Raw genomic sequence first — 72,089 nt, 5'->3', positions numbered from 1 at the left:
GGCCTCAGGTGAGTTCTCTGATGCCTACCCAGGTCACCCTCAAACCAATTTATTGTGGAGTGTGCTGGTAGATCATGGTGCATCTGGAGCCACTTTTACTCTAGCCTGAAGAAAACAGCTGTTTTTTGCTTGCTTCTCCGGGCGGAATGAATTTGAGTTTCCCTGCCCACAAGAGAGCACGCCCCTCCACTTTCTCGGCCCAAGGGGATTGTTTCCCAGGGTATCCGAGAAGCTCAGGAAAAGGGTCCATGTATCCCACTCAAAATATGCTTTGGCAGCTCCCCGCCCCTGACCCACCTGGTACATATTTTTTTCAGCTGTATGGAAACCCTGTCTTTTAAAAAATAATTCCTGCGGATTTCCAATCCTCCGCAAATTCATAGCATAATTAAAAATAAAAAACATTTGGGCATCAGGTCTAGGTGGCCAGGGTATCCTTATCCTGCCCCCCTATGTCTTATTCTTTACCTTTTTTATAGGACTCAGGACAGATTCCCGAGTCTGGAGAGGGCCACATCCACTTGAGATCTGTTGTCCCAGGGATCTTCCACGACATGAAATATACACAATGTTTGAGCCTTAATTGCTCAAAAACTACTAAACAGATGTTATTCAGAATTACAAAAAGCACACCTTCTGGACCAACATCTAGCTTTCTGCCAAATTTGATGTAAGCAAGTTTGTTTCAGCAGTTTTTGTAGTATTGCTGTTAAATTTTCCCATGGAAAAATGAATGGGGAAAATGCGTTTTGGGAACCCCCCTTTTTCTTGGACTATGTTTGACGGATCGCCTGGAAGCTTTCCAGGAAGGAGCTGAGGTGGAGGAGATTTTTTTTTGTCGAATGCTTCGTGAAGATTCGTCACATGGTGCCAAAGTTAATAGGAAAACCAAAATTGCTTTTCCTTAGCAACACAGACCTAACTATAAGTACCCAGTGGCGACTGCCCCAGGATAACATATCTATCTATCTATCTATCTATCTATCTATAGAGAGAGAGATAGATAGATAAATATAATATATATAAATATATATAAATATATATTGAGAGAGAGAGAGCGAGATAGAGATAGAAAGATAGATAGATGGAGAAATAGATTTATGTACACACATATATCTATACAAATATGCCTTCTGTGCAGGAATAACTTTCTACAAAGCAGACCGCTTTAGTGCATATGTATGTAAATATATGTAAATATGTGTGTGTATCCCTAAATAAACATATGTATATTCACTGAAAAAAACAAAGGTTAAAGTAACATTATAGTTATATGAATATGCCAGTGACAATATTTATGTTGTCATGCTCTGCTTATAACTTCACATGTTTAATTACTCATGACATGTTCTATGACATAATTTATGACATCACTGATGGCATCTCAAATGACATCTTAAATAACATCCCTGATGACATCATCCAGTGAGTGTGCTAGTTTATTTTATAGTTTAGCTAGTGGCGTGTAGCTACCATATTAATTTTCTACCTAAATTTGCACAGCCTGTATCCAGATAGTGGGTGTAAGTGTTTAGAAAGAAAATGTCCTCTTAATGCACTATAGGTGTGTAGAGATATTGAACACATTATAAAATCTTTGTATTGAAGAGTAAATGTTTGTGCAGGTGACAGTTGACGTGTTCTGTCCAGTAAGTTCAACATAAGGTATTTGGTACTGTAGAAATCGTTTCCACCAGGGCAAAGATTCTACGTACGACTTACTTGAGTATTGTAAGTAGCTTTGAGTTATTAGACAGAATTGACAATGTCTACTTAATACAGAAGACTGTGTGCACCAAGTACTAACCTATGTACATGTACTTGTTTTGCTTCAGAAGGCGAGTCATCTGCCATGTTTTCACGACAGTATGAAGGCTGTAGGTACTACAATCTTTAGCACTTTCAGACCCTAGTTAACTTTATGTAAATGGCTGCTCTTTGGACAAGATTTGCATAGAGCGTACACTGTTCTTAGTAAATACTTTTAAATACTGTTTGGTGTATTACTCATTAGAGTTCCACTGTCTGCAAACAGTGTTTTACAGAGTAAACTCTCGCCATAGAGTAAACAGTGTTTATTGTTCCCACATTTTGGCAAGCCCCCTCCCCGAACCTCTTTAGGCACTGAGGTGCTTCCTCCCCGAGGGCTTATGATAAAGGGGAGGGGGCAGCACGCACCCCCTCCGCGAACTGTTATCGGCCCCAGTGACCCCAATCCCATAGTCCCTACTATTAAAGATGGGTGCCCTGTTGCCCACCCAGGGCACCAACTATACATTTGTTATGGGTTGGGGGAAGACCCATGGCCCCAGCTTGCTCCCCATATGTAGGGGAGCTGGCATTTCTCCCGCCTTCAAAGAGCATATACCAATGCTGCGCCCTGTAGGCGGGCGCATATTTTGACCTGTTACCCTGTCCGCGGGCGGGGAAGCAGATCAAAAGGCTGAACCCAGCTGGAGGGAGCATTTTCAAAGCTGGCCCCCATCCCTTTTCAACTGATTTCGGAGGTTAGGGGAGGGGGGCCACTCCCCTTATTAATTGATTTCAGGCCCAGGAGTGGACTCACTAGGGCCTCTGATGGCTACAGGAGGGGCTGTGCATCCCCCTCCCCATACACCATGTTTTTGGCCCTGGGGTGGGTCCCCAGGAGCCTCTAATGGCTTGTCCCATAAATATTAATTTTGAACCCAGGTGTCGGCTTACGGTGGCCTGTAAAGTCTAGGGGTGAGGGCCACATGCCGATCTCCCATTACTAAAATCATGCGAACCATGCTGTCAATTTTTCTTTTTGATCCTGCAGGAGTCCTGTTGTTTTTGCAACCAGCTGGGGTCCCTCTGGGTCCCCCCATTGGGGCTTAGGGGGCCACAGTATCCCTACCCTACGCCCTTAGATTTCTTTTATTAAACATGTTCAGGAGAGGGGACTAAGGGGCTTAGTGAAAGTTTGGCAGTCTTCCTGTAGGACTGCCACCACAGTGGTCCCAGGAAGAACGCTAAGCCCATGGTGAACCCGCCTGCCACATTCCGAGTTTAATCCAGGGCAGGCAGGCAGTGCGGCTGCTGTGTCATGGCAGCAAGCATGTTAGGGTCATAGGAGAGCCTAAACAGCACACCGCTACTGTGACAGAGCCTACAGCGCATTAGTTCACAGTGTAGCATGCAACATGTTGTGCATGCCACACAGTGCACTTACGATTGTGCACTTTTGAAGGGGCACAGACTGTGCCCCCCGCACACACCCCCATATGCAGATTTGCCCGGTGGTCCTGTTGGGGGTCCCTTTCCATGCCATTCTGCAAAGCATTTCATGGTGGGGTCACCCCCATGAAATGCTTGGTGGAAAGGCAGGTCGGAATCTGCTCGGTGGTGCCGGCATAGGCAATGCTAGGATTCCCGCCTGCTCTCCACACTGCCACAGGATCCTGGATCCTGGCAGTGGTCTTGTGGTGGTCCCACCGCCACCATCGTAATACGGCGATTGAACCACTGGGGTGGTGGTGGTCAGGTCGCCACAGTGAGTAATCAGGCCTTTAGTCCCCAAATCCGGTAATGGCTGCCAGCAACATTTTTCCCTTGTTGCTGGCAGCCAATCAGAGCGCTTGCTCCCACAGGAGTCTGACCTGGGAGCAAAATGGTCCAATCGAAATAAAGCTCCCTCGGCCAATTAGAATGTTCTCATTTTTAAATTGGCGTTCCCATTAAAGTCTCTTGATACTTTTGCAGACCCAATAAATCAGATATACATTTAAAATTCAACCATAGTTTCTCAAAACCTACTGCATGGATTTACACCAAATCACAAAATGTACAATCTGTGGACCAATATTTAGCTGCCTGCCAAATTTGGTGTCATTCCTTTTTGCTGTTTTTTCTGTAGCCTTGTCTAAAGAAGTCTATGAATATGCATGTGGATCTTGCTCTTTGGGACTACCCTTTTTTCTCAGCCCCTGCTGGAAAGTTTTGTGGAGATTCGTGAAAAGGTGCCAAAATTATCAGTAACTCAAAAAACACTTTCCCTTGGAACAGCTGACCTAACTGTAACTACCTAGTGGCGATTGCCACTAGGTGATATATATATGGATAGTTAGATAGATAGATAGATAGATAGATAGATAGATAGATAGATAGATAGATAGATAGATAGACAGATAGATATAGATATAGCTATATAGGTCTGTCTATATAACATATGTTAAAAATGGGGGTCTCTAGTTGGCAGTGGCACACACCCTGTTCAAGTAGGGACCCTTGTTTCTAATCAGGACAAGGGAATAACACACCTATGATAACCCTACTCACCCTCTTGGTAGCTTGACACGAGCAGTCAGGACTATCTCAGAGACAATGTGTATAGTATTTGTACATAATGCATACAGTAACAGTGAAAACACTACAAATGGACACCACACCAGTTTAGAAAAATAAACAATCGTTATCTAAACCAAACAAGACCAAAACAACAAAAATCCAACATACATAAGTCAAAGTATCACTTTTAAAAGTGTTGAAACAGTTCAGTCCATATAAAACTATTGATGTTTCACTTTTTGTGTAAAGTACCTGGGATGCATCAAAATCACCATTAAAAACACACGTGGGGGTTGAGGCACAGCAAAGCGCAATGATGCATTGGCTCCTTAAATGCAGTGAATGTGATTCGTCGGTTCCTTACTAGCAGGGAAGGTGATACGTCGGTTCCTTGCTCCAGGGGAGATGATGAATTGGTTCCTTACTGCTAAGCAGGGGAACTGATGCGTCGGTACCTTACTGGAGGGGAGGTGATGTGTTGGTTTCTTACTGAAAGGGCCCGCTGTAGACTTGGTGCACAGGTGCGATGCGTGGAAAATCCGGACATGCTGAAGTTGATGCAGTGGCGGCGAACCAGGAGCTGCATCAATTTCTTCAGCACCGGTCCAACGATGCATCAATCTTCTCAGCTGAACAGCAGGGCCTGTGTCAGAGTCAGTGTGGTGGTCTCGGACTTCGGAGACCGGTGTGCTGAACTCGGGCTGCGTTGGTTCTTTGGGCCATGGGCAGGTGCTACGTCAATTTCTTTGGCCCCCATGGCGGCGGTGTGTGGAAATATCTCTTGTGCTGCGTCAAAAAAAATATGCGCTGGAAGGGCGAAGGGTTGATTTTGCAGGGTTTTGCAGTTTTTGAAGGTGGAAAAACCTCTAAGAGCTCAGACCTGGAATTGTTACCACTTGGCGGGTCAGAACCAGCAGTGGAGTACAGAGAAGCTGCAAATGAAGTATTTGATGGCCCTGAGACTTCTTAACAGGAGGCAAGCACACACAAGCCCTTGGAGAAACTTCACAAGCAGGATACAAAGAAAAGTTCAGTCATTTTTCTGTCCAAAGCAGCTACTGCAGGCCAACCCAACAAAGCAACACTCAGCAAAGGGGCAATACTCCTCCTCACAACTCTTCAGCTTTCCTCCTTGGCAGAGGTTCCTCTTGATCTAGAAGTGTTCTAGCAGTTTGGGGTTTTAGGTTCAATACTTATACCCCTTTTGGCCTTTGGAGTAGGCAATCTTCAAAGGATTGTATTTGTAGTGAGCAAGTTCTTATCCTGCCTGGTCTTGGCTCCAGAAACACACTAAGGGGGTGTAGAAGGCATTGTGAGAGGCCTGACACAGCCCTATTCAGGTGTATATGACTGGTCCTCCCACCACTCTAGTACAGGAAGGCCCATCGTACTGGTGATGGGAAATCAGGATATGCAGGACACACCTCAGCTCCCTTAGTGTGACTGTCTAGAGTGAATGCCCAAACAGCCTCTGTCAGTCTAAACCAGATGTTGATTCCACAGGCAGGGAGAAGCACATGATGGTTAAGCAAGAAAATGCCCCCTTCCTAAAAGTGGCATTTTCAAACACACAATTTAAATACCATCTTTGCTAAAAGATGTTTTTAAATTCTGAGCTCCGAGAACCCAACCCCCAAATCTCTAGCTGCTTCTAATTGAAAATTACACTTGTAAAATGTTACAAGGCAGCCCCAATGATTGCCTACGGGAGAGCTAGTCCTTGGCTAGAATTTGGCGGTATTTCACTATCAGGACTTGTAGAGCACACCGGTACATGTCCTACCTTTCACATATACTACACCCTGCCTATGGGGCTACCTAGGGCCAACCTTAGGGGTGTCTCAAATGCAATAAAAGAGAAGGTTTGGGCCTGGCAAGTGGTTGCACTTGCCAGGTAGACATGGCAGTTTAAAACTGTACTCACAGACACTGCAGTGACAGGCCTTAGAAATGTGTGCAGGGCTACTCATGTGGGTGGCACAAACAGTGCACCCCCTTTTGTACCGCAGGCCCATTAGTAGCATTTGATTTATAGACCCTGGGCACACCAAGTGCACTTTACTAGGGACCTACCAGTAAATCTAATAGGCCAATCTTGGATTAACAATCAGAATCACAATTTATATAGGGAGCACTTGCACTTTAGCACTGATCAGCAGTGGTAAAGTGCCCAGAGTACCCAAGCCAGAAAAACGTAGTCCAGCTCACAGTCAGAAATACAGGGGGTAGAGGCAAAAAACAAGGGACCAATCCAAGGATGCCAGGCCTAACAACATATACCTCTGCTTAAAAACGCAAAATAACTTTATACAGCGAGGAAATCGCGCTGAATGTTTTAGTGAAGAACACACAAAAGAAGCAATTTTGTGCATTCGGACAGGTAGGAGTAAATTGTCGCCTGGACAAAATGATTCGCTTTGTTGTGTAACGTCTGCTAAACACAGCTCAGACTGCAGCACATCTCATTACCGCGCACGTCAAAGAGCTTTAGAAGAAGGGTTATCTGTTCTTGTACTTTACGGCTCCTGGAGCCTGCCGTGAGTGTTTCCCTCCAGGGGCAATCATTGATTGACATTAAAGATTGTGATGAATCATTCCTTAAAGTCTTACAGCTCTGGTTGCGAGCGCACCTCCCAGCAAGCCTGCGAAGGCATAAAATAAGGGAAATAGAATGTCACTTCAAATTATGATTAATGATTTTCTGACCTAATGGGTTTAAATGATATCTAAACCCGAGACAGCTCTCAGAATAAATTGCACATTGTAAAATAATACCGTGGCAGCCAAGTAGCAGAATTTATTGGAAAGAATAAGCTGCTTTTCCACAGTTGAATGGCCACGAAAACATGTTTTATTAGAGTCCTCGTCATTTATTTTTACGATGTGCAAGGTTTCGTGATTAAAATTTGGGTGCCTTTATTAAGTCTCAGTTTTTCGCACTGCTAAACTGTGCCATTACTTTGAGTCACTAGAGCAATAAACTTTAATATTAATTAATCAGTGAGCAAATAAGTAAAACAAATTTAAGAGCTACAGGTTTTTATCACAGTTCCAGAAACTACCACATACGAATGGAGATTTAAGGCCTCGTTGGAGCAGCCATCTTTGCACATTGATGTATAAACGAAGGAACAAGGAGACGACCCTAAAGGTCAGACGGGACCAATGGTAAACGTCTATTGGGAAAAACAAGGGTCCCATACACTAGGATAAGTACAAAAACGCAATTTGCACAATCGAAAATTTGGGTGTAAGCGTGCATTCACAGAATAGAAAAAAAAATGTAAACAATAATTTACGGCACAATTCCGGCACTGTAGTCCTACACTTGGACCCCGGCGTGGGTGAAGGCTCTGCCGGAGCAAACGAGACGCGCTCACACAACGCAACCAGACAAATATGGCTCCCGCCGTACCAGAGCGGAGGCCGTTGTTGCCCACTTTGCGCCTCCCTGCCCCCCCTCATGTGCCTGCCTCGCCCCCCCTCCTCCCCTTTGAACTGCGTCACCTGCGTGTCCGCCCCCCCCCCCCCTGCTTCCTGGGACAGCCGCACTAGGCATTGGATATCCCACATTAGCGATAGCACAGCACAAACTACCAGACACTCTTTTGTTTGTTTGCTTTTGATTTTTCACGCTTCATGATGTCTTTGTTTATCATGTTATGGTTATATGTTCTGAAAAACAAGTATATTGTTCTGAATATCGAATGCCACGTACACTACGTTGGGCCTGCCCTAATGACTGTCCGAGTGGGATCACTATGGTCTGGTGGACAGGCACGATTTCCCGAGGAACATGACAGTGAGCGTGCCATTGCAGCGGAACCACTGGGCATTGATGCACATGATTAGGTACATTGCGATGCTATCTATGCCTTCCATTTTTTCCTTTTCTTGTTTCATATGCTCTCAAAGCCTACCGGCACCTTTGAAGAAGTGGCATCGATTCCCTGTGTATGATGTTCTCCTTATTACCTTTATGTGACCACACCATTTCTTGGTTAATTGTCTTCTTAGGTATCTGTGCCTTAGGCCACACACCTGATCCGCAAATGATGTTTAGCAAGTAATGACATTACAGCAAACTGTTGTTGCCAACATATACTTTTGTATGACCGCGATTTACGGCACAATTTATACAAAAGGTGAGTGAGCAAACCGTGACGAGGTACAAGGAAATCAGCCGATTTCCTTACCACAGGCAAGTGACTTAAAAGGGTGACTTTTATGTTTGTGGAAATATAAATGAAAAAAGTCACAATCAGTTAGCATCTCATACACAATAGTGTAATACAAATTGAAGTATAGAGTTAGAGATGTGTGTCGACGACGTTTCGATCCCTGAGAGATAGTGGGATCTCATCAGGACAAGGCGATGGAACGAGTGCCTGGGAAGTTTGCAAGGAACAAGTGGAGGACGAGGGTGAGGTTGACCGTGAGCTGGCAGCCAGCTAATCCAAGAAGTTTGCTGAATGCTGCGGTAGACCCACGTCCGTAATGAGACAACAGCTGGTATCCCGTATGGGATTACCAGCCCGATACCGCACTCAGGCAGGGGAAGAACTGCTTGGAGGTCACCAATGCGTCTCCGCTAATGGGGAGGCGGTTGATATCGTCCAGAATAGACAGGTGCAGGTTATCACGTCTGTGATAAGGAACAATTTAAACACACGCAGCAGGATATCTGCATTGGAAGCTCTCAGTAGCAGAAAGGGCTGGTCAGTGCCGAACCCGACTAAGGCGAAACAATCTCTACGTCGAGAAACCAACCGACGCCTGAATCGGTGCTGAAGTGGGACCGGAAAACCAGGCGCCGTAATTAGGGCGGACGAGCCGGGCAATGCGGGAGGCAGAGTCGTGATGCTTTGTTTGCAAGCTGCCATTTTTTAAGAGAATCTGTGGCAAGATTTCCTTCCCTTTCCTTCCACCCATGATTGCTCTTCAGTACCTAAAAGTAACCCCTTGTGGTGTCAGCCAAGAAAGAATTCTTGCATCTTTCTCATCAGCTTAAGGATTAGACATAGAAAGGAGAAGACATTTGACTACATAGGCAGGGGACACCAAAATGAAGAAACAATTGCTTTTGGTGCACACATGCCTTTACTTGACCAGGTCCCATGTAGAGCAATACATCAATACTCAACCACCCCAGCTTTAATGGAGACACTGTACTGTTCTTAAGATCACTGAGAGTCAGTTGACATTGTTTTTTTTATAACACAACATTTTGACACACAATGGGTATTAGTTCTTGATGAATTTACATTACGTAGCTGTTGAGTAGATGCTTGGAGGAGTCTCTCTCATTCAGCTCTTCTTTGGGCTGTTCTAATCTACTTGTGTTCTTTCACTTCTTCCCTGGCATAGTTAGGTGTGTCATTTTAATTCTCTACCAAAGGGTGACGCTGAACCTCACCGCTCGCCAAAGACCAGTTGGTGCATACAGGTGACAAGTTGTTACCACAATTACTAAGGGTCTGATTTAGAGTTTGGTGGGGATGGTACTCCCTTGTTGGTGTAACAGAGTATCATCCCTGCCAAACTTAAGGTCCGCCTACCTTTAGAGTCGAGTGGACCTGAAGTATGTTAGTGACAGTGACTACCCCATCTCTGTCGCTGACATACTCCTCTGACGGCCCAATAGACTAGGTGCTGTCAGAGGTATGGCCATGAGACAGCCCATGTGATTTAGAATAAACAGTCAAATGGGCAGTTTTTACTCTCCTTATCGCAATGAAAAACATGGCGGTAAAGGACAGTAAAAATGTTTGGATTGTCCCTATACGATGAGAGAATACTCCCATGGTGTCGGGCTCATTACTTTTTGTTATATTTAAAAAATAAAATCTGCCTTTGGATTTTGTTCATAAAGAAACAAAAACTTGTTAAAAGCCATCCATCGGGGGCGTGGCTTCGCGGGCGAAGATGGTGGACGCAGCCTGCTAGAGCTCCCACCAGCCCGATACTAATCCGATAAATTATCCTGGCTCCCGGACCTGCTCCTCAGCCCACAAGTGTTGCCATAGTGGCGATCGGCGGGGGGTGCCTTCCGGTGCGGAGTGTTGAGCTCCCGGACTCCCTGAGGTGGCGATAGCGACGGCGGCGGCCTGAGGCCTAGTCCCGGCGTGTGTAGCCGGGGCCTCGATTTTGACGACTCCCGGTCGGGAGCTCCCGGCGCTGGCCTGCCGCCACGACTGTTGGGCCCGTGCACTGGGCTTCTGATCGGCGGCGGAGTGTTGAGTGGGAGCACGGCGGTGCCCTCAATTGCTGGTGTGGCTGCCCGTACTGCGGAGGCGTTGGTGGAGGACTGCAGCCTGCGCTGAGGTCCGGAGACCGGGGCCTCGAGTTTGGAGGTCCCCGGCTGCTTGTGGTGGTGCTCGGAGGCGGCCTGGGCAGTGAAGCAGAGGGACCGGCGGCGCTGTGGCCCCCGGGGCGAGGTCCTGCCCGGTGTGCCTGGCTTAGCGCTGTCGCGCTCGCTTGGTCCCCTGACCAGTGGACTCCTTGAGGCTCACACGGGTGTGGTGCCCGGGACCCCAGGGCAGCCGTAAGCAGTGGTGGCCGAGGCGAGGCGTGAAAAGTGAGTGTCCCCGGGGCCCCCGTGTGGGTGGGTGAGTGGCTGAGGAGCCGCGGCCCGCTGCTGGAGTGCCAGTGAACTACCCCGAAAATTTGGGCAGTGGAGTGGGGGGGGGGCCCCTACAGTCCGAAGCTTGCAGCCGACCGCTGAGGGGTCTGGAGTAGAACCACGAGAGCGGGGAGGCATAGCCCGGCCGGAGCCATGCTATATTCTTTGACAAGAGGTCGGAGCTGCATGGAGGCCTGAGGTGTCCCTGGACATCGGAGGAAGACTGCGTGGAGGAACCGTGCACCTTGGGGCAGTGGAGACCATAGGGTGGAGTGGCCCTTGTGGATATCGGTGGCACGGTGAATCCAAACTGAGGCGTCTTGCAAGCGGACTGCAGAGGGCTGCCTACCTGTACATCCCCGACATGACCAGAGGCGGAGGGGGCAGTGGGTCCGCCAAGCAGGGGCCCATTGACAAATTCACCGGGCCGAGTGGGGGTCCCGGGGCATCTGGAGGTGGCCAGGGCGCGGGGCCGGACAACGCAGCGCTTATGGCGGCGATCACTCAATCCAGAGACATGCTGGACGCCAAAATAGGAGCGGTTGGGGCTGATGTGACTCTGCTGCGTCAGGACCTTCGCAATGCAGTGACTCGCATCACGGAGGCGGAATCCAGAATCTCGAGTGTGGAAGACGATGTGGGGACCTTAAAGCAGAAGGTAGCTGCGATGGAGAAAATTCAAAAAGGTCTTGCGCTCCGGGTGGAGGACGCTGAAGGGCGCGCGCGCAGGAATAACCTTCACTTTGTGGGTTTTCCCGAAGGCTGCGAGAAAGGGAACATGGAACACTTCTTATCCCAGTGGCTGGAGAGCTGGCTCCCTCCGGATGTCCTGTCACGTTGTTTTGTAATAGAGCGTGCACACAGAGCCCTGACGCAGAAGCCGCCGTCCGGGGAGCGGCCCCGGCCAGTGATTGCTAAGATTCTGAACTTCCATGACAGAGACACAATCTACGAGAGGCGAGGGCAAAGGATTTTCGCTTACATTCGAGAACCAGAAGATCATGATCTTTCTGGACTATACTAAGATGGTACAACAACAACGACACTCCTTCATAGCTGCCAAGGCGAAACTGCGAGGCCTGAAGCTCCAGTATTCCTTACTTTATCCGGCCCGCCTTCGGGTGGTATTCCAGTCACGGACCCATTTCTTTGATACCCCAGAGGAGGTCTTCAGGTGGACAGATGAGACGGTAAGGGTCCGACCACATGCCCAACCAGGCTTGAATTCGGGTCTGTCACGGGGCTCGTCACAGGAGCGAGGCGACCAAAGTGTCCGGAGCAAGCGGCACAGGAGATCTAGGTCGCGGAAGCGCTCCTCCTCTCGCAGTGGAGCACGGGATGGGACACCTGCTGACTCTGACCACTCCGGAAAGGAACATTGAAGGACATCGAGGTGCGAGATTATCTGCTGGTTTCGTGGGCCCCTGCCGGGGGTAGTCGGAGGGCTATGCTCTGCTGATCGGACAGCTGAGGACTGAGTATATAGTGACTGTTCGCTTTGCATATTTGTGATTGTGTGGGACTGCGGGTTGGAGTACGGGGAGCTTGTATGCAGGGGATTCTTGTCTCCTACGTGGGTGGGAGTTGGCGGGGTGGTTCTTCTTGGTTGAGAAGGTAGTTGGGATCCATTGGTATGGTTGGCCTTGGGCGCTCTGTTTTGGGCCCGAAGTTACCCATGCCGCGACAGATACTTCAGTGTTCTATGAGGTATAGGGGTGGGTGGCGGGGGAAGGGGGACTGGGTGTTGAGGGGTCGTTCTGGGGGGGTGGGTGGTACGGGCGGGAGGGGTTGGTGGGGGGTGCACGTCATTTCTACTGCTTTACTTCTGATTGTGCTGTCTACTCGGGCCTGCTGCTGGGTGCTCTGGTTTTGTGTCCCCTGGGATCATGGCTGATGCATCAACTCTGGGACTCCCTAGGGCGTCCATGCGCATACTGAGTTGGAATGTTAGGGGGATGCTAGAAAAAATTAAGAGGGGAGCAATTCTGCGATGGGGGAAGAGGGAAGCAGCGGATGTCCTACTGCTACAAGAAACGCATATGATGGGGACGAAAGTGCTTAGTCTGCAACGCTTTGGCTACCAACAAGTCTTTCATGCTGGGTTTACCAGGGGCTCCAGGGGGGTCACCATATTTGTCCATCGCAGGCTGGCTTATGTGCATGAGAAACAGTGGCTTGACCCGCAGGGTCGGTATGTCTTTGTGAAGGGAATGGTGGGTTCAGAATCTGTTGTGTTTGGGAGTATATATGCACCTCCCCCGTTGCAGTGCTCCCTGGCTGAGAGGTTGTTTGCGGTGTGGGCCGAAATCCCAGAGTCCCTGGCAGTACTGGGAGGGGATTGGAATGATGTGATGGATGCGAGTATAGACCGTCGGAGACCGCAGGAGACACCGACTGCTGCTACCCCCACCCGGTTGAGTGCGATGGTGGAAGGGTTGGGCTGGGTTGATGTTTGGCGACACTTGCATGCTAAGGTCCGTGAGTATACCTATGTTTCAGCTGTGCATGGCTCCTTCTCGCGACTGGACTGTGTCTTTGTGCCCGGTGCGTTTCTGAGTAGAGTGCGAGGGACAGATATTTTGCCTCGGGGGCTGTCTGACCACTCCCCAGTAGCTGTGGATATTGAGTTGCACAGGAGGAGACAACCGTTTAGGTGGAGGATGTCTTCATGGCATCTCCAGTAGGCTGATTATGTACACCATATGCGGGGGGCGATTGCCCATTATTGGCAGGAGAACCTGGGGGCAGACGTGGATGTGACGGTGGTCTGGGAGGCCATGAAGCCCACATTGAGGGGAGTCGACATCGCGTGGTGTGCGGCGGCCCGTGGCCGACGTAAGGAGGCCATAGTTGCTGCCGCGGCGCGCGTGGATGTTCTTGAGCGGCGGTGTCAGGGAGGGGGAGACGATGTGGCGGTGCGGCTACTCCTGCAGGCGCAGCAGTCCTATGCATCCGTGTTGTTGGACGAGGCCCGACAGGCGTGGCTGGCCACGCGAAGTAGGGTTTACCAGTGGGGGGACAAGTCCTGTACTATGCTCCATAGGCTGTGTCAGCGTACCCTGCAGCCACTCACGCTGCCGGGACTCACAAATGACGACGGAGTAACGTTGACGGATCCGGTGGAGTTGGCGACTAGTTTTGCCCGATATTACGCAGGGCAATATGCGCCACAGGACTGCCTTCCAGCTGATGCGGTCGATAAATTTATTGCTGATTTGCCCCCGAAGACCGTCTCTGACGAAACGCGAGCGGCATTGGACCACCCTCTTACAGCGGAGGAACTGGGTGATGCGCTAGGCCAGCTCAACCCCGGGAAGGCACCTGGGCCGAGTGGCTTCCCGTGCGAATTCTATAAGAAATTCCAACTCCAATTAGGGTCCCACTACAGGGCCGTGTTGGAAGCGGCGCGGGAGCTGGGTAGGCTGCCAGCTGACTGGCACCACGCTGAAGTGGTGGTGTTCCAGAAACCGGGTAGGCCGCCTGATCGACATGACTCCTACCGCCCTATATCTTTGCTTAACGTCGAAGCTAAGCTGCTGGCAAAGGCGTTAGCGAATCGTCTTCTCCCTTACGTGGCTGATCTGGTCCACCCGGACCAGGCTGGCTTTATGCCGCACAGGGCAACGCGGCACGATATTCGACGGGCACAGATGGCAGTGGACGCGATGGGGGCCACGGGGGAGCGGGCAGCCCTACTGTTGGCAGACATTGATAGGGCATTTGACTCCGTGAGCTGGACCTACCTGTTTGCACTCCTGCCCCATCTTAACCTAGGCCCTGTTTTTATTTTGTATCTCAAGCTGCTATACATTGACATCACGGCATCCGTGCGAGTCTCTGGGGCGGTTTCCGAGAGGTTTCCAATTATTCGGGGGACCCGCCAGGGTTGCCCGCTATCTCCGTACCTATTTGCGCTGGCCAAGGAGCCCCTGGCCTCTTGGGTGCGGATCGATGCGCAGCTACGGGGCTTCGGATCGATGCGCAGCTACGGGGCTTCCGGTGGGACGGGGGACTCACGGACAGGATCGCACTTTATGCGGATGACGTCTTCTTCTTCCTTACAGACTTGGATAGATCGGGCCCTCGGGTATTGGAAATTATGCGCATATTTGGCGAGGTATCGGGTCTTTATCTTAACCCTCGTAAATCCACCCTGTGGGTGCTGGGTGACGGGGCGTATGCGGGCTCCTGGGCGTCAGCCTTACAGGTGGCGGTTGGAGGCCTGCTGTATCTTGGCGTGTTCCTGTCCGAGTCCGTGGCGATCTCTTGGGAGCGCAACGTGATACCGGTTGTGGAAAAGGTCCAGTCGGACATTAGAACGTGGTCCCGGATGCCCCTTACTATCTATGGTAGGTCTGCGATCTTCAAAATGTTTGCACTCCCGCGCCTTTTGTATCAGCTGCAGAACCATCCGCACTTGATCGCACCTCAGTGGTTCCGGCAAGTTAATTCCATACTGGGACGCTTCTTGTGGGCGGGAGGTGCCGCCAGAGTGGCGCTGCGTACCTGCTTCCTGTCCACCTATTGTGGTGGCCTTGCAATGTCTGACGTGCTGTCGTATTACCAGGCCTCCCACTTGTTAGTGTTGAATGAATGGTGGTACGGAGATAGAGGAGACCCGGCATATGCTTTAGAGCGCTCGTTGATGGGTGTCAACACGCTGCACACGCTCTTGTACTCAGCCAGACTGCGGAGGCAGTTGCCTCGTGCCACGCAAGTGGTTTTTGTGATATGGCGACAGGCGCTGCGCCGCATGGGCTGGTGGGGCAGATTGACAGCGGAGACTCCTCTGTGGAGAAATGGGCGACTCCCCGCGTTGGCCTCGCTGGCAGGGTTTGGCGGATGGGATTCTATAGGGATCTCTTCGCTGGGAGATTTTGTATCCGGAGTAGCCCTCAAATCGTTCCAGGAGCTTAGAGACGAGTTCCATATGCCTAATACCCAATTTTTCAAATACCTGCAGTTCCGCCACGTGCTTGAGCCCAGTTTGGTGGGTCTGGAGTCGCTACCAGAGTTCAGCCCCCTGGAAGCGAAAGTTTTCATGGGAGACCTTGGAGACAAGAAGTTATCACGTATTTATCAAACCCTTGTCATTCATTGTTCCTCAACCCTTAGCGCATTAAAGGAAGCCTGGGAAGGAGACGTTGGACCCCTAGATGAGGACGATTGGAGGGAGGCCTTGGAGTCCCCGCGAGGGACTGCTATCGCGGTGCGTCTCCGGCTAGTCCAATTTAAATATCTGCATAGGGCTTATTACACGAGGGAGCGACTGTGGAAAGCAGGCTTGATTGGATCCCCGGAGTGTTTGCGATGCGGAGCTGAGATGGGTACCCTGCTGCATACTGTATGGTCGTGTGCTGGCCTGACCAGGTTCTGGAGGGGTGTATGGGGCTGTCTGTCGGAGGTGCTGGTGTGGGATCTTCCCCGGACTCCTTGACTGGGCCTTCTACATGTACTGGAGGGCGTGGGGGGGAATAACTATAAGCGCCACCTCTTATTGCTGGGTCTTGTCGTGGCCAAACGGGATTTGGCACGAGCATGGAAGAGTGATCGTGCCCCCTTGTTGAACGCATGGAAAGCAGGGATGGATTATTTTATGGGGCTAGAGCGCCCTGTGTTTGAGGCCAGAGGGTGCCCCCGGAAACATTACAAAATTTGGAAGCGGTGGGCGGAATATAGGGGTTTAGCTCTGGTACCTCCAGTTGAACCTGACGATGGTCTAGATTTGGAAGGTGGAGTTTAGGCCTGAGGAGGCGCAAGTTTCCTGGCTCGACACAAACAATTATTAGAGGCTTACTGGGATCACGTGCACAGGGTTAGGGAGGGATAAGGGGTGGGTAGGTGGGTCACTGGGTGGATGTGGGAGGTGGGGGGTCAAGTGGGGTTGTTTTTTTGATTGAGTTTGTGAGATGCTCATACCAAATTTGACGTTTGTCAGGATTCTCCTGACTGTGGAGAACTGCATATATGCTTTACCTGATCAATAAAATAAAAATTTTGTTGTGAAAAAAAAAAGCCATCCATCAAACTTTTAAGCTATTGACAGGAACCCCCATGACAGCTGTTCCTGTCAATGACTGGAGTTGTCTTCTAGGCCAGCGGACAACAATTTAGAGGAAAAGTACTTTGTCAAGGCAATAGAGTATTTTACTCCATCACCCCAACAGAGTAAATACTGTCCCCTGAAATCTAAATCAGGCCGAAATTGGTCGTTTTTCAAATGATAAGTTATCACTTGGAAAAGGTAGGCCATCCCAACCAAACCAGCAACTTTCTGCTCTATGTGTGGTCTGTGAGTCCTCCGCTGGTATTCAGTTTGAAATGCCAACTGCTTAGTTCCATATTCACTGTCGCCACCACTGACCCTACTATGCCTCCTTATCCAACTATCTTAGTCATTAGAGCATTGCATCACACCCCACATCCATTTTGTTACTATTGTGATGTCCCATCGCAACCTCGTTAGCTGTAATAGAAAAACAGCCCCTATAAGGGTGAACGACAACAGTCCCTCTAATGTTGGGGGCTGCAACAGTTGCTATTGCACTCACACCTAGACCACCCGCCAACTCTGTTATCATCCTAGGCAATTCCTCATGGATAACAAAAATTCGATGGCCTAAAACCCAACACAAACAAATGAATAGAAAATTTAGATTGGGCCTTACAATGGCATCATATACCCCGAGTTGACAGACTTGTGTGATAATACCAGCTGAGTTCTGTGCAGTAGAACTTTTAGGGGTAGATTTATTAAGATTTTGCACTATGTTTCCATCTCAAAAGTGATGTAAATTGGCACAAAATATTTTTTTCCCCAATTTACTTTCCAGCGCTAAACTTGTTTAGCGATGAAAATTACGGAAAATTAATTGCTTTGCATAACTTTGTGCCATGGGGCGTACCAAGCGCGGTGCATTTGCGTTCCCATGCAACCACCCACTGTTTCTCATGCTAAACCCAATTTACTAAATAAAGTAGATTGGGTTTAGAATGAGAAAATTGCGTCCTTTTCAAGTAGATGCAAGGAAGGAGAAATTACTTAATATCTCCTTCCTTTTCCGACTTTGCCTATGTGCTGCACTTTACAGCAAACGTACAAAGTGGCAAAATGTTAAAGTGAGTCTGTGCATAGTATTTTGTAATGGACGGGTTACTTCCTGTACAAAATCTATACTAGACTCACGAAGAACCCTTGCACCATGGCGCACAGGTGTCTCTGTGGAGCATGGCAGCTGATTTCTGCGCCAGGGCTAGTGAGAGGAGAGGAGAGTTCCTTATTTTAGCAAATAGGGCAGTCTCTGGCCCTCTCTTTTTCACATAGCGCAGTGCAGCATTTGAGGTTGCTGCAGTGTACTACTTGGAAAAAATTGTAAATCTGTCCCTCAGTTACCTACAAGTAAATTCCAAGTCCTAGTCAGGGAAGGGGATTTACTTGTCGTTCCTATTTATTCATGGAAATGATCGAACCTAGACCCACTGATCAGTGGAATCTATAGAACTGAGCCTCGTTGCTCAGCTGTAGCAAGAACCTGCACCTATTACAAAGCCGAATCAGTGACATAAGCCTCACTGCTTTGCACAAATTAGGGTTTCAAGTTTAAAAGCACAACAGGAATGAAATTCCTGATCGTCCTTTATCAGCAGAAGCAGCAACCTGAGTTGCTGTTCAGGTGAAATCAAAATTATCAGCATCATTCTTTTGGAGAAATGGAATTTCTGGGCCTCATTCTTGAAAGTCAGAGATTAGGGCCACATTTTCAGTGGCAATCATGTTCCGAAGCTTAAGTCTCAATGTTGCAAGGTATCGCATTAGATCTTTCTACAGACACCATTAGCTGTTTGCCAGAGCTCATGAGTTTTGAGTCAATCCCTTCAGCCATTGCTTGCAGAAAATGACCAGAGAGCTGTCGAATGAAGGTGATAAAGCTTTAAGTGGGAGAAATTTTAAATTTGTGCCCAAGGAAGGTGTCACAAAGTCCGGATGATTTTGGTGCCTTCTCCTGGTGAAGATTTCTACCTTTGGACTTAGTAATTTTTTCAGCTCAGATTCCTCCAGTGGGCAAGGCTGAAAGCTATAGCTGAACAGGGCTCCATGAAGACTGAATCCCTTCATTCTGAGGTCCAGCTGAAAAGAATTTTTTTCTAGGGAAAATCTCCAAGTGGGTGCAAGCTGAATCTTAGGCCCAGCAGCAGCGCACATTTGTATGAGTGGCTTGGCAGGTTTGCCCTTGTCCTCTGGAGGTCTTTGGACCCAAAATATTTGTAACTGGCAGGTTTTTCAGGATGTTAGGAGACTACACTTTGCCACAGCCAGGAGTCCAGGACCTCTGGAACAGCACTTGCGGGTCAAGTCTCACTACAGCAGAAGTCATCAGTAGGGTCCACGGAAACTACAGTTGGAGCAGGTATGGGATCTTCAGGAAAAGGGCTTCTAGCAGCATGTTGTTGTGTCCCTGTAGCTTAACAGTAGGTTAGCCGACTGACCTTTGGAGAGACCTTTGGGGGACAGAGGGTACCTTTAAAGTCAGTATCCAACAGCCGATGTGTGCAGTAAAGACTTGATATAGATGACGCCAGGAGGTGTGACTTTGCTAATCACATTGCGCCGCCAGATGAATATGGAGAACAGCACCGTATTAACGTCTATATAGTAAATGCTTCTTCCTCTATTGGTGTCCATCAGTCTACGTCAGCGCCACTTACAGTATGTGTTTTCTCTCTCTCAGAGTCTGCACTCTGCGCTTCTTGGACCAATTCCCTGTCAAATGCTTCATTCACCTTGATTCACACCCCTTTGCTCACATGCCCTACTTTCATTGTACTCGCCTGGGTCATCAACACACACTCTCTTTCTCCTGTTCTCTATCCTATGAGCCTCTCCACTCTTTACTCAGACTCTGCACTTTCTAATGCACATTCTCCTTTCTATCTCTTACCCTCGGACACCTGCCCACACTTCTGCTTTTTTCACGTGGCCAAATGTCTCAGTCATACTATGCACGCTTACACTCACCTCCTCTTGTGCTGCCCTACTCTGTCTTCTAAATCCTCTTACTAGTAGGTCTTCTTAGTCGTGCACTATTATTCTCACTCCTCACTGACACTGCTCAGTCAACAGAACCCATGCACTCTTCTGTATCTCATTCTCCAGTACCACCTCCTCACTCATACTCTTTATGCATATTTGTGACTCACACTTCACATTCTCATTACAACTCCAAAGTACAAGTCGTACTACATCTTCCTGCCGCTTCCAGCTTCCCACTCTCTTCCTTCCCTCTCTTTTCTTTGGCTCATGGAACACATGTGAATTTTACTCTCATCCTTGGCAGGAACAGATAATGAATTAGCAAAAGATGAAATAAATAACAACAAAGACTTTAAAAAAAAAATATATATAGTCTACTTTGCTCTAGTATTTTTGTTGCTACGTTTCATGCTCTTGAGTGGCTGTAGAACTCTTGATGTCCTTATAGTTTACTTTTTCAATCTGTCTTGGAAATATTGATTCCTACCTTTTCTCCAGTTTCATAGAAAACTCGTACAAAAAGGCAGAAAAGAGAGTGTCCTTTTAAATGTATCACTAAAGCATACTGGTTTTAGCCCCCAGTTCACCTTGTTAGTCTCTCATCAACTGAAGGTGAAAAAATGCATTGAGGGCATGCAATTCATTTTGCACGCCTTAAGCAGCCTGGCTAATCGCTGGTAGCAACTTTCAGTACTTTTCTTGAGTTCAAAATAGTTTATTGAATTTTAAATAGAAGAAAGACAATGCAAAAAAGAGTCCTGGAATGGTACATAGCATAGGAGGAAATGCAAATACACAAATACAATTAATATTGCACCATTAAAACGAGCAATTGAAGGGATTAAAATATAAAAATGAAAAATAAAACTTAAAATGAAGGAAACAAACAATATCTACTTGGTACAGAGTAGATACTTTGAATACAGGGAAGTAATCTATAGGGAAAAATTTTAAAACATCATATAAATAATGCAACATAATCATCAACTAGATGCAAAACACTTGGAAACAGGCAGAATTATTTGCAACACCTTTAAGCGATAAATGAGCTTCCCATCTGTTGAATGTAATCCTGGGCCACAAACTATGAACAGATAATAAAGAAAACATTTTTTCAATTGGTCATATTTGATTTGAGAGCAAAGGATATCAAACATTGAAAGAAAAGTAGGTTTACAGATAAGTATATCATAGGAAAGTTTACTGGTATTATGGAGTATCATCATAATAATATCCCATACTTCTTTCCTAAATTGGAAGATAAATATGCATTCAAACAATGCATGTCTTAATACACCATCAATCATTTTGCAATGTCAGCACAGTGGAGAGACTAAACATTTTTAGCTTTAAATAATTTGTGAAGGGTCCACAAACAGTTAAAAAAGGCAACAGCGAGCCAACCCGAAATGATTGCTACTCATATTTATCTCCAAGTGTCTAAAAAATAGGTTTTAGAGAGTTTGTTATTTCAAAAGTTGTAAAGGAAGAAGAAATTAGCATCAGTTGTATTATGTAACTTCTAATAAAAGTTTGAAACAACAAATGAAGACACATTACAAACATGCATACACATTTCTGAGTCTGAAATTTTAACAGTAGGTAATTTATTTGAAAAACTCTTGAGAAGAGAGATATATAAAAGTTATTATTTAGGAATATCTGGTAAAGGTAAGTAAAATGTATGTTGCAATTCTGATAAGGGTAGAAAGGCATCATTAGCAAAAATATCTGTGAGACAAATTGCTACCCAAACACAATGAAAACAGGTCAGGTTGCACTAACGGGATACCTGCATAAAAAGCATAAAATGCTGCTTAATAGTGAAGTGATTCTTTTTATTATGTGTTTACATTGCATCATCCGGTAATTTTGTACAAATACAGCTGTGCTCTGCAAAGCGATATGTATTTTGTATACCGTAACTACCTCAAGATTATATCTGCAATCTTCCCACAATGTCCTCGTACTACTTGTCACAGAATGTCAGGAAGAATCTATTTGTATCTTACATATTTCAGCTTATGCAATTTCAAACCTCAAATACTTCTTCACTCTCTGTCACTATGTAACTGCCTTTATTCTAAATGTATCTCAAGCATATGCTGCTAACTCTGCGAAGCGCTCTTATGCCCTCGGGTAAAGTTTTCATTTGATAAAACTCAATAAATAAAATAAAATAAAAGATACCTGTGTTGATCCAAGACTGATAAAATTGTATAATATGATCCAATTTTATAAGAGGATTATGCCATAGAGGCAAATTAGTAGAGGCAGAATTAGGTGATTTAAACAAAGAATCAAAATCTTGTAATGTAGTGGATTTAAGGATTTCCATAAAACAGTGGAAAGGATTTGGAAAATTGACACCTTTTAAACAATCTAGCAAATAGGGATAAATAAAGAGCAGAATTTATTTGCAAGAAAGATTCTCCACAATTAAAAGCAGGAAGGTTTGAAATAGATATTGCTAATGAAGTTTATCAAAAGCTTTCTCAGCATCAAGTGTTAGAAGGCTGACAGAGATAGAGAAAGATGGAATAGCTTCAATCACACGGAACAGAAGTCTAGTATTATTAACAGAATATCCATTTTTCAAAGAACCTGTTTGATCCATGTGACTGATGTTTGACAAAGTGTTAGATAGTCTAATGGCAAGAATCTTTGCAAACTTTTTACAGTCTTGATTAATTAACGAGATAGGTTGGTAATTAGAAAGTTTAGTATGATCTTTTATTTTGTTTTGGGAGGACAATAATCAATGCTTCTGTGAAAGACCCGGAAAGAATACTAATATTACTGAAGTTCGTGAGCAATTTAAATAGGTGAGGAGTGATTAGGGGAGAAAAAGTTTTGCAAATTCCGCTGGGCTACCATCAGGTACAGGTGATTAGTGTGGTTTCAAAGAATTAATGGTGGGCCTTAGTCCCTCTTTGGAAATGGGTAAATCCAAGCTCCATGTGTCAGATCGGGAAAGTTATGGGAAATTACATTTTGTAAAAGATTCATCAATAGTTTGGGTATCAATTGACGCAAGTCTGCTGTACAGGGAAGAGTAAATTTGAAAACATTCACTAACAATATTATAGGTGGCTATAGCAATATTCCCATCATTACTGTGAATAGCATGAATTTGAGTTTTATCTTTTTTAATACGAAGAACATTTGCTAGCAGGTTCCCAGATCTACTAGTATTGAAATAATATTTAGTCTTTCTATTTTAAACACATACGCCCGTTTTTTTACTTAATACACAGATATAATCATAGCATAATTTTTACAATTGATATTTATAAGTATTATACTTAGAGGTGATAAACAGATGTTCCATCTTAGCTATTTGTTTCTCAACATTAGAAATATTTGCCTGAATTTATTTATTCTGATGTGTCATGATGAAAATTGTTGCTCACCAAATATATGTATTAAAAGAATCACATCATACAATATTGGATGTTATATATCATGGTTGAAAGAACAATTATCTTCAACAGCAGACATTATTTTAGCCTTAATATTATTGTTAGACCTGTCAGCCTTAGAGTGGTCTTACCCCAATCATTTTGCTTTTGGCCTCCACGTTTTTCTGAATCATTTTGTTGGCCTTAGGACTCTCAGCACTTTACCACTTCTGATCATTGCTAAAGTGAATGTGCTTCTTCCCTAAACATGTGTGTAATTGGTGTACTTATAAGTCCCTAGTAGAGTGGTAACATATACCAAGGGCCTGGACTTCAAATGCTACTAGTGGGCTGCAGCACTGATTGTGCCAACAAAAGAAGTCCTCTCTCAAATCTGTTCTAGGCCTGCCACTGCAGTGCCTGTGTATGCAGTTAACTGCCACTTCAACTTAGTATTTAAAACTTCTTGCCAAGCTTTAAACTCCCCCCTTTTAATATATATAAGTCACTCCTATGGTAGGCCCTGCGAAGCTCTTAGGGCAGGGTGCTATGTAAGTAAAAGGCAGGGCATGTACTTTTATGTTTTGCCTGTCCTAGTAGTGACAAACAGCCTATTTTGTCGGAAAGCTCTATAGTAAAGACACATAGTTTGCCCCAGTCTGACTGGTGGGATTCCACAATGTGAGTTTTCATTTTACTATTGAAGGCAATTGCTAGACCTCCACCTCTTCTATCCTTCCTGTCCTGTCTGATTAAACGATAGTCAGGTGGGAGGGCTATTGCAGTGTAGGGTAGAGAGGAGTCTTGCAGCCAGATCTCTGTAATAAAGAAAAGATCAGGTTTTTCTGAGTTAAGTAAGGCCCAGATGTCCAATGCATGCTTGGGTAAAGAGCGTGCATTGCAATACAGACAGGTCAAGTTGTGTGGCCTCGGTGCGTGGCTAGTGCTTAGGATAGTATTGTTTTTATTGAGATTTTTGGCGGTTGTGGAGTTTCTGTAGGATTGGTGAGAATCAAGACAAGATTGTCATCTACAGGTGTTTCTTGAAGTAAGCAAATATCATCCTTATGCCTAGCTAAATAATCTACTATTTTCACATGTTTAACTGGGTGTTGTAAACATTTAACATTAAGAGATACAACTTTAAAATTGGCATACTTCTCCATAACTGCAAACATTAAAACATACCACGGTTAGGCAAAAATACATCATAAACTGGGACAGAAAACATGTGAATATCATCATGAGATTGAAGTAGCTCTGAGAAAAGAAGAGATAAAAAAGAAAAAGGACGAAGAAAAATATATATAAGAGAACAAACAAACATCAATAGCAGTGTAGGATCACACATGCGTATGGACAAGAAAAGTCAGGGGAAAGTGCGCCCATCAGGTAAATATCATTAAATTGGGCCAATATTTAAAGATGGGATAGATGTACAAGGAACATCAGCAGACAGTCTCCTGAGTCCCGATGGATAGAGGATAATGAAGATCCAGAAATGCTTGAAGATCATCAGGATAATGAAATGATTTAAAGATGTCTTGTTTCCAAATGGATATTGCAAATTGGTTATGCTGTGATAGGAAGTAGTTGGTCTAATTTGGTTTTGTTATCTTGTATTGTAATAGCATTGTTGGAAATGTCCATAGATAAACTAGCCATATTCTTGTGAATATTTTTAATCTCTGTTGCTATGATATCAGTATTAGACCTAACAGCCTGTAACTCTTCCAGAAGTATGACTAAGGATGGTTAAGCTAAGTCAACAATTTTTGATTTATGAGGTGGTGGTGAAATTGCTTGCTTACACTTATTAATATGCACAGTGACATGTTAAAATATCCAAGCAGTATCAAGTCAGAATGATGAAATGATTTAGAGATGTCATATTTCCAAATGGGCATAGTAAACGCTTCGAAGAGACCATATTTGAATCCTGAATTCCATAATCATGGTAGCAGTGCAGTGAATTCTTTATTATGTTGACTGTCTCTTTAGCAAAATCTTTGATTGCTTCTGACCAATAGAAAAGGAATTTCTCTTGCAGCTTTCCTTATCATCACTCAGTGGTGTTGACATAGAACTTTGAAAATACATTGACATGGTTTGGCTTGACCAGATCTGCGGTGCAATGAAATACGGTGTGCTTGTCAATCTCAAGTACTCCAGATATTGCCTGTAATCATTGTCCTCTATATCTTCAGGTAAATTAAAGATTCTTAAATTACATTGCCTATTACAAATGATCAAGTCCATTAAAAGTTTATTCATACAGAGAATTTTTGCTGTGATAGGAAGTAGTTGGTCTAATTTAGTTTTGTTATCTTGTATTTTAATAGTTTTGTTGGAAATTTCCATGGATAAACAAGCCTTATCCTTGTGAATATTTTTTAACTCTGTACATATGTGATCAGTATTAGACATAACAGCGTGTAACCTTTCCAGAGGTATGGCTAAGGATGGTTAAGCGGAGTCAACAATTTTAGACTTATTAGGTGGTGGTGAAATTGCTTCCTCATGCTTATTAGTATGCACAGTGACATGTTAAAATATTCACGCAGTATCAAGTCAGGGTGATGAAACGAATTATAGATGTCACATTTTCAAATGCGCATAGTAACGGGGTTAAACAGGTCACATTTTAATCCGGAATTCAGAAGTCATGGTCACGGAGCAGTGAATTATTTATATATGTTAACTGTCTCTTTAACAAAATCTTGATGAATAAATATTTTATTGCCACTGACCAGAAGGGAAGGAATATCACTTGCAGCTTTCCTTTTCATCACTAAATGGTGGCGATGCAGAACTGTAGAGCTTTGAAAAAAACTTGATGTAGTTTGACTTTACTAGGTTTCAGGAGCAATGGAATATGGTGTCCTTTATCAATCAAAGATTTTTCTGGAAATTGGAGTTTCAGAAGGCTATGTAGTAAGGCTTCTAGATATTGTCTACAATCTTTACCCTATATATCTTCAGGTAAATTAAAGATACCTAAATTATATTGTCTATTTTGATTTTCCAAGTCCAATAAAAGTTTATTCATATCGAGAATTTTTGCTGTGATACGAAGTAGTTGGTCTAATTTGGTTTTGTTATCTTGTATTTAGTATTATTTTCAGAACTTTTCATAGATACACTTGCCATACCCATGCACATATTTGTAATCTGTGTAGCTATGTTATCAGTATCAGACCAAACAGCCTGTAACTGAGCCAGAAATGTGGCTAAGAATGGTTCAGTAGAGTCAACAATTTTAGATTTGTGAGGTGGTGGTGATATTACTTGATTTCGCTTATTAGTATGTACAGCGAGATGTTTGCCTTCCATGTTAATAAATTCAAGTAGTATTAAGCCAATTTGTATAGTAAAAAAAGAGAAAGGTTGAAGAAAGTAAAACCAAGGAAAGGTGCAGCAGCTAAAACTAGCTGTGGGAGGGTTCCAGGTCCAAGCTTTGCCCTTTTCTGGAGTGAGTTTCGCCGGCAGGAATTCCAGGCACCAAAGCAGAGGGGCCTTGATGCAAGTTGTAGCCTCAGCTCTCTCACCAAATCCACAAAGAATAGCCACCACAGACCACCAAAAAGTGGCTACCAGCTACAAAAGGCAGCAGGAGGTAAGGCTGTAACAGTATGAGCAGCGAATAATCATTTTAAAGGCACGTCAATAACGGGAGATATGCAGGGACTATTAGGAGGCAGCCATCTTGTTGTGCTCACCTACACGAATCCAGCAGCTTTCAGTTCTGATGGCAGTGGCAGGCTGATACCAAAGAAGTCAGAGAAAGTAGTGAGGAAAGAAATCAGAAAAATGTAGAGGTTTTAACAGATGATAGCGCATGATAGCAAGAATGAGAAACAGACGGGGAAAAGAAGGTGCAATTGATGTAAAACACTGAGAGTGTTTTTTTTATTATGTTAGGCCAGCATTACTGATGGAATTTCCTATCCATGTTCTTTGTGTCACAGCAAAGTATTTTTGGTTTAGGGTGCTGCAACAGAGGTAAGTTATAAAGTAGTTTCTTTACATCAAGAGACAATGTTAGTTAACTGCTGCTAGCTTGGTCAGGCTTCCACAATGGAAATTACTTGATATATTTAAGTAATGCTATTAGTTAACACAGATAGATAGGCTATTGTTGTGTCCTGTGTTTGTGTGTGCAAGGCCTTTAGTGGTCCTAAGCAGACTCCTTACAAGCATTACGAAATCTGTTGGGTAGTGGCTGGGTGTGTTTAATAAAATTTGTGACGCCGCTTGTTCATTTAACGGTTGCACGCTGAAGAATATAGACATGCAAACCAGTGTTCCGGATGTAGTGTGGTCTGTTACCTGCACCTAGGCTCAGAAGGATACTCCAACTGGCAACAAGAGTGGGATATGTGGCCCCAAAAATACAAGTCTGCTCTCCCTGAGAATTTGCTGTGGTCCAGCAAACTGCTTGTGTGTGCCATGTGCGCCCCAAGAAGTGGTCTACAGTTGGCATATGTGGAGTCAAAGTGCAACTCTAGCTTTTGAGAGCACTGAAACAAAGCAGAAACGCTAAAGACAGTGACAATCAGGTATGAAAAAATGCTAAGGGCAGTGTTAGCCAGGATCAAGAAAACACTAAAGGCAGAGAAAACCAGGCGCAAAATGTACAACTGTACTCACTGGAGTGAATGGAAAAAGCACCACCTGTCCTCTAATTGAGACTTGGCCGACTTCCAGGGCAGGCTGGCCATCTGGTAGCACCATTGGAAAGCATTTTGTGTGACCAGATGGTCGAGGGGCTAGGTGCCATCAGACGGCCAGGTTCAATGGACAGCCATCTGGTTGCGATGTGCCTTAACGGAAGGGCTTCCGCTTGACTTTTTAGGGATGGGGGCTGTCCGCCCCGGGGGCTCGGAGCCCCAGCTGGGCCTCAGGCACAGGGCTGTGAGGGAGGCCCAGATGGGCCTGAGGCCTACAGGCACCTTAACATGCAGGCAAAGCAGGGGGAGTCCACCCAGGCCCCGGTGGAGTCCCGACCCGGGACCTTGGCCATTGGGCAAGCCGGAGGACAGAGCCCAGGAGAGGAGTGCCTGTCCTGGGGCCCAGTCAGAGCACCTGGGCCCAGATGCGCAGGGAAGCCCTCCCCAGCCCAATGGGACCCGTCCCGGGTGTTTTGCGATGCAGTGGGCTGGAGGACAGAGCCCAGGATGTGGGTACCCACCCCAGGGCCCTCCAGAGTTCTGGTCGGAGCTCCTGGAGCTGGCAAGCAGAGGAAGCCTCCCTGGGCCCGACGGATCCCCCGTCTTGGGCCCTTGGCAGTGCAGCAAGCTGAAGGATGGAGAATTGGGTGGGAGTGCCCTCCCCGAGGCCCAGAGGGGCCCCCAGACCTGGTTAGAGCTCCTGACCTGGACATGCATTGGAGGCCTCCCCGGGCCCACGGAACCCCGTCGCGGGTGCTCTGGCATGCAGGGAGACAGAGGAGGGAGCCCATAAGGGAGGTGGGCCGGTCTTGAGCCATATGATCACTGGCTGAGAACCACCAGACCTCAAAGGGGTCTGGATTACCCTGTCCTTAGTAATCTGGTAGAAGGCTACCCCCCTTTCTTGTAATCCGTGCGCACTTAGTGAGAGAGGGGACCAAAGGCACGAATGCACCCAACCTTCTGGAGCCGTGGCTGAACTTGGGGAAGCAAATGAGTCCCCATCTGGGCTTCCAGGTTGGCTCAGCCATCTAGTAGCACCAATGGAATGCATTGTGCGTGACCAGATGGCCAGGTTCGAAGGACAGCCATCTGCTCGTGCTGTGCCTTAACAAACAGGGATTCTGCTGGTCCTTGGAGGGGATGGGCTGTAGGGCCTGGGGCTCGGAGCCCAAACTGTACCTCAGGCACAGGGCTACGAGGTGAACCCCGATGGGCCTCTGACCCAGGGCCCGAAGGCACCTTAACAGGAAGGCGGTGGGGGGAGGCCTCCCCGGACCCTGTGGACCCCGGACCTGGGACCTTGGCTATTGGGCAGGCCATATCACGGAGCCCAGGATGGGAGAACCCCCACTGGGGTCCGTAGGGACCTGGTTAGAGCTCCTGGACCTAGACATGCACAGAAGGCCTCCACGGACCCGCAGAACCCCTTCTCGGGTGCTCTGGCATGCAGGGAGCTGGAGGACCGAGACCATGACAAAGGTGGACCCTGTCCCTAGTAATCTGGAGGAAGGGTACCCCCCTTTCATGTAATCCGTGTGCACTGAGTGAGAGAGGGGACCAAAGGCACGAATGCACCCAGCCTCCTGGAGCCTTGGCTCGGCTCGGTGAAGAAAATGAGCGCCCATCAAAACTTCCAGAGTGTCTCGTCCATCTGATAGTGCATTGGAAAGCATTGTTCGATACCAGATGGCAGGGCTTGAAGGACAGACATCTGGTTGTGCTGTGCCTTAATGAACAGGGCTTTAGCTTGTTGTTGGAAGAGATGGGGGCTCTACGGCCCAGGGTCTCAGAGCCCCACCTGGACATCAGGCATGATACTGTGAGGGAGCCCCGACGGGCCTCACACCTGTGGCCTGAAGGCACCTTAACAAGCAGGCAAAGCGGGGGGAAGTCTCCCCGGGTCAGGTGGACCCCTGGCCCGGGACCTTGGCCGTCGGGCAGGCCTGAGGACGGAGCCTGATTGGAGCTCCTGGAGCCAGGTGCACAGGGGAGGTCTCCCTGGGCCTGCGTAACTTCGTCCCATGTGCTCTGGCACGCAGGGGCCTAAAGACAGAGCTCAGGATGGAGGTGGGCCTGTCCTGGGCCTTCTGGTCACTGGCTGTGAACTGCCAGACCCCAAGGGGGTCTGGAGTGCCCTGTCCCTAGTAAACTGGAGTAAGCTTACCCCCCCTTTATTGTAATCCGTGTGCACTGAGTGAGAGAGGGGACCAAAGGCATGAAGGCACCTAGCCTACTGGTGCCCTGGCTGGGTTCGGGAAGCAAATCAGCCCCCACTGGGGCTTCCAGGGAGGCTGAGCCATCTCATAGCGCCATGTGAAAGCATTGCATGCGACCAGATGGACAGGCTCGGAGGACGGACATCTGGTTGCGCTGTGCCTTAACAAACAGGGCTTCCACTTGTCCTTGAGTGGGATAGGGGCTCTGCGGCCCAGGGACTCAGAGCCCCACCTAGGCCTCAGGTGTGGGTTGCAAGGGGGGCCGAACTAGCTTCCAATCCAGGGCCCCAAGGCACCTTAACACGCAGGTGAAGCTAGGGAAGGCCACACCAGGCCCGGTGGACCCCCAACCTGGAACCTTGGCCTTGGTGCAGGCCAGAGGACGGAGCCCAGGATGGGAGTGTCCACCCCAGGGCCTGGTCAGAACTCCTGGACTCAGCCGAGCAGGGAGACCTCCCTGGGCCCACGGGGCCCTGTCCCAGGCACTTTGCCTCACAGCAGGACTGAGGATGGATGCCCAGGATGGGAGGCCCCAACCCAAGGCCATCAGGGGCCGGGTCAGAGCATCTAAACCCAGCCAACTGGGGAAGACTCCCCAGGCCCGATGGACCCATGTTCCGGGCCCTTGGCAGGGTGGCAGACTGTAGGATGGAGCGTAGGGCGGGAGCGCCTGTCACAGGGCCCGGTGAAGCCCCACTGGCCCAATCAGGGCACCTGGGCCAGGCCAAGTAGGGGAGGCCTGTCCAGGCACACAGAACGCCATCCCGTTGTGTACCTTACACAACGGAGAAGTGGGGGAGGCCTCCCTGGGCCCGATGGACCCCCCCATCCTGGGCCCTGGGCGATGCCGCAGGCCAAAGGACAGAGCCTAGGTTGGGAGAGCCTGCCCCAGTGGGCCTGGTCAGATTTCCTGGACCCGGCCGAGAAGATGGGGCCTCCCCGGTATGGTCTCAGGTACTTTGCCATGTGGCAGGCCCAAGGACGGAGCCCAGGTTGGGAGCCCTACCATGGAGCCCAGTAAAGTGGGGGAAGACTTCCTGGGCCTGATGGACCTGCGTCCTGGGCAGGGTGGCAGGCTGGAGGACAGAGCCCAGGGTGGGAGGGCCTGGACAGTCACCAGGGTCTGGCAGGGGCTCCAGTGCCAGGTCAGAGCTCCCTGGGCCCACGGCAGCCTGTCCCAGGTGCTTGGCCATGCAGTGGAACAATAGACGAAGCCCAGGGTCGATGGCCCTCACACCGGGGCCCACCAGGGTCTGCTGAGGCCCTGCTCAGAGCTCTTGAAACCAACCAAGCAGGGGAAGCCTCTCTGGGCCGATTGGACCCCTGTCCCGGGCCCTTGGCAGTGCGGCAGGCCGGAAGACAGAACCCAGGGCAGGATTGTCCGCCCCAGGGCCAGCCTTGATGGGGAGGCCTCCCTGGGCCTGCAGGAGCCCATCCCAGGTGCTTGGCCATGCAGTGGGCCAGAAGACGGAGCCTAGGATGGGGGCACTCAACCTGGGGCCCACTGGGCCCCAGTCAGAGCTTCTGAACCCAACCAAGCAGGGGAAGGCTCCCCAGGACGGATGGACCTCCGTCATGCGCCCTCGGCAGTGCGGCAGGCCGGTGGACATAGCCAATGGCAGAGGTGTCTGCTGGAGCCCAGCGGGGCCTCGATCAGAGCTCCTGGGCCTGGCTGTACCGTGGTGGCCTCTCTGGGCCCGTGGGAGCCTGCCCCAGGGGTTTGGCCATGTGGTGGGCCAGAAGCCAGAGCCCACGATGGGGGGCCCTCACCCCGGATCCCAATGGTGCCCCAGTCAGAGCTTCTGAACACAGTCAAGCAGGGGAATTCTTCCCGGGCCGATAGGCCTTCATCCTGGGCCCTCAGCAGTGCAGCAGGCCGGTGGACATGGCCAATGTTATGGGTGTCTGCCAGGGTCCGGCCGCGCCGGGGAGGCTTCCCTGGGTCCGGGGGTGCCCATCCCAGGGGCTTGGCCATGCGGTTGCCTGGAAGATAGAGTCCAGGGTAGGGGGGTCCTCATCCCTGTGTCCACCGGGGCCCGGTCAGAGCTTTTGAACCAGGCCAAACAGGGGAAGCTTCCCCCGCCCAATGTACCCCTGTCCCGGGCCCTTGGCAGTGGGGCAGGCTGGAAGATGGAGTCCAGGGTGGGAGCGCCTGCCCCGTGGGCGGGCAGGGCCCCAGTTGGAGAACCTGGACCCGGCTGATAGGGAAGGCTACCCCAGTCCGTGGATACCCGTCCTGGGAACTCTGCCACGTGGCAGTTCTGAGGATGGCAATCAGGATAGGACCCACAGCCCGCCGGGGCCCTGGATCCTGGGCCATTTGGTTGCTGGCTGAGAACCACCAGACCAGAAGGGGGTCCAGAGTACCCTTTCCCTAGTAATCAAGAGGAAGACTACCCTCCTTTCTTGTAATCCATTCTCACTGGGAGACAGAGGGGACTGCAGGCACAAATACACCCAGCCTCCTAGACCCCTGGCTGGGCTCGGGAAACAAAGGAGCCCCCATTGGGACTCCCAGGGCTGCTCAGTCATCTGTTGGTGCCAGTGGAAAGCATGGCGTGCGACCAATGGGCCAGGTCCAGCGGACACTGAGAGCCGGATGCTCAGAGCCTCACCGGGGCTGCAAGAAGAGCCCTGAAGGAGCTCCGACCTGCGGCCCACAGGCACCTTATCACATAGGCAAAGCAGTAGAGGCCTTCCCGGGCCTGATGGAACCCCATCCTGGTCCCTTGTCGGTGCGGCAGGCCGGAAGATGGAGCCTAGGGTGGGAGGGCCACCCCGGGGCCTGACGGGGTCCGGGGCCTGGTCGTAGCTCCTGGACCTGGCCAAAGGCGTGGAGATACTCCTCCGGGATGTGATCCTAGCGCGATACAAACCCGCAAATAAATAAATAAAATAAATTAGGTGAAGGCTCCCTGGACCTGGAAAAATGATAATAACACGTGTTCTACCATTTTTGCTCCCTCGGAATCCCTTAGATTCTCGGCCCTAGCTCGGCCAGCACCCAGTGAAACCTAGCCAACCTAGGGCTATCCATGGTGGTTTGGCTTGCATGGCTCTCACCACATTTTATTACCCAGAATCCCTTGCAAACCTCAAACTTTGACTATAAAAAACATATTTTCCTCACATTTCTGTAATGAAAAGTTCTAGAATCTGCAGGGAGCCACACAATTACTTCCACCCAGCATTCCACCAGGTCTCCCGTTACTAATGGCAGGGAAAGCTCTTCCCTTGCTCCAGAGGCTGAAAAAAATGAAATCCCACTGCTGTAAACAGCAGAAGGACTTCCTGGATGTGTGCAGAGGATATCAAGGTTACGTCCTCCGCACAAGGCCACCGCGGCGGAGGAAATAACCGGTACATCCTTGGCACAGAAAGGCTTAAGACTTGTTGCCCGTACATGAACATTGCTTACTATGGGTGGTGGGAACATGTTTTAATATGGATAACACAAGCATGAACCTACATCTTAAAATCATACTAAATTCTGCTAATATACTGGTTGTGGCACTAGGCAATCCACCTGAATCACCCCCAATATTTGACCTCTATTCTAAAGATTTCAGGAGTCTTGTGACTTCATGTAGTGAGTTGTCTTGAAAACCTGAGGCGCCTAAATACATATTCAGCCCCTTGTAAGTTAGACATACTTATGGAAAAATAATTTGTGATTCACAAAGCTTTTTCGTTCTGGCAGAAAACACGTTTTACTCCTGGAAATACATGAGTCAGTCACATCTAAGTCTAGAGTATGACACAAATACGCACAGACCATGGTTTGTTAATCAGGCCTGGACACTCAGATATACCTCATAACTAAGGCAGGAACAGGAATCGCCAGTCCTGCGTAAGGGTTTGAACAATTACCCCGGGGCTCTGGGCGTTGTTCCATACGGGGCTGGACAAGGAAGTAACAAATGCGTGCGTTGCTGTTGTCGCGTCGGCGCCACCCGGACAACAATTGGCAATGTGTCACCCTGTGACCCAAGTCCAATGACATGAGCCACATGGACGTAAGAGGAATTCACTGACCCTACATTCATCCATACTACCACACTTGAAAGACCATAGAAACAATACATCTGTGTGATACAGAATGTTTAATGCACATTCAGTGGAGTGTTGCATCTGGAGCAGTACAGGGCCATGCAAACCCCACTTTCAAAGGTTGGCCCGTGGAGGGTCAGCCAGAGTCATTCAGGGAGTGTCAAGTCCAAAGGAAGTGGAATAGTTCAGCCCGCAGTCTGATAGCTGTGTCATTGGCGATCAAACAGAATATGGCAGTCCATTGCGAGGTACAAGGTGAGAGGGGGAAAGTGGAAGGTGATGATGCAGAGGGCAAAACCAAGCTGAAACCGGCCATGAGGTGGAGATGAATGCTACAGTTTTTTCCGTACCAGTAAGGCGGTTTCATCCGCATTTTCGTCCTCTGCTGTTTCATGTGTCTCACATGTGGGTGGTGCTGGCCTTTCTCCAGCACTGTGTGGCAGTGACACCTCAGGGGCCGGAGGCGGAATGTCTGCCGCACTGTGTGGCACTGACACTTTAGGGGGGCAGAGATATGGATGTAGCGGTAGCAGCAGCATGCATCTGCACCAGGCCTTGTGGCAGCAATGCCATGAAGATGGTTTTGAGGTCATTACGAAACCCAGCTACCTCTCGCTGGTGTGCAGCCGTGTCAGCCGCTCTTTCCGCATTGGCCCGCTCCATGTACTCCATGAGCCTCCGCCTGAGTCCCATCTCCCAGGCGAGCTCGATTGCTGGAGCCACTCTGACTAGCCAGTCGTTCTTGTCTCTGAGTCAGGACTCTGGCAATGTCAGCCATGGGTTATTGGAGTGCAGGGAGCAGACTGTTGGTGTCTGTTAGGGATTGTGAGTGGTCCCTGATGGGATTTAGACACCCACGTATGGCATCTAGTTTGTCTGCCATGCAGTCGAAGCCCACCCGCACCTGTTCAGCCAGCTGCTCGTGGCATGCCAACACATGGCGTTGGAAGGCTATGTGTTCTTCGTGGTGGTCCTGGGAGGCAGCCGTGGTGGGGAGTGCTGCCTGCTGTGTGTTCCGGGCAGGGGGTGGGTCCTCCTCGTAGCTGCTGGGCTGCCTTGCTCCTGGAAGTGGGCTGTGGAGGCTCTCCAGGAGCTGTTGAAGGGCGTTGGAGTCAAAGGTGTCGCGGTCCTCTTCGTCATCAGAGAAGAGAGGTTGGGACTGCTGTAATTGGCCAGTGTCTACACCCTGTCGGCACCAGATAGATACTTCTTTTATTGTATAGTTAATAAAAACCGTTACAATGTGAAATGCAATCTTGTTTTAAAAATATTTAGAAATATACATTATTATACAAGTGTTAAAAACAACAGATGAGTAAAATTGTAAAAAACAGTGATACTATTAGTTTAGAAAAATTCATTCACTAATAGGAAATACAGTTTTAAGAATCCTAAATATTCAAGGTGGTATTAACTCATTACAAACATTTTTGTTAGTTTTTTTCGAAATTAATGACATATTTAATCATTCGCCCAAAAAATTGTGGGTCTACTGAGTCCATCGCTTGTAGAATCGCAGAGCGACATGTACGGATTCCTTTTTCTTAAAATTTTGCCTTTAGTAAGCTCCGGCGTTCACTATCCAGTGCAGGGCAAATACAGATCAAGTGAATAAAGTCTTGTAAAGCAGCGCCACATAGATCACACTCCTTGGGGCCCGGTTGCTTCCAGCCGGGTTGATCGGCGTTTGTTGGTAGTTTACCCATACGTAGGTTTAAATATTTTTGTTTAAGGTGTGGTGGAAAGGTGAGACCTACATAGGTTGCAGGTGCCGGGTTTTTTATAAGATTGCAGTATCATCCAGGCGTGTGAGCGTTGTCTCAGAGTTGATTTGTCGTCAATCAGCGAGTGCATGTTGGCTGCCTTTTTTACGGCCTGCTTAAATAGGGGCGCAGATAGCTTCTTTTGCCATAGTGGTGCCAATTCAGTGATTTCCAAAGAGGAGTTTAGATACTTCGCATACTGGGAACTAGGATTCCTTTGCATGGCTTCCCAGATTGCAAGGTTGATTTCTATCTCGCAGTTCAACCAGATGCTATACCAAAATTTTACTATCTCGTATTATTTGTGCAATATTTGAGTCTGCAGGCCGAATTCCAACCGAACCTGTGCCGGTGAAGCGTCACATGGTGTCGGCACCAGTGTGTCTTGTGTTCTGGTGAAGACGCGTCGCGTATTGTGCCACATTGTTGTCAGTGTTGATGTGCTCTGCATGTGATGTGTGGGTGCCGCATTTTGGGGGAGTCACCCCTGCAGCTCTGATTTGGCTGCCCCTTCTCCCTTACATGCAGTGTGCCTCTGACTTATGTGCTTATACAGTGCTGAGATTTTGCATACTTGGGTACATTGTTCTCTTGGTGGGAGTTGGAGTCTGGGGCATGGTTTGTCCGCAGATGTGCTCAGCTCAATTGTGCATGTGTGCCATTGTGCCCATCTCTCCCGTCCCCCCAGTCCCTGGTCATTTTCTCACCCTCACCCTCACCCTGGTGCGGTTGTGTCCAGTCCTGTTGAGCAGTGTCCGGTCCCCCAACTCCAGCCACCGTCTCTCCACTGATGACTGTGAACACCATTTCCTCCATCTCGTCCAGCTTCTCCTGTGGCGCCAGACTCCCACCTCCAGTCTGCATTGCTGGCTTCCAGTTGTTTGCGAGTGTCAGCTTGGTTTTTCGCTTGACGTCATTCCAGCGCCTCTAGACCTCTTCCATTGTCCTCTTCAGCACTCCCACTGCATTCACCTTGTCCACGATGGCCTGCCATAGTCCATTTTGTGTTGCCAATGACACAGTGGAGGTGAGGAACAGTTGTTTATGGTGTTCAACTACCTTCGTTATTAGGATCCTGTTTTCCTGCGGACTGAAGTGCTTCTTCCTACTCTTCTTCTCCATGGGCTTCCCTGACCCCGAGGTCCCGGGCAGGTCCTCCGGGGGGGCTTGTGGGGTTCTGGTTCTCCTCCGTACTTGCTCCGGCAACATCCATGGTTCTTCGCTGTTGTTTGGCATTTGTTTGTCTTTTTTTCAGCTTTTATGGGGATTGTTCCCGCCTGATGCTTGTGAATTGGAGGCCTGTAGCTGGTTTTCGCTGATTTCTGTATCGAGGTTGACCTCATTGCAGCTATTTTGCGTTCGTGTTACGCATTTTTGTGGCGTTGCGTTGATTTTAACGCGGCCATTTGACACGTTGCCTGGTGACTATCGCATGGTACCACCGTGTTGTGAATACTTGGCTAACACACCGTAAATTTCCTGTTATAGACTCCGATGTTGGGAGTTGCGTTAAGTTACTTTTGCAATGGTTATCACACTTTCTTGTGAATATGCCCCTTAGTGCTGTATCATGATCCGAAATATGATTACTGGTTACAGAGAGGCACTGGTGAAATTATTACAAGAATGAGTCACAGTTGGACAAATATATTTGAGTTAAGTAGAGTTAATAGGTTCTGTGTGATGAAGGTCTGATCATAGGGTATACACTTTTCACGTGGAGCAAATCTTCTCAAGGATGAACGTGTCATATACGGTTTCTGATTGGTGTATGGTAAGAGTTCCTTCAAGTGATAGAGGTAACCTCTACTTTTTTCAACTTTTCTTCAGAAATGTTGATAATATTCTCACAGCTTTCTCCTGGGTTGTTTGTAGTAGGCAGAGAAGAGGGGTTAGCACCCTGATTCATGGATTCAAATAGTTTTAGGATATTTTTGGGCTTGATTAATCTTCAGTGTGACATGAATCCAATTGGAGATTAGACCGCTAGGTATGTTCTGTGTTATATAAAACTACAAATAAATAAATAAAGTCACATGGTTCCGTGCAGAGAGGGCAGCCCAAATGTATCAGAAAGAGTATAGTGGGGTTACAGGTAGAAGCAGAGGGCATTAACTTGTATCCTGATATTAAATGACTCTAAACTCCACTGACCATTGACAATATTGCCATCCCCCTCATATCACGAGGTCCTTAGACCTTTAACAATGACATTGATACAAATCTAAGACCTCAGGAAGGAAAGAGAATATGGTTAGATCCTTTGTACAAATGAAGGCATAGTTTTCTCACAGTCTTATTGAGTGTATTAAATAGTCTGTTGCTGAAATTGGACTGAATCCCAAAGTAAACCAGGCTCGTTGGATCCAATATACCCAATTCAGTGAGTGACTACTGCAAGTGATTAAAAAAGTAGGTGAAACGCGGTTAAGAATATTGTTTAGGAATGTGGCTGGGTGAGACACTTAATTGAAGAACAAAAGTAATAAACTATTTGACCAAGTATAATATTATCTGCTTAAGAAATCACCACGCTGTTCAAACGTAAGAGATTATTCATATATTAACAATTGAACTACAAAATAAATTGGCTCTGTTTAGAGGAACAGCATACATTATAATATGTATTTACATTCACCCCTGCCTGAAGATGTTTTTAAATAAAATGATTCTGAAATACATTAACTATTGTTAAATTGTCGCAGGAGATTTTAATTCTATACTAACTCATACCACCAATATAGACTACCTTGACAAGGAAATGATGGTATTCTGCAAATTTTTAGACAGGCATATCCGGTTTTCAGAAGATATACTGAGGGTTCCATCTTGTTTAGAACATGACACAATTCAAATCTACGAGTCCTGAATGGTATGGTTTGTGAGGACAGTCTAAAAAACGACTCACATTTCACTGGTCACTCCTGGTCAATATTGTATCAGCCGTTTGTTTCAGTTGAGCCTTTCCATATTTGAGTCCATTAGGAAATGCAACATAATCCTTAGAGTGATTATAGGTTAGATATAAAATACAAGAGCGATTTAGTGAGGACTGGACCACTTAATTAGAATAAAGGAGAAATGAATTTAAGTAAACACATTGTAACATGGAGAAATGATAACTCTATGAGTAATCACTTGTTCGATATGCAAATCAATCAATCAGTGTTTATAAAGCGCACTACTCACCTGTTAGGGTCTCAAGGTGCTGGTGGGGCAACCCCCGTGTGAATTTCAAAACTTTTTATTTAGGGAGTCGTAACAGTGTTTTCAAATGTTCTCGTTCAAAGGATACTACTGCCTTTCATCAATTGGGTCGGATTTGTATTTCTTAAAGCTTGGAGCAGCGTTCCGCCTTTTCGGGGGTTCTGTTATCGTTCTAGAGGGTTGTCCTTAAAGGAATTTTATTAGTGGAATAAGGAATTCCATAAGAATTGCTGACCCATCAAAGTACGTGCAGTCATTAGTGTGCTGACCTTGTGGATGATCCTCAATAATCATAAACAATTGAGGAGAGAAGATGGAGCAATATATACGAATCCATCAGCCTTATAGTGATTCCCTTGCAAAGATTATTAAGGATACTTGATCTAAGTTCATGAAAAAAGTCATGTTTTTAATCTGAGTCCTAAGGAAGGTGTTTAAGAATTTCAAGACACACCGAAATGTGTACAATAATACATTAATGTTTTTAAGACAGTTGTATGTAATACACACATTGTAGTATTGTACATCCTACAAAGAAGTGCATATAAAGTCGAGTGTTGGTTGAGTGTTGAGCTAATAGTTTTCTTCTAAACAGTAGCGTACGAGTAACAACATATGTTGTAGAATGTATATATGCAAGAATTTGCTGAAATAGACTTGTTTGAATGGTAAACAAAAAATATCAATTAAATATTTGCTTTGATATTAGCAAAGGTTTGGAACAACTGTGATTACAGATCTGTGTGTATATAGATTTTTATTAAGTGTTTTTATAACGAATTTTAATCTAATTGTGATTAAAGGCTGATTTTTTAGGTCTCGCTAGACGTAAGCAAAAGAAGCTTTTGCGTCTAGCGAGACAACTTATGTTGTTACTTTTCTGGGAATGAGGACAGCAAAGTGCCACGCGCATTTGCCGGCCGAGATTCGACCTCGTGAGCGCGCACGTCGTCACTCACGCATGCGCACAAAGAAAGGCATACACACACTGCATATACACACACGCACCCCCCCTTAAACATACACACGCGCACACAGACAGACAGACACACGCAGAAACACACTCAAACAGACACACACACACGCGTACACCCCACCCCCACTCACCCCTCCTCTCACTCAACACACTTACCTGTTCTGGCGGTGCTCGGCGGCGGATCAGCATCTCAGGCGGCGGTAGCGCTTTGCGGGGCTCTCTCACCACATGAGAGCCCCGCCTTCCCCATGCGCCCGGCCGCTCTTCACCCGGTCCCCCATCTCGGGACCGGGACTGCATCCGGAGACTTCGTGGCTCCTCGGGCAGCTCTCTCTGTCTCTCGCCGCGATGGGGCGGGACTTCCGGTTGGGGCCGCGCTGTGATTGGCCGGCTTCCCAACCGCTTCCGGGTCGTCGCAGGCAGCGCGGCGGCCCGGCGGGGATTTGTTTTATCTGCCTCCTGCTTGTTATCTTACTAGAGGGAAACTATTGTTCACGCCTGACACTGTCTCACTAACATATTAAAATGTAATCTTAGCTCCCATGTTTTTTATGTCTTTTATTCTAAACTGACTCGAATATTCGTGCAGTAAGTAGGCCTATCTCCTCTCTGGCGTTTCTGGCTTTATGTTTTCATTCCGTGCCTGTGTCCCGCCTGAGACAGGATCCGCTGCATTACTGCTTCAGAATGTCAACATGTGGCCATTCTGGCTCGGTGCCGTATGTTTTTCAGACGTGGAAACGGCACACACTCTCACGTATTTCTATGCAACGGTAAGCGTTAGGAATAATATAATTACAGCCTAGATAAATGTAGAAACTCTATTGACCTTCTGGGCATCTGACGAGAACCTGTTTAACGCGAAGCCTCCTTGCAGCTTGCTCCGCGCCAAAACGCACCGAACTCTCTGAAGCATCCGCGAAAGAACGGACAACGGGCGCCCTCCACACGTGTGACGCATTCCAATTCCACTGCTGATATTTGTTTTTGTTTTTGCAGACGTTAGTCACCGGATGATCCGGGTTTACAAGTCAATCCTGTAGTTTGTCTCCTGTCTCCTGTCTCTTGTTTTCGTCAGTTGAGTAGTCTGAGGCACGCAATGGCTGTTCAACTAACTCAGTTCAGCAAACACCACACTGCTGCATTTGAGGCAACTAGGCAGGCGTTGACATTGGTCTTTATATGCGTCGCTCAAGTGTAATAATGTGTTTAATAACCTCATTAATCGGGACACCCTCTGTGCTGCAGCCCCACCTCCCATTAAAGCATGTAAACAAGTGCTGGCACCGCACACACAAACTGTTCTCACCCCTCCTCAGCTGCGGGTCGGGCTTCTCGGAGGGCTGATCAACGCTTACAGCAGACCTATTTATAGAACGGACGGAGGTATGCCTGCCATCCGAGGGGGCAGGTAAATCCAGCTATAATTAGCCAGTGCAAGTAAAACCCGGCGTGAATAGCATTTGTGCCACGTATGTACTGCCGGTTTGCATCCGATTTATAAGTGTGAATAATCTAGGCAAACAGTGTGGTGCCTGTTTGCTTCTTATTATTACCCTGTAGCGCCCTTTTTACACAAACACTTTTCAACAGGTAGAACCTGGTGGTACTTGCCCATGCAAACACAGGAGTGGGGGAAAGTTGCTTTAATCTCTCCACGTGGGGTGGAGGGGTGTATGGGGGTGAACCAATCTCTGATGATTTCCCAGTCGGGTCCTGGCCTGACAATGACAACCAGATCAGCCAAGAAAATATGTGCTAAGTAAGCCATGCACCAAATATCATGATAAAGTCACTTCAAATTTAAACAAGCATTTGCAATGCAATAGGTCTCGCATTTGCGAAAGTTTAAGCTATTGGCATTGTTAATGACAATGCCTTTTTATCTGTTTTGAAACCAACATATAAATAAATGGCATTATCATTTACAATGCCAGTAGCTCAAACTCTCGCAAATGCGAGACCTATTGCATTGCAAATGCTTGTGGATGATAATGTGAATAATAAAGTAAATAATTGGTTAATTGAATTACGTTGTGTGACGATGATTAATAATTAATTCTAGATTTGTTGGTTCAGTGTAAACTAATTGAGATATCTGTATTAGAAATATACTACGACACAGAAGGGAATTTTGATTTTCACTAGTGCGATATGACCCGGTTCCTTTTGGTCTGCCCCGGGCAACTCTCTCTTTTTCTGACTAAATAAATTCATACATATTTTTGAGCTTATCAAATGCAAAATGAAAGAAAACTGAAAGTTATTTTCTTGCTTTAGGTGGCAGTGTGTATGCCTTACATCCATGGCTTTTGACACCACACCTATCACCTGCTGCCCAAAATGGAAGGCAGTACAACACAGCACTTTGTCCCACGAGGGGTGTGATTGAGAGAACTTTTGGCTTGTTGAAAAGCCGTTTCCGGTGTCCTCATAAAAGTGGCGGTGCCTTACAATATGCTCCGGAAACTATATGCAAAATAGTACAATGTGTGCTATTCTACATAACATTGCAACCAGGAGTGGCCTACATATCACAGTGTAAGACTTGGAGTGCGAGCATGAACATCTTGAGCCACCTGTTCAGCAGTCAACAGAGGAGAATAGAGAAGTGCAGGGGAGACAGTGACATGACCACATTGCCAACACTTACTGTTCAAGAGCAGTCGCATGTGAAAGTACAATATACAATTTGCGCTTGTTTGAGGCTTCAAAGTAAAGCAATCTTTATTGTGAGGTTTTTTAAATTGTTCTGTGAAATTGTTTATTTTAACATTTAAATGATAACTAATGTCACAACAAATGTCAGTTAAGTCCCCGAAAACACAAAAATTAAGCACTATTGGTATTTCCTGTACTGTGACCTTTGATGCTTTTTGCAGATGCGTCCAGAAGGGGTTGTGGGTACATGTTGTGCAGCCTGAGTACGGATGCTGCTGCATCGCAGTTAGCATGCATCTGTAGGAGAGGTGCTGCTGATGCTAGAGATTTATTCACTCTCTTGAGGTTCAGAAGCTATCTCAATTGTTATTTGGGCAGTTTGTAGTGCCTCAACCTCATAGGTAATCTGCCTTAAGCTCATTGAGACGCCCCTACTAAAGTGATCTATTTGCACAAGGAGATTGAAGGCCAGATGTAGGTAAATCCTTTTTTCCGACTCTTAAATACCGACTCATACCGAATCGGTATTTCAGAATCGGAAAACGGGATGTAGGTAAAAAATCGATAAAATTTACCGATTCGGTATCACTCGGAATTCAAAATCGGTATTTACCGATTTGGTATTTACCGAATCGGTAAATACCGATTCGGTATAACCCATTCATTCCTATGGTCCTTCTGGCCCATAGGAATGAATGGGATTTACCGAATCGGTATTTACCGATTCGGTAAATACCGAATCGGTATAACCCATTCATTCCTATGGTCCTTCTGGCCCATAGGAATGAATGGGATTTACCGAATCGGTAAATACCGAATCGGGATTTTGAAAAAAAAGACATTTGAGCCTGTAAACCAATCAGGAACACCCACCACACCCCACAACAAAGGTACAGAGGAACCAACCAATCAGATTCAAGCACCCCTCCCCAGTACCTGGGAGTGGCCACACCCATGCAGGCACAGAGCAACTGAACAGTTTGGAGAGCAGGAGGAAAGACAGAGTAGCTGGCTTACCTGAGCATACCTGGGCAGCAGAATGGAGACCCAGAATGGCCAGAAGGATGCAGCAGAGCGCAGGAGGAAGATCAAATTCAGCCCAGCAGAACTGCAGGTGCTAGTTGAGGAGGTGGTTAAACACCAAACCCAGATTTTTGGAAAACAGTCTCTGCATGTTGCAGAGTCTGTGAAACGTACTACCTGGCTTGACATCCAAGCCAAGGTCATTGCCATTGGGGTCACCCACAGGGACATAGATGACCTCAAAAAAAGATGGTACGATCTGCGTATCATCACAAAAAAAAAAATAGCTGCACACAGAAAAGAAGCTGCAGCCACAGGTGGAGGAAAAAACAGAGCACCACAACTGACAGACCTTGAGGAGCTGGTTGAATCCACCCTGGAGCTGGAGAGTATCCATGGCATTGGGGACGCTGACTGCTCTGCCAGAGCTGCAAGGAAACAAGGTAAGAAACATGGACATTGATCCCATCCCATTTCCCTGTCCCCCTTCCCCACTGTGTGTGCCTGCATCACACTCCAGAACAGGTTTTACTTATGTCCAGCAATGCATCATGGGAGATGTAGTCATAGGTAGATACATCAATGCAGTCACCATAGAATTCAGCAAGGCATGCCACACACTACTTCCAGAAGCTGATGAAGACCAGGCAAATGTGTGATAGAAATGTGATTTAATCATGACACACAGGTGAACTACCCCACTGACCCAATGTCCATATCTGTCTACAGGAGAGTCATCGCGCAAGACAGCACAGGAGAGGGAGGAGAGGGCACCGACAACAGAGAGGAGGGAGAAGACAAGAGAAAGAGCAGGTCACAGTGCTGTTCAGCAAGGGAAAACCAGAGCGCAGGCAGCCACTACACCTGAGCGATCCACCACACCACAGCCCCAGTCACCTCTGTTGTTTGTGACTCAAGAGTCAGAACCAGCAGCACTTTCCCCCACACCAACATCACAGTCACCTGTGCAGGGAAGGGCAAGGAGGCTTGATGTGCCCCCTCTCTGGATTCTTGAAACATCAGAGGAGGAAGATGAGGAGGGTGACATGCCAACCAATCCACCTGTGTCAGACAACGCTGGGCAGCAGACTACTTCAAGAGCTATGCGTTCCAGTGACCGAGGCCGAAGGGCACGTGAGAGAGGTGAAGGCCAGGATGGTGAGGGGGTCTTCTACGGTCTTGAGGCCAACATGGTGAAGGTACAGCGCCTGCAGGCAAAGGCAATGCTGGCAGTTCACAGGCAGGTGCGCAGTATGAATTGCAAGATGGCAAACATCGACCAGGGCATAGGCAACATGACAGTGAGCATGCAGGCGATGGCAAAGGGGATGACAGACATGACCCAGTGCATGAGTGCTCTATGCGACAAATTAGATAGGGACCACTCAGAGAGGCGCAGAGATCGTCTGTGTAAGCGTCAACAGACAAAAGCATTGAAATGCTTTGCCACTGCAACCTCCCTGCTGTGCCGTCGTTCTGTTGCTATGCAGGATGCAATTGTGCACTGTTGCACCGATTTGTCAATGGGGATGGGTAGAGTCACCTCTGCCATGGAGCTGATGCTCACGCAACAGGCAGCCACTGCTGGAGACACAGGTGTGGGGGAAACGGATGAATCCACCAGCAGGAGTGGCTCGAGCACTCCTATCCCTGAAATGCGTAGGAGTAGCAGGCACCAATCTGCTGAGCCAGGCACCACCGAAAGCCTTGAGAACCAGCCTCATGCATCCCGCACTGTACTGCGTGGATGCAAACATTTAAAAGGCCCTCAACCCACAGGACAGGTCACGGTAAGGTTAACTGTGACCACCCAGTCATGATAATAGACATTGTAATACCATGGTGTGGTATAATTTGAATGCCATAGTGACAATTAAACTACGTACTTCATATACTAAGCCTGTCTGTGTCTCATTACTTACTTAGAAATATTGGCGTGTGATCTCTGCTCGTCTCAGTCTCCCATCTGTTGCTGGTGCTGCTCCTGTTGCATAGGGCTCTGTCTGTTCTGTCTCATCATCAATGTCCTCATGATGTGTAATCTCCACCTCTGTGCCTTCCTTGGTGGCAAGATTGTGCAACATGGCACAGGTCGCTATGATTTTGCAGCACAGGATTGGAGTATACTGGCGTGCACCTGTGCTCTTGTGGAGGCAGCGGAACCTGCTCTTGAGGAGTCCAAATGTGCGTTCCACAACGTTGCGGGTAGATCTGTGAGCCGCATTGTAACGCCTCTCACTCCTGGTAGATGGATTGAGGTAGGGGGTGAGCACAAAGGACCACAGGGCATATGTGCTATCGCCTAGGTGGAAAAGAGAATGCCATTAGTTACATACTCATGATACATTCATCTGCTATGACTGTCAGGGTGTGTCAAAGTCATTTACCTAGCAGGTATTCATCCCCAAAATCTCCAGCGACTAGGCGTGTGTATATCCCAGTGTTCTGGAATATGTACGAGTCATGGGTACTCCCAGGGAATTTAGCCACAATGTCTGTAATGATGTTGCCAGCGTTGCATATCACCTGCACATTGATGGAGTGCGTTGACTTCCGGTTCCTGCATATGTGTTCTGTGGCTGCAGGTGGGCAGAGTGGGATGTGGGTGCCATCTATGCAGCCTATCACGTGTGGGAAGTGTGCCAGTTGATATAAATCTGTCCTGGTCTTTGCAAGTTCCGCAGGTGTGTCAGGGAAACACATATAATGATGCATACTCTGCATCATGGCCTCAAGGAACTTCCTAAAGAAACAGGGCAGGCAGCTCTGGGACACACCACCTACTGCAGCAATCACACTTTGGTAACTCCCAGAGGCAAGCAGGTGTAGGCTACACAGCACCTGCACATGGGGTGGGATTGCGTGCGCCCTTGGTGTTGGGTGGTCCAGGAGTGGGTGCAGGTCCCTGATCAGGTCCAGGATGGTTTGGGGGTGTAGCCTGTACCTTTGCAATATCTCTGGCTCAGTGAGTTGGAAAACTGTTATCCTCTGCCTGTACACTTGCTCCTCCCTTATCCATTCCCTCTCTCCTGCTGCCTGTAGCCGTAGCCGCCTTGCTATGACGTAGAAAGCCGCCATTCTGGTTACACTGTTGCATTTTGGGGCCTTATTTTATAGCCTGCACCTGGTTACCACCTGCTTTCAATCCATGGTAAATACCGAATTTCATTGAATTCGATATTTTTTTGGTTTCCTACATTTCCATTGGCATTTTTTACCATTTCTTATTTACCGATTCGGTAAATAAGAATTCGGTAACTGAGGATAGGGTATATTCCAATTCGGGAAAATACCGACTCATATTCTCCGAATCGGTAAAATTTGACTCCTACATGTCATTTTCTACATACCGGTCGGTAACGGCCGAAATTACCGATTTTTGGCCGTTACCGACCGGTATTGGGCTACCTACATCTGGCCCTGAGTGTTCTCCTCAATAAGGTTGAAGTGGCATTTGCCAATCTCCTAATGGAATGGGTTAAACTATCCATTTGTGCTGCAGTGCTTCTCTCTCTGCACCTTGGATTGGTGTTATGCTCTGCCAGTTGTAGAGATAATTTTTCAAGAACATTGGCTAGGTTGTCCATTTTTGTGTCCATCTTTACTTTGTTTTCTACCAATTGATTGGCCATATTATTGAGGCCAAATAAAATGCACTGCTGTATTGTTTGTGATTTTTGTTATCTGTGATTATCTGCTTATGTTGCAGATGTCTGAACTTGCAGCCTGATACTCTCAACAACTTGACATTTGCAGCTGTATTTTCCGCCAACGATGCTTGGTTGGCATGAGACACCTCCCAGCACTGAGTGCGAGCACGCTGATGTCGTGGCCTCACAACTGGCTGAAGGATTGGACAATGAGGCTGTTGGAAAACATCCTCATCCTATGATGGTGGCTGTGAGAAGAACAGCATACTGCTGCAGTGGCCATGAGGTGTGGTTGGCTGACTGTCTATTTCAATGGGATCTTCCATCATCATGTGCGAGTCATCCTGTCCCTTTAGATTTGTGCCATCCTTGTCTTTTTCAGGTTGGTCTGCTTAAATAATGGACGTAAAACTAATTTCTGTAGAATTGAAAAACACATGTTACTATTTGCAATCATTTGTTAAATACATTTCTAAGACTGAAACTAGTGAGTGAATTATTGACTACATGTTCTATAATGCACTGTAATAGATGTGTAAAGACTCCTTTCTAAAAACTCTGTATTATGATAAATAGGTAATGCATGTAGATGACACTTTTATGGTCGCAGAAGTGTAAATCAAAAATATTGCTCTTACTTTGAGATGTTGCAGAAGCAGATGTATCAATCCTAGCTAAACCCACAACAGCCTGTGATTGCAAAATAGTGTCCACCGTCGTCTCCAGTGTAGTAGGTCGGAGGGACAGTAGAGGGGCCACCTCTAGCTGCTCGGAACTCACTCAGCCGAGTCCTAATCTTCTCCTTTGTGCTCGACCTGAGGTCCTACTACCTCTTTCTAATTTAATCAGTAGAGAGCTGTTACTCCAGCAGCATTTATTTTTTCTGCCATATTTTGATTTCTATGCTTCCAGGACAGTCATGGAAGATCTCCAAAAAAGAGGAGGTCATGATTGTTGTAGTACTCTTCTGCTAAAATTTCAAGTTATTTCTGAGAGAACTTGAGTTTTCTTTTTCTGCCCCTTGCCTCCTTCCCAGGCTCTTGACATTTTCCATTGCTAGTGTAGTAAGCTGTGGCTTGCTGCTCAAATTCGCATATTGCAATGGAATCAGTGCAACATCTCCTCTCTACATCCCAGGATTCAAATGAGAATCATTTCCTCATTTTGAGGTCATTGTAAAAGGAATAGAAGTGCTTCTCTGTATCTGCAGTTGCAACTTGCGACAGAGATCGCAATTTTGGTAATCGCAAAATGTGATAACCAAAATAAAGAAGCGACTAAAATGCGAGTAGCAAAATATGGCCACAACTTGATCGTATATTCTGTTTTGCGATTCCCTAACTGCAGTTTGCAAAAAATCACAATTAGGAAATCGCAAATCAGAACTTTCGTACATCTGGTCCCATGGTTCTCTAATCTTTTATTTAGCAAACCAGCTGCCACACCAGCACTACCTTCATCTTAAACAGTGTGCTAACAATTTACGAAAAATCATTGCTGGTCTCTGAAACGTTAAACATGGGCTACACTATAGTATATGGATTGATTCCCTGGCAGTAAACAGACTAAGCTTTACTTATTCAGACAAAACACATTGCAGCAATCTACTTCACTCATAAACGTTAACATGTGCCGTGGTGATATTTTTCAGTTGTTTGTTGCCTCTTCCTGAGCTACCCAATGTTTGTCGAATAAAATTACACTTTTTATCAGGTTACAAACAACATGATGTCACATCTGTGATCTACACATCATGTTAGTGATTCTGAGTACTCAAAGATTGCATTTGTGAGTGTATAATATGGAGAAAAAAAATATTTGTGAAGAGAAATTGGAGATTTAGATTTGAAGTGATGTGCTGATTGTATACTATAAGTAAATGTGCATTATCAATGTTTATGTAAGCTATTGCCAAAATTACGTATTTCATGAGTTTATTAATCAATCTCATGGTCTTTGATCAGTCTCCATCTTGCTGCAACAGACAGTATGTTTCTGTTCACCTTTGCACTCCCAAATGGATGCTCCATTACTTGTTCAAAAGCTATAGAAATCAAATGTTTTCAAGTGAATAATACAGAATATAAGGACATATTTGATATAAAGCTAATTGGGACAGAAAATGTACAAAGGAATTTCCAACTACCAGAGGCTATGGACCCAACAGCGAGGGGAGGCAAGATGGCGGCCGTGACAAGCGGCTGAGCGGCAGCACCGGACACAGCGCAGCTATGAAGTGGTGTGTTTTGAAGTAACTCGACACCCAGGCTTTCTCTTTTCATGCTAGTATCGCTGGAATACTAAAAGAAAGAAGGGCTACGAAAAATCTTGTGGCTACATGACCTCCCAGACACACGTTGCACTATAACAGCAGAGCGCGGCGGAGACATACAGCCATCGCATCGATACCGATACCCAGCTGAAAACAGCTACAAAGCAGCGGGAGAGCAAAAGAGCAAAAGCGGCGCAGAGGCATTGCGGTGGTCAAAGTGACCGGTGGTTACCTCCTGAAACTGATGGAACTTTGATGCTTCTCAGAGCTCTTTGCAGCAGGCTGCCCCGCACGGGTCTGCGGAGGCTCCTGGTTACAGCTTCGTTCAGAGTCGGGCTGGATCATAGCAGCTCCGGCAGAGCTCGCGGAGTTCGCGGAGCCTGGAGGCGGGGCCACACAAAGCTGGCGAGACCTGGGAAGCGGGGCGGAAACGGCAGCAGTTCCAGCAGACCCGACAGACCCGATAGACCCGACAGCCCGGCACAAGGAGGCGGAGAGGCTCGGTGCTGCAGAGGTCCAGTTAAGGTGAGGCAGAGGATCTCTCTGCTCATAGTATTTGCCTTATCTATGGCTCCAAAAAACAACACTGGGGGCAAGTCAAAAAAGAAAGTTATGGCTGATGGTGTCTCTGTGTCTGGCAACACAGATAACACCTTAAGCATGGACTCTGTGGCAAACATTGGGTTGGAGGGAGCAGCACCAGAAGCTGGATCAGGGCAGGCAAAGCTTCAACCGCCCACAGGGCAGAACACCCCTAAGGAGATGCGCCCTCCCTCAGTCAGAACCCGACAAGCTACAGCCACCGCGACTGTTAGTGTGGTGGAAATGCTGAATCGCAATGAAAGGAAAAAAAAATTGAAGGATATCGAACCAGCCTCAGCAGCCGCGGCTTCTGGGTTACCGGGGTCATCTGTACTACCTGTGTTACCAGTATTGTTCGAGTTGCCCGCCCCACCAATATCGGCCATTACTCCAGTAGAGACTCCTGGCATAGATCCAGCGCCACAACCAGTAGCGCAATCAGTCCCAAATCTGCAGCAGCCACAGCAGTTTCACCCGCAGACACAGATCCCTCAGCCATGTCAGGAGGAGGAAGCCAGGGATGACGTCGCAGGCGGGGGCATGCTTCTGTTGACACATTCAGAGTCTCTAGCTGCTGTATTGGGGGCTGATGATATCTGTGTTGCCAATAACAGCGAGGTCAACACCCCACTACCCTCACAAGATGCGATGTACCCTCCAATAGAAGTGACAGTAGTCCCACCTACTAACAGTGAGTGCGATCAAGGAGGCTCAAGAACAGCTGAAATACTCAAAGAGAGTACCATCTCTACCACGGCCCCAGAGGTTCATAGGGGCTTACTCGTCAATTCTAAAGCTAATACAATCTATCCCGGGGACACTCATGGTGAGAGGGAAAAGGAAAAGACCCCCAGCGAGTGCTTCTTCTCTGTCACAGAGGAGGCCAACTGGTCAGAGGAGGACGACGAGCCACATAGCTCAGACATTGATGGTAGTAATCCGGAAACAGAGAGCGATAGTGAGGCAGGGCTACCATCATCTATTATCAAAAATGTGCCCCCTCAAAGGGACCACACAGCACTAACCTGGGATCACTCTCCTACAACATCCCTTCAAGGGAATGCCAACTCGGCCATGGGCAACGTAAGGCACAACGAGACCACGCAGTTGTCAATGATGGCGATGATGGAATCAATTCACCAAGGAATAACTGCACACAGAGAAGAAACTCGGTCAGACAGCCTTAAATCCCAAGCTGCGATTAGAAAGATGAAAGCAGTGGTTAGAAAGCTCTCAAAAGCCTGGGTAAGTGTTGGAGACAGGGTCTCAAATCTAGAGGAGAGGGTAGTCGCCACCGAAGCTGAGGCGGCTGCAGCCACAAATAAAGTGGAAACGCTGGGAGCTCAAGCAATTGACGTCCAGTGGAAGCTGGAGGACCTTGAGAATAGGCAAAGAAGGAACAATCTCAGGGTCCTGGGTATTCCGGAAGGGGCTGAGGGTCAGGATGTCAAAATGTTCATCGTCAAAACATTTGAGAAAGCCTTTCCAGACATCGCCGGCTGGAACTGGACCACTGAAATACAGAGAGCACATAGGACACCCTTCAGATTGAGAAAAAACGCCAGAGAAGGTGATAAGCCTAGAGCAATCTTAATCTACATAGGCAATTTTCTTCTTCGTCAGTCCATATCAGAGAAAGCCCGGCCAGACTCCAAAAGAACCTTTGAAGGAGGGTCCTTCTTTGTCAGGCCGGATTTCTGCCATTCCACCGTGGAACGTCGATGGAGATTAAGACAATTAATCAAACCTTTCCAGGACAAAAGAGTCCAGGTTTATCTCATCAATCCTGCTCAGTTAAAGATAATTCACCTAGGCAAGATCATATATTTTTCCTCGGAAATTAAGGCTCAGGAGTTTCTAGACTCTCTATAATATGTCACATTACTCATATAAGCCAACAAAGGCTAAGGTCCTAATTTTTTTGTCACTGGTTGAAGTCTGGCTGAAGTCTAAGGTTTAGCTTAGTTTAAGTTTAAGTTTAAGTTTGAATCTCACAGAGGAAAGCGTGTCACGTTAGGGAGATTTGTGGGTATACATAAGGTCGAGGTTGAAGTTGGATTTATTGATCGCACTGTGTCCGTTGCCGGGCCGCACCCATCACACGCACAGACTCAGTCTGCGCGCCTCACCTGGGAGTGAGTTGGGGTCAGGGGGGTGGGGAGGGGGGGGACTCTCGAGGGAGGGGGGGGAAGGGGGAAAAAGAAGAAGCAAAAAGAAAGTTCATGCAATAAATATGTTTATTGATATATCTGAGATGTTGAAAGTGGTTATACTTGTCGTTGCTAGATTCAGGATAAAATGTGACTGGTTAGTATGTTGGCTTGTTTCTCTCCAGGGGTATGTCAAGGATTAAGATAATCAGCCTCAATATAGGAGGACTGAACGAGTGGAAAAAGAGGGAAAAGTTTGAGGAGTATGTTAAACTAATCAGGGCCGACATTGTGTGTATACAAGAGACTCACCTACCATGGAAAAAGAAACATTGGTTGAATATAAGGGGGTTTGAAATCTTGTCTTGTTCCTCACAGACCTCAACTATCAGGGGGGTAGCCATTTTAGGCCGGGTAGGATTGGGGGGGGCTAAAAAATCAAAAGCGGATCCGTTGGGAAGATGGGCAATTTGTGAATTGAAATTAGGCATCACTCTATGCTCAGTGTATGGTTCTAATTTGGACGAACCAGGGGTGATGGATTACATCGAACGGGAGCTCACTAACTGGCCATCACCTATGGTATTTTGCGGTGATCTTAATATTTCAGCCGATTTTACAGGTAACACCCCATATAGTGGCCGTAAGCCCCGAGTATTTAGGGCGGTGTCCTCTATAATCCATTCTTATGGCCTGAAGGATGTCTGGGGCAACCAAAAGAAAGATGAACTTGGGTTTACATACTTTTCACATCCATTTAATAAATATACAAAATTGGATTATTTTTTTGTTTCAGCCACACAACTTAGCAATGTTGACATTTCAATGCTCCCAAAGCTAATATCGGACCACAATCCCCTTGTCTTGAATATGTCTGTTAGCAAACCAAGGGAAAAAATGAGACCATGGTCCTTTGATAGGAAACTTCTAGTGGACAGCAACTATATAGCACATATAAAGGGGTGGTCCCAATCTTTCTTTGATGCTAATAGATATAGCGCTTCCCGCGGCATGGTCTGGGATAGCTTTAAGGCTGGTTTAAGAGGGGAGACAATTAGCTTTTCTGCACGGCTTTGGAAAAAAATGAAGGAAGATAGGGAGTGTCTCTTGGCTAAACTGGCGAAGGCAGAGGAGCAACATAGGAGAGACGTATGTTACGGGATCCAGGGGTCTCAGAGCCTAGAGAGTTTAAATACTATAAAAGCAGATATCCAGCGACAATTAGCAAAGAAGGCTGCAGCAGAATATCAGACCCGTAGAGTTGGTATGTATGAAACAGGCGAGAATGCAGGCAGGGCTCGAGCGCTTCGGATAAGACAAGCCACCTCAAAAAATATCATCACTGAAATTAAAGAAGGCGAGCAGACCTATAAAAAGCCAACAGAAATTTTAGAGGTTTTCAGGCGATTCTATCAGGTCCTCTATAAGGAGGAGGCAGACACAGCCTACCCGGGCACAAACTGGCAGGATACAGGTCTTAATCTGACGTCCAATGAGAGGGAATCCTTAGAACAGGATATTACTATGGAGGAGCTTCTTCAGGCACTAAAAGATCTTTCTGCAGGCAAGGCAGCAGGGCCTGATCTTATACCCCTTGAAGTCTATAAATGCCTGAGGGAAGAAACGGCCCCTCTCCTGCTAGATCTATTTAACGGGGTTATCAATACAGGTACTATACCAGAATCCTGGACTAAAACCAACATTGTGGTCTTTCACAAAAAGGGCAAACCCAAGGAGAGCCCGGGCTCTTATCGGCCTATATCGCTAATAAATAGCGACAACAAACTTTATGCTAAAATACTGGCTTCACGGATGGGGAGGATTATCGCGGGCCTCGTCTCTCCCTGGCAGCATGGCTTTATCCCTGGAAGGGGTACCACCGACCATATTAAAAGAGCCATAACTCTGTTTGACATGCATGCTGGGGGGGAGGGGGGGATCGCGATGATCCTCCTCGACGCAGAGAAGGCGTTCGACCGGGTTAGGTGGAGCTTTCTCTGGAAAGTGATGGTCGGCAAAGGATTTGGTCCCCGATTTCTGCAGGCAATCAAGGCCATGTATTACAATCCAATAGCTAGCATTCAGTTAATGGGTGAGGGTTCCAACCTGATCCATATTTCAAGAGGGACGAGACAAGGGTGTCCGTGCTCACCTATCCTATTTGCACTGTATATCGATCCCCTGATTTGCCACATTAAGAGTAATATCAACATAAAACCAATTATTACCAATGGTCTTGAAACCAAAATCCTCGCATACGCGGATGACATAGCTATCACCACTGTTGATCCAGCTAGTGCTATGAGGGAAATAGTCAACATCACTTCTGATTTTGGGAGTGCTTCTGGATATAGACTTAATGTGGCAAAAACACAGGTATTATGTTCAAGCAAAACAGTCAAACTGGATGATAGATATGTGGATTCAGTAGTCTATCTGGGAATCACAATCAATGCCCAGACACAGGAAATTATTAAAGATAATTTCTCACCATTACTGATGAAAATGAAACAGGATCTAAAAAGAATCGATACTCTTCATTTATCAATTATAGGCAGGGCCAATGTCATCAAAATGACAATGTTCCCAAAAATCTTATATAAGTTTAGGTCCATCCCCTTTAAAATAGATGATATCTTGATCAGGGAAATGGAGGCAATTTTTATGAATTTTGTTTGACAATACGGTAAGGTGAGGAGATCAATTAAATTTATGTCTCTACCCCAGGAACAGGGTGGATTGGGTATACCTAATCTAAAATTATATCACTGGTCTTGTCTCCTCACAGATATGGCTATACTTTTCTTTCCTGCTGACACGATACACTGCCAGTGCAGTATTCCATCCATATACCAGCTAGCATTAGGGAACGAAGCATATGGTGTATTGCTAAGGAACTATGATAAACGTTTCTTCAAGTCCCCAGGTTATAAAATATTGGAAGATATCCAGGTGGTATGGTTGGCAATACAGAAGAACCAGAGCATTCCGAAGTTTAATAAACATACTCCACTTTGGAAATCAGGGCTATTCCCGCACTTAAGCAGAGATGGTTCCTGGAGACATTGGGAAAGACAGGGAATCACCACATTGGGCCAAGTGATGGTAAAGGATGCTCTGAGGCCCCTTGATCTTCTGAAGTCACGATATTCACTCCAAGGCTCTCAAGAGTTTAAATATATACAATTGATCAACACAATTAAATCCAAAAGACCCACCATAGAGCGGCCGTCGCATAAGGAAAATATATGCATTATTCCTGGGAACGTTGCCAGATGATATGCTTAAGACAGAGGCTACCTGGGTTGGGAAACTGAGTGACCCCGACATCGATTTAGACAGAGCCATTCTTATGGATAAAAGGTTCCTACGATCCTCAAACCTAAGAGCACAGCACTTTAAAACCCTATTTAACGTATATTACACACCGGCAAAACTGTTTGATTGGGGAAAGAGAGCGGATAACAACTGCCCTAGATGCGGTAAGGGCCCTGCTGATCTGCTTCACATGTTTTGTAGCTGTGAGAAACTAGGGCCAATCAAAAACGAAATTGCAAAGTTTTTAGAGGGGCTGCTAGCTGTCAGGATCGACCTATCCCCTACACTTTTAATATTTGGGTATGACGCCGAATTGGGTTTAAGCATAGAGTCTGAGGCACTTGTTTTTATAGCAACAGCTGTCGTTAGAATATTAATTGCTGCTGCATGGAAGGACATTGGGGCTCCAACCTTTCAGATGTGGATCTGTAGGCTGCTTGGGATCCATAACATCGAGTCGGAGTTGTACGCACTGAAGGGAGCGAAATCTAGGGGCATGGGACTAAGGATTTGGTCGCCCGTGGCAGCATGGAGGCGGTCGAAAACCACGGGCCTATAGCTTTTTAATACCTATGTAGATATTCCCTCTTGCTCTTAACACATTTATTGTATCTTCTCCCATACTAATGGTTTTAATCTGTTTTAACACCCTGTATGTATATTTATTCGGTTTCTCTATGTTAACGTGTTTCCTCGTATGTACTAGATATGTTATTGTCATGAACTTTCAATAAAAAAAAAAATTATAAAAAAAAAGGAATTTCCAACTACCAGATCTATACTCTGAAATCCATCTGGTCAGAAACAGTAACACTCACACAGTCCCAAGGCAAATTAGTTAATGTCCCTACAGATGATCTGCTGGACCAACATACATCAGAATATAATATTGTTTGTTTCTTCATTTATGATGGGATCCAATAAATGATAAAAATGTATGGTTGTCGATTAAGGAGATTATTAAGCTCTAACTTAATTTTACAAAAGCATATGACCATAACAAATTACAAATATTTGTTGATAAATTACTAGGAACCTCTATCATTATTTATAAAGGACATTTCTTCATCTTTCTAAGAATATGAAAAAATGTAGACTAATTAAATGAGAATCCAGCTTGATTTAATTAATGTACTCAGGTTAGGAAGAGTTAGCATTATATCCGATACATTTTCGTTGTATAATTCTAAAATAAAATGTTATAAATTATAACAATAGTGCTCAATGGTCACCAATTTGAATATCAATTTAAGAAAGTTCAATGTTAGCACAAAATTTACAGATCCAACATATTTGTTTTTAATAATTACTTCTGAGACCCAATCGATCCATTGCAAATGTTTTTTGTATTCACAATGCAGAGTTACTCTATATGGAAACATTATCATAGATATAAAAAAAGATGTCATCCATCACTTGGTTCATTCCAAATTTTTGAATTCACAGGAGTTGGTTCAACCATGCTATCAATATGTTTATTTGAAGTGATAAATGAAGACAACGCAAAAATGCTTTGACAGATGTTGTAGTCACCAATTCTTGTTTTAGAGATTGTCAGAATGCACTAACCTGATTTCTGGATCCACCAGGAATGGCGTACTGTTCCACAGGTCACCAAATCCATGTCCAACCATTCACAACTGGGCTATAATTGTAGCAGAAGACCCAGAGAAATAGGGATGGAACAAGACAGAAAACAGAGGCACTGGGTTTCACCTCTCAGACACGTCAATCTGCTGGGTGCTATCATCTATTTGGGTTGTAGTGGATAATTTAAAAACAATATTGCTATCTAAAAGTCGTATCTTGTTGCATACGCATTGAACCCTCAATATAAAAATTATATGCCCCATTTATCTCTAAATCTCAGACACTCTCTGGAGTATTGGTGTGCTTAGGTGTTCGTTGAAATGAATATAAACAACACATATGCTATTGTTATACTTGTGTTCAGTTCAGAAAATCTTCCAGGTTATTCTCTAAAATGAAAATGTAGTATTCACCAGGATATATAGTGTGCATTCACACTATTGAACCACCACTCTAAAATATATTGCTACCATAGGTAGAAATATATTCCTTCAAGATAAACTTGTTAACAGGAATTTTAAACCAAACTTAGGGGGTCATTAGGATGGCGGACGGAAGTGCCTCCGCAGCACCGGAGTATGCGGAACATGCCTATTCTCCGTCCGCCCGTCGCGGACACTCCGTCCGCCAGATCAGGATAGCAAATAGAGGTCAAAATCCGTCCGCTGCGGTAGATGACGGTCCGCCGCACAACCTCACCCAACCACGCAGCGGACGTAACCAATCCAGATACGCCACCGTACGGACTGACGTCTACGCCCGTCCACCACATCAAGATAGCGGAAAATACACATAAAAGCGCCGCGGAAAAACAACCTGCCTGAACACAGCGGATTCACCACAGCGACCATACCCACCACGAGCCGCTCGTGGACATGGACCCTGCACTACACGCATACCCGATACTCTACGCGATCCACCACATTCTAGTCTTGGCCCACCATCGAGGACGACGCAGGTAGGCTACAAACATTTCGCTGCCTGGTGAGGAGTACCTGCAAGGGACGTGACGTAGAGAGGGGGGAGTGACATGTAGCGGAAACGACTGATACGTGTGGAGGGCACCACCTGCAAGGCTCGTCACCCAGGTAGGGGGGAGTGGCATGTAGCAGAAACGACTGATTCTTGTGGAGGGCACCACCTGCAAGGGTCGTCACCCAGGTAGGGGGGAGTCACATGTACCGGAAACCACTGAGTCGTGTGGACGGCAGCACCTGCAAGAGTCGTGACCTAGGTAGGGGGGAGAGACATTTATCCGAACACACTGCCTTGAAGGAAAAACAAATACACACCAGCATCACACACGCAAGAATGACTCCGACAACCCACGACACATGAATGACAACTTTATTTACACATAATCGGGGTAACATCACAGTGTAGGCTCGAGCATGGGCAGTGTGGACACCAGAGCAGGTACATCAGAGGCAGTACATCACAGGGCATAGAGCAGCATGAGAACACCAACAGGGCAGTGTGGACACCAGAGCAGGTCCATCAGAGGCAGCACATGAGAGGGGCTAAGTGCACCAACAGTCCTTGGCAAGGCACAGGTCCATCAGAGGCAGCACATGAGAGGGGCTAAGTGCACCAACAGTCCTTGGCAAGGCACAGGTCCATCAGAGGCAGCACATGAGAGGGGCTAAGTGCACCAACAGTCCTTGGCAAGGCACAGGTCCATCAGAGGCAGCACATGAGAGGGGCTAAGTGCACCAACAGTCCTTGGCAAGGCACAGGTCCATCAGAGGCAGCACATGAGAGGGGCTAAGTGCACCAACAGTCCTTGGCAAGGCACAGGTCCATCAGAGGCAGCACATGAGAGGGGCTAAGTGCACCAACAGTCCTTGGCAAGGCACAGGTCCATCAGAGGCAGCACATGAGAGGGGCTAAGTGCACCAACAGTCCTTGGCAAGGCACAGGTCCATCAGAGGCAGCACATGAGATGGGCTAAGTGCACCAACAGTCCTTGGCAAGGCACAGGTCCATCAGAGGCAGCACATGAGAGGGGCTAAGTGCACCAACAGTCCTTGGCAAGGCACAGGTCCATCAGAGGCAGCACATGAGAGGGGCTAAGTGCACCAACAGTCCTTGGCAAGGCACAGGTCCATCAGAGGCAGCACATGAGAGGGGCTAAGTGCACCAACAGTCCTTGGCAAGGCACAGGTCCATCAGAGGCAGCACATGAGAGGGGCTAAGTGCACCAACAGTCCTTGGCAAGGCACAGGTCCATCAGAGGCAGTACATCACAGGGCATAGAGCAGTATGAGAACACCAACAGGGCAGTGTGGACACCAGAGCAGGTACATCAGAGGCAGTACATCACAGGGCATACAGCAGTATGAGAACAGCAACAGGGCAGTGTGGACACCAGAGCAGGTACATCAGAGGCAGTACATCACAGGGCATACAGCAGCATGAGAACACCAACAGGGCAGTGTGGACACCAGAGCAGGTACATCAGAGGCAGTACATCACAGGGCATACAGCAGCATGAGAACACCAACAGGGCAGTGTGGACACCAGAGCAGGTACATCAGAGGCAGTACATCACAGGGCATACAGCAGTATGAGAACAGCAACAGGGCAGTGTGGACACCAGAGCAGGTACATCAGAGGCAGTACATCACAGGGCATACAGCAGTATGAGAACAGCAACAGGGCAGTGTGGACACCAGAGCAGGTACATCAGAGGCAGTACATCACAGGGCATACAGCAGTATGAGAACAGCAACAGGGCAGTGTGGACACCAGAGCAGGTACATCAGAGGCAGTACATCACAGGGCATACAGCAGTATGAGAACAGCAACAGGGCAGTGTGGACACCAGAGCAGGTACATCAGAGGCAGTACATCACAGGGCATACAGCAGTATGAGAACAGCAACAGGGCAGTGTGGACACCAGAGCAGGTACATCAGAGGCAGTACATCACAGGGCATAGAGCAGCATGAGAACACCAACAGGGCAGTGTGGACACCAAAGCAGGTACATCACAGGGCATACAGCAGTATCTGAGGCACCACAAGTACGAATCACCAACAACCCGTAACAAGGTCCACAGCAGTGGAAGACTGTGCACAATGGACAATTCACACACCATGTCCAATTACATGTGAGTGAAGACAACAGCACCTTACATCACACTATCAGGTGGATTGCGTGAAGTTCCCGCATCGGACAGACTGGCAGCACCAGAAACCGTAGTGTGACACACAGCCACAGATGTAGTGACTGACACGTGAGCCACAGACCCAGACAGACTGCCAGCACCTGAAACAGGAGTGTGAGACACAGCCACAGCCCGAGTGACCGACACATGGGCCACAGACCCAGACAGACTGCCAGCACCTGAAACAGGAGTGTGAGACACAGCCACAGCCCGAGTGACCGACACATGCGCCACAGACCCAGACACACTGCCAGCACCTGAAACAGGAGTGTGAGACACAGCCACAGCCCGAGTGACCGACACATGCGCCACACACCCAGACACACTGTCAGCACCTGAAACAGGAGTGTGAGACACAGCCACAGCCCGAGTGACCGACACATGCGCCACAGACCCAGACACACTGCCAGCACCTGATACAGGATGAGGCACAACTGATACAGCGCCACTACATGATGCATGACAGCAAACAACAGACACAGTGCCACTACCTGACACATGCGAGTCAACTGCAGCGGCGCCACTGGGACCACTGAAATGATGAGCCACAGGGCTGTATGGGCCAGGAGGCAGGGTGGCTCTGGGAGCGGGGGATAGTTGCAATTGGCAGACATCGGGTTGGGCATGTGTCAATGGTGTGTGTTTCCGTTTCTTGGTGACATGTGACTGCACCCTGGACAGGACAGGACTGGCAAGTGGGCCTGACTGGGTAGAAATATCACCCACCATGGGAGGTGCATCTGCTGGCGGGGGAATGCTCTCTGGGGACGTGCTTGAGCCAGCTTGTCGTTTGCTGTGTGGCTGCCTTCTGGCCTCTGCAACATGTGGCATGGGGGATGCTACTACAGGGTCAACCTCCATCCGCTCCTGACGGGCCCTGATGGGAGTGGAGGTAAGGGGTGACTCCACTGCGGAGACATCTGTATTCCGTTTCCCAGAAAACAGCAACCGCAGTGCATCAAGGGGTGATGTATGCCTGTCCTTGACAGCAGACTTGTCTTTGGTGTACACATCCCCAGGACACACCTTCTCCCTGTGTGTGTCCCTGCCCCTGGGAGTGTCCGTGCTCTTCTTAGGTGCGTATGTCTTGTGACTGTCCTTGTCTCTGCCCTTGGGAGTGTCTCCTTCCTTCCTAGTCTCCCTGCCCTTGGGAGTGGCTCCTTCCTTCCCAGTCTCCCTGCCCTTGGGAGTGGCTCCTTCCTTCCTAGTCTCCCTGCCCTTGGGAGTTGCTCCTTCCTTCCCAGTCTCCCTGCCCTTGGGAGTGGCTCCTTCCTTCCTAGTCTCCCTGCCCTTGGGAGTGGCTCCTTCCTTCCCAGTCTCCCTGCCCTTGGGAGTGGCTCCTTCCTTCCTAGTCTCCCTGCCCTTGGGAGTGGCTCCTTCCTTCCTAGTCTCCCTGCCCTTGGGAGTGGCTCCTTCCTTCCCAGTCTCCCTGCCCTTGGGAGTGGCTCCTTCCTTCCTAGTCTCCCTGCCCTTGGGAGTGTCTCCTTCCTTCCCAGTCTCCCTGCCCTTGGGAGTGGCTCCTTCCTTCCTAGTCTCCCTGCCCTTGGGAGTGGCTCCTTCCTTCCCAGTCTCCCTGCCCTTGGGAGTGGCTCCTTCCTTCCCAGTCTCCCTGCCCTTGGGAGTGGCTCCTTCCTTCCTAGTCTCCCTGCCCTTGGGAGTGGCTCCTTCCTTCCTAGTCTCCCTGCCCCTGGGAGTGTCCCTGCTCTCATGAGGTGCCTTCCTCTTCTCACTGTCCATGTCCAATGTAGTGTGAATGGAACTGGGAGTAAGGTTTGCCTTGGGAGTACCTTGTGTGTGGGATGCCTGTGCAGCATGTGTAGCCATTGAACCCAAACCCTCTATTGGATCACGTGTCTGTACTCCACTGTCTCTGACGGTGTCTCTGTGAACAGATTTAGCTGACCTAGGGGATGGTGTCTGAGCAACGGCGGTGGTTGGCATGGCTGGCACGGCGGTCCTGGGCAGGGCAGGGCCGGCCGGCCGGCCGGTGAAGGCTGGATGATGCAATGTCACTGTAAGGGGGGGCATGACCTGCCATGTGCATTGACATCAGCTAATGGATGTGTTGGCCTGCACGTCCCCCGCCGAACACGTGCCCCGCCATGTTGGCGCCAGTGATACAACATTGTTGCAAATCGACCATCCGTCCCGGAACCTTGCACATGCACTTGCCGGTGTGTGAGCGTGACGGTCTGTGCACGTGCAGACAATGTGAATGTCGAAGGCGGGCCGCGTATGCCCAGACGTAAACAGGGGAAGCAGTGCACCGCCACGGCGGGGTCAATGTTTGAATCTTCGCTGATGATGCACCTTGTACCATTGTCTGCAGCTGCCTGCTGACGGTTGTGTGCGTGATTGCGTGGCTACACATGTCATGCTCTATCCCATGTGTGTCCATACCATGGCCATCGGTGAGCCACAAGTGTCCATCACGTCTGCATGTCCACATCGGGTAGTACCCTACACAAGTTTGTCGTACCTCACATCTACACAGTAGATCCCGTATGTATGGGCACCTGTGAATCAGTTGTCAGTGAGTGGTATGTGTCAGATGATGACTATGGTGGGGGTTCTGTTGTGTACTGTACATGTGTGTTGCCTATTGTGTCCCCATGCATGTGATGTCCGTATGGCCACCATTATTGGTGTTGCCATTGGTGCATCATGAAATGGGGGGGGGGGTTTATTTTAGTATGTGTGCATGTACTTGCATGTGTGCATGTGGTGTTGGGCCTACACATGTGGGTCATGTGACATGTCTGGTTGGCAGTAATGTTGAGGTGAGACACTGTGCATTGCACATGTTGCTAAACATCATGTTGCTAGTGGATGCACATTGTTGCTACGTCAATCCATGTTGTCCTGACAATCAGAGAAGTCACACATATGACAATCATACACTGGATACTACATGTTGGTAGAGGGCGTTGACATGTGAGTGAGTTGCACACACATGCGTTGTATGTGAATTGACTTCCATTCCATCTACTCCCACACAGGAGGGCTCCAAATGTCCATCGCCCATACACTGTGCTGGAGGATATGGTGGACGAGGAGGTGATCTGGAAATTCAGGCTGGATCGCCGTCGATTGTTGGACCTTGTGACCCTATTGTCTCCTCACCTGCTGCCGCGAAGAACCTATCCAGGTTCCATGACACCCACGCAAAAGGTGATGTTGGCACTCCATTTCTTTGCAACAGGCACATTCCAGTACACAGTTGGACATGCCGGGGGAATGTCACAGGCCATGTTCAGCACGGTACTCCGGGATGTACTGACAGCCATGATGCTGTACAAGCATGACTATATACATTTCCCTCAGGCGGCGGAGTTGGCAGCGGTCAAAGCTGACTTCTATGCACTGGGTCGTATACCACACGTTGTGGGTTCCATTGATGGCACGCATATCGCTATCATTGCACCACGGGCACGTGAGCAGGTGTATAGGAATCGGAAACACTTCCATTCCCTCAACGTGCAGGTGGTGTGCCAGGCTGACAACATCATCTCACATGTGTGTGCAAGATTCCCTGGCTCTGCACATGACGCCCACATCATGCGGAGCAGCATTGTCCCCCAACTGATGGCTAATCTGCGTCCGGCACAAGCGTGGCTTGTTGGTGAGTATGCTGTGGTGACAGGAGTGATATCTGTGTGGCATGGTGTGCCCCACAATGCAGGTTGTGATGTTTCTCTCTCTCTCTCTTCCACCAACACAGGCGACTCGGCTTACCCAAACAGGCCTTGGCTGCTCAGTCCCATACGCAATCCCACTACAGCTGGAGAAATGAGATACAATGATGCCCATGGTAGGACACGTCGAGTGGTAGAACGAACATTTGGTCTGCTCAAGTCTAGGTTTCGGTGCCTGGATAAGACTGGAGGGGCCCTGCCTTACTCACCAGGCAAAGTATGCAAGATCGTGATAGCGTGCTGCATGCTCCACAACCTGGCTGTGCGCAATAACATTGAACTGCTCGTGGACCCTGATGAACTGCAAGTTCCTCGCCCTCCCGACCCACCCATGTCAACTGATGAGGATAGTAGTGAGGAGGAAGGTGTGGACCAGAGGCGCCAGATCATTGATCGCTACTTCCCTTGATTGTGAGTGTGCTCCTCTTGTGCTGCTTGGGTATGCCCTGTGAATGTGTGCTGGTGTTGTGGCATTGTGGTGTGCTTCATCTCTGTGTTCTGCAATGTGATGCATGCATGTGTGTGTGTGTTAATTTTTGGTCAATGCACGTCTCCATGATGTGTGTCGTCTCATCCATTACTGTTGTGATGCGTGTGGGTTGTTCAATGTTGCACTGCAGTGTGTTCTGATGAGTGTGATCATGTTTCCTGACGTGTCTTTGCGGTTTCTATTTTCCCTAGGTCACTCCCGCAGCGCCATGATTCTGTACCAGTTGGATACCTGTACCTAGTAACATCTGTTTCTGATGCATTCATGTGAATAAACATGGAGGCAACACATGATTGAGTGAGTAAGTGGCATTTATTTACAAATTGTGCATGGGTGTAGGTGCATATTTACAAATGAGTGAAGGGGTGGGGGAGTGAGAGTAGAAGGTTATGGCAGATGAAATGTCCGTGCTGACACCACATAGGGTGGTGTCTGCCTAGTGCAGCAGGCCTGTGGCAGGTGGGACCGGATAGTTGGCAGGGTGAATGGCATGCTCAGGTACTGTTATAGTCATTTTCGGTTCCTCTTGGAGCGTGTGCCAGCTGCTTCCACACTGCTCTCACCCACTTCCAGCCTCGGACGGCCCCTCCGTCTTTGTGACGGTACGGAGTCAGCTGGGTGCGCTGGCGCATCAGGTACCACATCCGCCGCAGGTGGCGGTGGCGGTGGCGTTGTTTGTGGGGTTGTGGGGAGGGTGGTGTTGGCGGATGTACATGGCATCCGCATGTTGGTTGTCATGGTAAAAATGTCCACTAGTTGGCCAAGCCGCCTCTCAATGGCCCCCAACATAGCAGTGTTGTCAACAAAGTCCTGGTGGGACCGGTCTGCCTGTGCCTGACCACTTTGATAGCTTTCCTCCACCCTGGCCAGTGCTTCCAATGACTGTTGCACAGCATTGTGTGTGTTGGTATCCTCATGTCGTCTTTGGCCTATGCTCCTGCCTGCCGGATCTGGCCTTGCATCTCTGCCTTGCCTCACACTCTCCCTGCGTGGCTGGGATGGCGCTGGCACGGCATTGGCCGGTGGGTTGGGCAGGGTGGCAGGGGCAGGAGTGGTGGTAGTAGTGGTGGTGGTGGAGGTGGTGCTGGTGGTGGCTGTGCAGGTCACAGTGGCCGGTGTTGTGACAATGGCAGAGGCCGTAGTCGTTGGTGCAGGTGTGACCTGAGAGCCAGATGGCCCTGGCTGCCTGCTTGTGCCGGGATCATCTTCTGCCCCGGAGGTGGCTGCCCAATCGTCCCCTGAGACTTCTGTGTGTGGCGAGTCTGGAGGGCGGGTGTTGGTTCCAGCTGTCAGATTAGGATGACCTGCAAAACGATAATGTGAGGGTGAGTAATGTGGACTTGACAGGTTGTTTTCATTTTGTTGCCGATTCTGTCTGCACTGGTACTCACCCCACCCACCACCACCACCGCCATCCCTATGGACATGGGGGCCTGTTGGGAGTTGTAGTTCCGTCCCCTCACACCCACCACCCACCACCACCACCGCCATCCCTATGGACATGGGGGCCTGTTGGGAGTTGTAGTTCCGTCCCCTCACACCCACCACCCACCACCACCACCGCCATCCCTATGGACATGGGGGCCTGTTGGGAGTTGTAGTTCCGTCCCCTCACACCCACCACCCACCACCACCACCGCCATCCCTATGGACATGGGGGCCTGTTGGGAGTTGTAGTTCCGTCCCCTCACACCCACCACCCACCACCACCACCGCCATCTCTATGGACATGGGGGCCTGTTGGAGTGATTTCGACGTTGGTGAGTATGTGGACTGCATGCATGGGTTGGGGTCTGGGAGATGTGTCTTCACAGTTGTGTGAGGCACACCATGTAGTTGTGCTCGTGGTGCTTGGTTTGTACTTACCAGCCTCTTCTCCCTCAGCAAGTCCATCAAGGGTCTCAGGGTGGATGATGGTCATCACCTTGTCCTCCCACTCGGTGTAGGGTAAGGGCTCCGGGGGGGTTCCACCGCCTGTGTGATTTGCCCGGAGATAGTTCTTGGCTCGAATGGATTTCACTCGGGTCTTGAGATCATGCCACCGCCTCTGTATATCCTGCTTCGTCCTCGGGACGCTACCGGAGGCATTCACCCTGGTGACTATCCGGTCCCACATGCTGTTTTTCCTGGCTATGCTGGTCTGCTGCACTAGGGCCCCGAATAAGTGGGGTTCGACACGGATTATCTCATCTACCATAACCTTTAACTTGGTGTCAGTGAATTTTTTTTTTTTTTTTGGTGCCATGGTGTGTGGTGCTCGGGGTGTGGGTTTGCGTGAATGGGGAGGTGCAGGTGTGTGGTGTGTAGGAATGGTGTGGTGGGTCTTTGTGTGGTGGGTGTGTTTGGGTGTGGGTTATGTGAATGATATATGTCTTTGCTGTCAGTTAAGTCGTGTATCCTGCTAGCAGCTATGCAGTGATGCAGAGGATTTGTGGAGTGGGTGGGAGTTATTTTATGGTGTGTGTCTTGGCCGTGTCTGAATGGTTATTGGCAGTCAGGTGCTAGGTGGGTGTGTTGCCAGGTGTGCATTGTGTGGTGCTTGGCGGTGGATCATTGTGTGTTGTGATTGGTTTGGATGTTTTCGGTGGGTGGTCGTTCATTTTCGTGTGTTTGGTGATAACTTCCGTCGCAATGTATGGCATTGGTTTGACAGTAGGGATGTTGTTTGTGTTGGCGTTCCGCTGTGGAGCACGGATTCTCGGTGCATTGGTACCGCTGCGGACGTGGATGGCGGTGACTACCGGGGTACTTGCGGAGTTATCCTAATTGCGGACACGGACACTGCGCAGGTATCGCGGGGGAAGTGGATGTATTCGCGGTCATGTGCGTACGCGGCGGTCGGTGTTCTTTCTGTTCCGTCCGCCTGCCGCGGACTCAGGTGTACTCCGACCGCCGCGGACGGGGATTGGTGTGCTCCGTACGCCGCGATCGGCGTTTTTAGCATATTTTATCCTAATTGCTGTAGCGGATTTTCCGCGGACAGGTCCGGAGTATCTTGCCACCTTCCGCGGCGGACGGTACACGTTTCCGTCCGCGATCCTAATCGACCCCTTAGGGCCTAATTACGATGCGGTCGGAAGCGGCTCAGACCATCGGTCAAAGTCATCGTAATATGCCTGTTGGATTGGACCCATTACGATTGAGTCGGTCGGAAAGAAATGCAAACAGTAATTCCGACTGGCTTCCGACGGGCTCTGAAAGTCCGTCCACCAGTTGAAATGTGGTCAGTAATCTCAAGGGCGGGCCTGAGGAATTACAATGTTAGGTTTACACAGCCTTTCTGTGCTTGCCTTTCCGACACAGAAAGGCTGTTGTAACTTGGCTTTGGGGGCCCCCAGAAGGGCCCCATTTGGTGCACGGCCTCTGGTTGGAGAATGAGGGGGGCACCCTGTTGATCCCTGCACCTCGTGGCAGGGATGAACTGCACCTCGCATTTTATAATGGGAGCATGCATTCCAGCCGTAATGCATGCTCCCATTGTAAAGTATAGGTGTGCAACCGAACTCTGTTCGGTTGCATCCTAATTAGTCAGTCAGGACCGCCTACCGGGTGTTTTACGGAGAAAGTATGAACCATACAACACTGCTGACTGGAATGACACCAAATTTGGCAGGAAGCTAAATCTTGATCCAGGAAGCGTGCTATTTGTGATTTGGTGTAAATTCATTCAGTATTTTTAGAGAAATCAGGGATAAAAAATATGTCTATATTGCAAGCGTCCCTCAAACCCACTTTTAAAAATTTAGAGCATTCCTGCAGCAGGCAGGCTCCTGCAGGAGTGATCACTAATAGTGGCCGCAGAGAGATGCCCCCATTCCAAAATAAAAAAGAATTATGCTGTGATCCACAGGATTGCAGCATATTAAAAAAAAGACAATGGCAGTCAGGGGCCACCGTGCATAACAAAGGAAAACTGAGATTGCTCCCTTCTGGCTGGAGCAAGCAAAAACAGCTGCTCCCAACAGGCAGGATAAATGCTGGCTCCTGCAGCAAGCAGGATGGATGCATGCGGGGAGATGGAGGGGCCACAGGAATGGAGGCCCCCTGCAGCCCCCAGCAAAGTGTGCTATGGGTGCCCTGGGAGGGATCTGGGGCACCCACGTAAGGCCTCAGAGGGTGTGGTTCCCAGGACTGCTGTTGGCTCGGGATGATACCAGGTGTCCCCCTCCCCTGAAAGACCTGGGGAATGGGGCCCCTTGTGGCTCAGATAGGGGTCGTTCCCTTTAAAAATAGCTCTGTGTTGGGGTTGCATGTCCCCACTCCTCTTAATTAAAAAAAATACCCGGGGGGATGGGGCACTTGTGGCTCAAGAAGGAGGGCAAAGCAACCCCTCCACTTAATATAAAAACATACAGGCCCCTCTGTATGGGGTTCCTAGGGCCTACAAAGACTCAGGAGGGGGACTGCGTGTCCCCTCCCCAATAATTATTTTCAAAAAGGATCTTGCAGGTGTGCACCAGGACACCAAATGTAATAATAAATAAATAGGCTTCAAGAGTCACTTATTTATTATTTACTGCTCCTTTGAAGGAGTTCCCCATAATGACCTGTTAGATATTATATTTACGGAGCTTGATGGTGCCCCTAGAATAGGAAGGGCCTCCACAAGGCCTTTTTTTTAATGTTGTTGGTGCTGCAGGGAGTCTAGCACCCCTTAGCAACATTTAAAAAGCATTTCTAGTTGGCGCTATATGCTCTTCAGCTGGAGTGCAAAGGCCTTTTGTGGCTGTTTTTATGCTTGTATTTTCTGGGCTGAAAAATGTTAAAAGAAAGTCTCAGAGACTTTTTTTTTATTAAAATAGTATGTTATTGACTATTTTAACTTTTTGTCACCTGCAAAATTAAATGTAATAATAAAAAATTGGTAAAAAGAAAGAGTCACTGACATGTATTTTTTATTAAAACATTGTTAAACAATTTTGATTAATCAACATTAATAAACATTGCATTGTACATTGAAATGTACATTAGATTTAAAATATTGATGATTTTTGGAGAAAGATGATAGATCTGCTTTATATATATTGATATTCTCACCCCTTGATAAAGCCAATAGGCTCACTTTTTAGATTTTGGTGTTGCAACTTTTTGACAAAGCCAATAAGTTTCCAAGAGAGCAGCCTGGAACTGTAAGACCATCCGCACGCTACAAATGCCGAAAGGCCGTGTGTGGCACAGGGTTGGCTGCTCGCAGGCCAGGCGGGCAACCCCCAGTGGTGCGTAAGGCCATGTGAGGCAGGGGAGTTTGCTTTATGTATGGTAGTAAAATATTACTTTACTTTTAAAAACCCTAGAAATTCACTCAAAAAAGCAACGGTTAAAGTAATGTTATAGTTAGGTGAAAAGTTCAGTGAAAATGTAATGTTTCAAACTCACAGAAACACTGAAATTCACCTGTTATAGTTATCTCAAGTAACTATAATTCATGCTGTAAGGTAACTAAACCTCACACCAGTGCCATACACAGCTAATTTCCCCACAAAGTACATCACTCATGGCATGTTCTATAACGACTTTGAAAACATCACTGCAACATCTGAAATAACATAATTGATGACAAGACTCAATCCCTCTAAATTGATTTTTAAGGTCCTAAAGGACCTCATGACAAAGAGGGCCTCCGCAGCTGAAATTAGCACTGACTCCCATTGTGAAAGTCTGGCTGCCTTTTTATTCAAAAGGTACAGGCTATCTACCGCTCCTTTCCAACTAGCATGCATCACTCGGCCTCAGATGGCTGCCCGAGGGGTGGTGTTGTGACTCTGGACCTGCTGGCCCCCCTCTCTGAGGAGGGGTTTGACCTACTGAGCCAAAAAATCAAATCTGGCTCTCCACTGGACCCGCTTAAACCGGCCCAGTTTAAGAACATGCAGGCTTTATGTCGCACACCTATGTTAGCTCTTATCAACCTGTCACTGTCCTCAGGGACCGTGCCGACTAGCTGGAAGCAAGCGGTAGTAACACCCATTTTAAAAAAGCCCTCCCTAGATTCGGTCAAACCAGAGAACTATCGCCCTATCTCACTGCTGCCGTGGGCCGCCAAAGTCACCGAGGCCCACGTGAATGGGATCCTGGCTGACCATCTTGCCAAAGCTAACATCTTGGATCCCACCCGAAACGTTTTTCGTACAGGTCACAGCACGGAGTCTGCTTTGTTGTTTATGACTGAACATCTGCGCTCCGTGCTGGACAGCGGACGAACAGCGGCACTCCTGCTATTAGATCTGAGTGCCGCGTTCGATACGGTGTCCCACGAGATCCTGTTGCGGCGGTTAGAGGAAGCTGGCGTTAGGGGAGCTGCTCTTTGCTGGTTCCACTCCTTCCTCTCAGATAGATCATTCCAGGTTGCAATCCCTCCCGGTAAATCCACCTCCTACCCGCTTACATTGGGGGTCCCACAGGGGTCATCGTTGAGCCCCACCTTATTTAACATATACGTTAGACCGCTGGCTGATGTAGTCAAACGCTGGGGCCTGACAATGGTCTCCTATGCGGATGACACACAGCTGGCGGTCACGTTAAGTGGGGACTCAGCTGTGGAGGCCCTCAAGTTTTGCGAGGGGCTTCGTGCGGTAGCCAATTGGATGAATCAGAACTGTCTCCAATTCAATACTAAGAAGACAGAGGTAATGGTGTTCGGCAAGCAACCTGGATGGTGGAATGATCACTGGTGGCCCCCCGAGCTAGGAATGATCCCTTCTCCTGCCATAGAGATGAAAAACCCTTGGAGTCTGGCTGGATCCCACCCTTAGTTTTACCTGTCATACTGAGAGGGTGGCAGCCTCTTGTTTTAGCGTCATCAGGGGCATCAGACCGGTATTGAAATTTTTTGATGCCCCCACTAGACAGCTTGTGGTTCAGGCCTCGGTACTATCTAGGATAGATTGTGCCAGCGCTCTGCTAGCAGGAACCAACCAGGCGGAACTTAAGCGGCTGCAGCGAGTACAGAACGCCGCTGCAAGAGCGGTGGTCGGACTGCCTAGGAGATGTCCGGTCTCAAGAACACTGCAGGCGCTCCACTGGCTTCCAGTGGCTAGGAGGATTGAATTTAAGGTGCTCTGTCTGGCTTTTAAAATTTTAAAAGGCTCAGCCCCACCTATATTGAAGAATCTATTGACCCCGTATGTTCCCTCTCGACCCCTGAGATCGATGGGTCAGAATCTGTCTGTGGTCCCACGTTTCCTGCTGAGTAGGTCCGGTGGCCGCTCCTTTCGAGTGGTAGCCGCAAAACTCTGGAACTCTC

Source organism: Lissotriton helveticus, chromosome 10 (assembly GCF_964261635.1).
Source record: "Lissotriton helveticus chromosome 10, aLisHel1.1, whole genome shotgun sequence".
NCBI lineage: Eukaryota > Metazoa > Chordata > Amphibia > Caudata > Salamandridae > Lissotriton > Lissotriton helveticus.
Note: the sequence above shows the minus strand (reverse complement) of the source record.